Below are 72,089 nucleotides of genomic sequence, written 5' to 3'. Positions count from 1 at the left end.
GTGCTGGCATGAGTCAGCTGAAAAAGCAATATCAACCTCATTAGTGAACTGTTATCTGCTGATGAAAAATGCCTAGAGCCAAGGAGTAATCAGGGTTATATTTAATGAAAGGAAATACATTCTCCTCTGCCATGTTTGCTGTTTTGAGAGCACCATGGAAATACAGAGGAACAACATACGATGGTGGTTGGAAGGAGCGAGCTACAAGATCTTTAAAAGATTCCCAGTTTGGGAGACAAAGTTTGTGACATGTTTGCAACAACGATCAGAAGCTTAATTTTCATTCTGTTTCCCCTTTCAACTGCCGCCACACACACAACCTGCTAGGCATTTCTCCTCAACTGTCTTTGAAACCCAGAAATGTCAAATCCAAGTTCAGTCACAGAATAATGCTGACTTGAATAACACCCTTGGAAATACCTAAAAGATTTCTGCCTCATAAATAACCAGAGTCCTCCTCAACCTGACCTTTACATCCTTCCTGAAGAACTGCCACATTAATCATGAGCGTGTTCAACACATTCCACTCTGGGATTCTTGTTGCTACAGTGCTAACTTAGAGGATTTCAAAAACTTAGAAGGATCCGCGAGTGCTGGAAAGCATTCTCTTCTCATGATGCATTTCCTTTCCCGCAGGCCAGGCAAGGGGCTTTGATTTTAATTTCATTGACATACTTGTAAATGTAGCTCCAGGTGAAAACTTAAATTTGTCTGCAGATTTATGAGCCGGGCAGACAGTCTGTCACTAGACTTGTTCCCTTTGCTTGAACATCAGCCCCACAACAAGACTTGCCTGAGCATCTTTTTGAAAGCCATCCAGCTTTTCAAATTGTTTCACGTTTTGCCCATGTCAATTTCTTCCTAGGGATGCTGGGAGATCTTGTTGGGTCTGCAATATTAAAGTGAGCTGACTCCATTCACTTCGCAGGCTAAGGTGCAGACTGGAACACAAATAGCTTTGGTTTTTGCACATCTTTCAATTTTTCAATACAGAACCGCAAACTGATCATTCAAAAAACAAATGAATATTGAAATACAGATAAAACAAGCATTTTAGGTTACCATGCACACCAAAATATGTATTTTAGGGTAGAATAAAAATGCATATTTTATGGAGAAAATACAATGTGCATATTTCTGTTGTTGTTTTTAAAATGCAGCTTGATGTGGAAACATGCTTGAAGAGCCTGATATAAACAGAAGCAGACAGATCTATCCATTCTCATTCCTCCTCTGCATCAACCTCTGCAATCCTATGTACTCTTACCTGGAAGTAAATTAAGCACAGTGGGACTTACTTCTGTGTAAAGGATTGCATGCACATTTTTTAAAAAAAACAACAACTCAAGACCTCTCTGTTTCCCCTGGTATGGAGATATTCCATACTCTAATAACTGGAGAATATATCCATATTGATGACAATACTGAATTCAATTAACTTCTTGCAATGCTCCAAATTTGTTCTTAACACATTTGGGAAATGGCAGTATCTTTGCCACATGGCTGAACAGCCTGTTCTGTTTTTAAAAATCAACCAAGCTTCTCATCTTCCAGTTCCTGAAATGAGAAGCAGGGATGCCTGGAATTTGGAATGCAACTTCTTGAAATGTAGAATGCACTCAGGGGCACCAATGTGCATCAAGTAAATAAGACATTTTATACTGTAACTAATCTGGTTATAGGATGAGGCTATAGATTCACCACAGCTACCTGATAACTATCTGCTAGGGTAGCTGAACCAAGGGTGATGGGTATTACAGAGGAGATCTTCAAAATTCCCTGGTGAGACTAGCAGTTCTGTGAGGCTGTGACTTTATAGCATAATGCACCAATATAAGAAAATGACCAGTCTATGAAATCCTTGAAAAAATGTATGGTTAAAGGCTGCAGGTCTGTGTGTCCACATGTGTGCAGCCAGCACTCATGCATGCTCATATACACACTTCTGAGAGCTTTAGGATGGTTTGCTGGGAGTTATGATGTGTGTGTTAACCCATAACCTTATGCCCACAAGAAGCTCTCACACAAAGAAATAAAGAAAGCTTGGTTTATTATATAAAATAGGCATGACAGAACAGATATACAGTGGTACCTCTGGATGTGAACGGGATCCATTCCGGAGCCCCGTTCACATCCTGAAGCGAACGCAACCTGTGTCTGTGCATCTGCGCATGCGCGGGCCGCGATTCGCCGCTTTCGCACATGACGTCATTTTGAGCATCTGCACATGCATGAGCGGTGAAACCTTGAAGTAACGCGTTCTGTTACTTCCGAGTTGCCGCGGAGCACAACCCAAAAACGCTCAACCCGAAGCTACTTCAACCCGAGGTATGACTGTATATATAAATGCTACTTTAGACAGCAGGGTTACAGTCAAAGCAGGTGACAAATTACAATACATACACACTTTAATTAAAGAGTTAAATATTTCCTAACTATTCTATGAAGCTTACAGAAGAATGGGCCTGACAATTTTGCCATAGACTCACACTAGGAGGGGGGGGGGGAGGAAAGTATACCTGTCCTTAAGAGTTCTGGAAAGCCCTGGGTAAGTTCTGTCCTGTTGGAGCTATGAGAGCTAACTGACCTTTGAATTGAATGGGTTTTTAAATACCAATTTGCCAAGGTACACCAGTATAGATGGGAGAGGGCTGTGGCCTGAGTGATTCCTGCAGTTTCCATAATTCCTTCCAGAATTTCCTGCCTAGTTCTCTTTGGTCATCCTGTTCCCATTTGCTTAACAAAAAGGGTGAAAGACTTGTGGTAGTTTGCCATTATCTGAACCTGGCCATCTCTTGTCTGTGATCTGGCTTCAGTTCTGGATCTCACAGAGGAGTTGAGTATCTTGTACTTGATAAATAAATTTGCATGTGCTAACCTTTAAGCCAAGATGTGTGTGAATTCAGAATATTCCTGAATGCTTTTTAGCAGGTGGCTGGAATCAGGTTGGTTTCATGGTTACTGGAGTTCATCGTGGTTGTGTGTGTGTGTGTGTGTCTTGTGTCATATAATAGTTATGCCATGATCTACAGAGACAAACCATATCAGAAAGTCAGATTCACACACACCTCCTCACAAGGTATGAGTAGCACAACAACTCACTCAATATGTGTCATTAATTCATTGGCTGAATGAGAGCTAAGGGCTTTTAAGACGGTATTCTAGAACTTTTTGGGATCAAACAGACATCAATTAGTCACTGGCTAACTATTTTGAAAAGCCGGTAGTATATTATGGGGGCCCCAATCCAAACTGGGATTATGGCATGGAGGAGTCTTTAGCCATTTAACTCCAGATCGCCCCCCCCGCCCCCAAAAAACAGCTGATCAAAGCAGGAACAAACAGCTGAGGTCCCCTCTCCCTGTGTCCCAATCCCCGTTTGGACTGGACACCTCTAATCTGCAAATTTTGCTTTTTCAGATTTGTGGGAGGTTGAGGCTCACTGGGGAAGCAGGCATTGTCCAGTGAAGGCAGGTCAAAGCAGAGGGCAAACAAGAACAGGACCTTGGAGAGCTCCAAGAGGGCCCTGATGGCTGAAGTGTGTTCTCCTCCTAAGGCAGTTACAGGAAGATGGTCATTGAGTTGTATCCAACACTAGTCCTAAATAGAATAGACAATGAATGGACATGGCTAGCTTAGGTCCATTAATTTTTGTTGGTCTATTCTGAGTAATACTTAGCTGGAGACATACTTTTGCAGGGACCTAGACCTACGGAAGTCTTATATAACTTGACAAGATATGCAGTATAACTACACTCTTCCACTTTGGAGGAGGTGACCTCGTGGCTTGTTCTATTTATTTATTTATGAATGGATAACCCACACTTTCATAAAAATATTGCAAGGCAGAGTACAACATATAAGATAAAATCAGAAAAGATCCATAAAACACTCCGAGTTTTGCATGTATGAGTGGCGGTGGAGAAAATACACAGGAGAAACAGTTATGGTTTGCTTCTAATGGTGTTCTACTCTCCTTGGCGACACTTGCAGTTATTGTTCATTTACTAATCTTATTTCAAACAACAAGTTTATTGGCTGCAAACTTTATATACCTAGGGACCTCTTCCGTGATTTTTTTCCTCTTTTCTTTTTGGCAGATCAAGTACATTCCTTTCCTCTCTCTCCTCTCTCACTTCCAAAGAAGATGAGAAGCACGGTGGCCAACTGAATACTTCTGAAAGGATTAAGGATGTTCGAAGGGTGAGTAAGAGTTGCTGTAAATTTAACACACACACACACACACACACACACACACACACACACACAAAGCCCTTATGAAAGAAATAATATAAATAAATAATTCTGGCTCATAATGGGAGTATTACAACTTTTGCCAGGGGCTGTTTTCCACGCAAGGATACGGGTTTTTACACATATTCCTTAAATCAGAAATGGTTGCTGAAACTGGGCCAGAAGTTTTGAAAAGATGATTCATAGTGCAATCCCATCCCTAAGGGGGTACCACTATGTGGGGATAGGAACAATAGACTAGACTCTATGTGGGCACAGAGATACCCTTATGCCAGCAAAGTCTACCACCAAAGCAGCCTTTCTTCTGGCAGGATACTGTTAGCATAAGCAGGGGAAGAATGGGTGGAGCAGGAGCACAGCAGGACATGAACAAAGGAGGAACTCCCTGCTGCTTGTGGCTTCTCTCCACCCTCTAAGAAGGCAGTGGAAGAGGTAAATTACATACTCCCACTGAAGTCAATGGAAAAACGCAAACCACGACCCCCTTTTCTCCCCACCCCACAGCTAAGACTATGCATAGGATGTATCCCTAGGATGTACCCCAAGGCTCAGAAGTTGAACTAATGCTTTCGATCCTTGGTATCTCTGAGAAGAACTGAGAAAAATACATGTCTGAAATCCTGGAGATCCTCTGCTAGCCTTTGCAGACAATGCTCAGTGAATGGGCCAGCAATCTGACCCAGGATAAGCTTCTTAGGGTGCTAAGATTCTCACAGTTGATCATGGCATACCATAATGAGTATCTGTTCAATTTGTGCTCTCAAGAAGGGAATATAGATCACATATATTGCAAGACACTTGGTTGGTTGGTCGGCATCCATCCCTCACAAGACCCATGGCATAGGGATATGGAGAGCTGCCTTATATCAGCAGACGTTTGGGAATATGTGGAATGGTGTATGGGGAATGGAAGAAAATCTAGGAAACAATACCCATATCCCCTCCCTCCCTAACAATACCTGATGAGCACCCTAGCACCAGAAATGGTCTGCTCCAGCTGTTAAATTCTTCCAAGGAGAACTGAGCAGATTGCACCCATTTCATTTCTGCTCAGTCTCACCCCACTCCCCCCGTTACACCATCCCTCATGGAACAAAGAACTCGGGAATTACGTAAAAGGTTATGGAGGTCTCCAGCAAAGCATATTCACTTTGCGAGTAGCCTGGAGAACCACCCCTGAGGTGGTTTTCTCCCTCAGCAATGAGTTAGCAGGCCAAGGAAACAACTGGGCCTTTCAAGATTTGTTTTGAACAGTCAGCCCTTAGCTGAAGAGTTCTGACGATTTGAATGGAATGCTCAAAGGTCAAATTCATGTTGGGGGTGAGCACATGCCAGTTGTGGCAGGAATGGAAGACCATTCTTTTTTTCTTTTCTTTTGAACATTTTTGCTAGGGTAGAGCCCAGAGGCATTCTGATGAAATGAAGATTAGCGGGTGGCTGCAGCCTCACCTATACTCTTTCTTCGCTTAACAGTGCAAATTGTTGCCAATACACCGTCCTGATAAGAAAAAGGAGAAAGGGATGCTGGCAAACACCCTCAGTCCTCTGGGGCACATGGGCCCCTGCCATTTGCCCTACTAAACTTGTCTAAATTCCTTTTTAATTGAAAGCTCCAAGCGTTGAACCTGGGTCCTTCTGCAAACGAAGTGTGAGCTCCGCCACTGAGCAATGGCCTCTTCCCAAAGCAGTAGTGTAAAAGATAAGAGAAGCAAGATTTTATCAAGATCGTTAACTCAGGGTGATAAATCTTTTGGTGAACTCCATTTACATTACTTGAAAGCAAAACTAAATTGCGCCAGTGACACATCGGTTCTTTAGCAAAAAAATTTAAAAGCGCAAACGTTCCCTATATTTCTAACTAGGAACCGAGTAGCACATTCACATCAGTCATACTGAAGCGCAAGTATTTCTGCTATGATCAAACTTACTAAGTTTTCGATCCACTGGGCCATTAAAAAAATCACACAAAGAGATGTTTAGCAAGAAAAATAATGATCTCAAAGAGTAGCAGATAAGGTAAACATCTCTTGGTTCACCCCTCTTCTTTTCCAGACTAAAAAAATCAGATTTAATAGGATTTAATAAAAAGAAAACCATTTGGGTATAATTTAATTTTAATGTTTAATAATTATTTATTACTCAGCCCTGTAAGTTGTTGAATAGTTAAGATTAAGCAGAGCATTTGTCTAGAATTCAGTGTTTCTAGAATCTAGGGTGTTTTTGTCTAGCTAGATTGTGCTGGTAACTGTGATTATACTTTTTGCTTACCTGGATGGAGAGATGTGTGTGGAGGATGTGTAGACTCCTCTGATTTTTGCGTGGCAGGAATGTAGACTATTGAACAAAGGTAAAAAGTCACTTCTATTGCTCCTCCTACCTTTGTGACCGGTTCTGCTCATCACTTGCACGAGTCCCCTCAGAGATTGTACCTGAGGGAATGTGGCCCTCAGACCGAAGAAGCTTCTCCAACCCTTTTCTAGATCAATTGAGAAGTTGCTTGCTAAGCAGCAGATGTAAACAAGATGTAACTCTCAAGCTGAAGGCACCCATCAGTCACATAATGCTGGGCATTTGATTCACTTTTCTTGTCATCTAACTCAGGTAACAAAAAATATGTGTGGCACAATGCATGGCTTATGGGTTGCATTGTTTGGTGGGTCAAAAGTTGTTATTAATTAACCTCCTTTCATATTGATTTCAAGGTGATTCACAACCATATAACAAAATGCCTAGAGATAAATGTTAAACAATACAGATAAATACCCAAAGCAGAAATTTAAAGCTTTTTCATTCAGCTGGAAAAACTTCTCAAAATGAGAATGGGTGCCTGTCACATCTCAACAGGGATGCTTTCCACAAAACAGAGGCAGCTACATTGAAGGTCCTGCTCTAAATTGTTGCAGAGGGGCTTCTGATAGTTTAGGAACTTCAAGAAGAGATTCTTCTGCAGAATACATGGAGTTACTGGGTATGTAAGAAGCAAGGCAGTCTCTTATGCAACCTGGTTCCTACTTGTCTTAAACATGAGTACCAAAACTTTGAACGTGGCCCAGAAGCGTTTTAGGAGTCAGTGCGGATCCTGCAAACAAGGGGTTATATTCTGTTGATAGTTTACCCCAGAAGCAAGCTAGCTGCAAACACTGGATCAATCCCACATGGAAAGTATTGTAGTAACCCAACACAATTCTATCCAGCAGTGGCCATTTTAGCTGGTCATTATGTAACAGGATAAAGAGCTGATGCCCCAGTTTGCTTATTTTCACCTTGCCTCCCTTATGTCATGCCATTTAGACTGCAAGCAGTTATGATAAAATAATAAAATAAACCATCTTGTGTGGTTTGGCAGAAAGGTGATATATAAATGCAGTAAAAATAAACAGTTTTAATTGTTTCAGCTGCCGATTATGCAAGCACCGCTGAAGCATAAGCCTCCCGGCCAATTGCCTGCCCCCAACATGTGTTGCTTACATTGCACAACCAAGCAGCCCACCAGGCTTCCCTCCCGCCCACCACTGCCCCCCTGGGAATTGATTTTCCACATAAATGTACGATAATTTGTAATGAAATGCACATGGGTGAAACTGTCACTGTTCTTTAGAGGGCTCCATTTTCTGTGAGAGTCCTATGCCCTGGATTATATTTTCAGAACTGGAATAGTAACTTGTCTTACTTTAGATAATTTTGGAAAATCAATGGTCCCCCCACCCTTCTCCTAACACCTGCTTTTGTAAGTATAATCCTCAGCAGTAATTGACAAACAGCTGTTGTACGTTCCATGCGGCTAACTCAAAAGGCTGCACAAAACAGCTGACCTAGACCTCAGAAGAGGCTGGTGACAAGTGCAGCGGCTTCTGGTCAGTTCAGTAGCACTCGGACGTTACACTATAATCACTCATGAAGAGAGGGTAACAGCATTACACAGTAACAGAAAGAAATTACTGCCAAGCTATATGCTGTGAAATCAGTGTGAGAGAGAAATATGGAAATAAACATCTGTGCTACACTGGACCCTGCTTAAGAGCCAATGATTGCTAAGGAGTACAGGGATTAAAATGAAGTGTCAGGAATTAATAGAGACACATAGACGAGAATGTCAAATTGCATGACCAGTGCTGGATTTATGTATAGGCTAAGTAGGCTGAAGCCTAGGGCCTCTAAATCTAGGGGGCCTCCCCAGCCCAACTGCCCCCAGCAGACAATCTCCCCTCTCCCAAAATTGCAAACCCAAGACTTCATGTGAGGGCAGGGCAACTCAGGCCCAGCAACTATGAGACTCAGGGCCAGCCAGTGGGGACCAATTTGAAACTCTAGGGCCCAACTTCAATTTTTTTTTGGGGGGGGGGCTAGTTCACAGCCAAAATCAGAATCTTAGAGGTATAAGTGTGCTGGGTCATTTTCACAATGTCAGCAAAGCCCTTCAGAAACAAGACCTGTTATTGAGTTCTTGTGCAAGTTTGTACAGTTCACCTCTGGATTTTTTAAAGAGAAGATTTTGATGAGCATGAGAAACAAGCAAAAGCCACCTTGCCAAATGCTTACTACAAAACAAGGAGACAAAGAGTGAGGGAACGGCAAAGAAATGACAGAAGTGCACCTGATGCCAAGTGGAGTAGCCTAGGGTCTGTCTTCATCTAAATCCAGCCCTGGAAGGGGGTCGGGGGATGGGACAGAGGGACTGGGGTGGCAAAGCCTAAGCTCTTTTATTTAGTGTATGCTTGGGGTTTTTCTGTCAGTGTCACTTGGGGAAGTTCTCTTTCTATTCACTTGTTGTTTCCTTGATGGTGAAAGAGGTTAGGGTGACCTAGGGTGTGGTTGATCATCTTTGGCTGGCTGCAGCGAGATTTGTGCGTGGCTGAGGGGGGTTGTCGGGTTAAGTTAGCCATATTGAATTGTATGCTGTCGGTGGGTTATGAGCTCTTGATAGTGTGAGTGGGCACTGTTATCCTGGAAGATGTCGAGTAGGGCCCATTCTGGGATGACTTCTAGTACCTGTTTAGTTGTGTTTATTTCTGGTATGACTGCGCACACTCCTTTTCTGACTGGGTCCTCAATTACTTGGTTTGGTGGGATCTGCTGGTTCAGGCACAGCATATGTCTGAGAAGGCCCCACGTGGGATCATGGGGAAGAGCTGCGAGGAAAAAACTCTTGTGACATTGATTTCTTGGGCAACTTGGAAGGGCTGTGGTGGGATCCAGAAACGACAACCTGGAGCCCCACTGACCACTTAACTGCCCTCTTCTCCATCAGCTGAGAAACGTGTGGGGTATGATAGCATCATTTGTAGTTTGAGCATCTAACAGATCTAACAGATCTGCCTGCCTTTGATCAGTTGTGCTTCAAGGGAAGCTCACCAGTCCTCTGATGCTTTAATATTTTCCAGCCCAGATAGATGTTAGCCAAAGGATCTCACAATAGTCATCTCCTTGCGGGAACAAGGAAGCACAGGAGCGGGGTGCACCACAAGAGCATCTTGGATGGGATGGCTTTCAAAGAGGGCTAGACAACTGCATGGAGGAGAGGCCTATCAAAGGCAACTAGCCATGATGGCTATGCTCAGCCTCCCGTTGGAGGGAGCAATGCTTCTGAAAAGCATTTGCTGAAAGCAACAGACTCCCCAAATGTGTTTCACAAGGACCCCTTCCTTCCCTCTGCCCCAGTACCTGAGGTTATCACATCTCTCCAGGTATTTGGCCAGAACAAAGTATCTGTTGAGGAAAGGCTCCCTCACTGCAAAGAAAATGGAGGAATCAGCAGGCGCCTGGCTCCCAGCCATGCTAGCACCAGTCTGGCACATGAGGGTGGGGGACACGGGAAGGAAGTATTCCTATAGTATAGGGCAGGGATGTCCAACTGGTCTATCACGATCTACTGGTAGATCCCTGCGATGTTTTTGTTGATCACGGTCGATTGCTGGCCCCCTTCCAGCCCCACCCCTCACCCCGCATTGTTGGAGAACTGAAGACGGAGTTACAAACTGAGTCCACCCCCCCCCAGCGATCCTTTTGTGAGTTGCTGTTTCTCTTTCTCCCCAAAATACTTTAATAATGTGGCACTTCCACTCCCTAAATAAGCAAAGCAACTTCAGCCTCCTGAACACTCTCTCTAAAAAAACTCAACAACTGTGACCTGAACCCCAATAAAATGGGGGTAGATCACTGCCAGTTTTTAATTCTGTGAGTAGATCTCAGTCCCTTGGAAGTTGGCCACTCCTGGTATAGGCCACTCAACTGGCATTTCCACCTACCTGAACTGTGAGCCTTTCCCCCTTGTTCTGGACTGCCACTCTCCTAAGGAAGATGCAAGCTCTTGCTGGAAGCCACGGGTGAGGAGAGTGTTCCTATGATTCCCAGATGTTTCAGAAGCATCTTTTTGGTCCTTTAGCTCCTTGATATAATCATAGCATGGTAGGGTTGGAAGGGGATCCCAAGAGTCATCTGGTCAAACCCCCGACAATGCAAAGATCCTGCCCACAGCCAGCCCTGGCTAGGCTCCAAACTCTAGCCTTCTGGTTACCATTGCAATTCTGCGTGGTGTGGAGAAAGGGGAGAGAGAAATGTGTTGCTTACACTCTCATAACACTGATATGAGATCCACACCATGAAGCCCTTTCAATAACTAGTCTCAAGGGCTGTCACATGGAGGAAGTTTGTTTTCTCCTGCTCCAGAGGCCCTTAGGGTCTGAAGCAGTGACTCTCCTTCCTTGGAGATTTTTAAGCAGCGCTTGCATGGCCATCAGCCATGGATCATCTAGTTGAGATTCCTTCATTGCAGGGGGTTGGACTAGATGACCCTCGGGGTCCTTTCCAACTTTACAATTCTATGATGCTATGCTTTAAAAAGCACATTACTTCCCCTGAAATGATTTGTGCCATTGTGGATTCCCTCTCACAGACCTACAATCCCCAGAACCTCTAACAAACTACAATTCCCAGCATCATTTCGGGGAAGACACCTGCTTTTTAAAACAGGGGTGAAGAACCTGCAGTTTGCTCACCCCAATTTCCTAGGAACCAGGAATGGGAAGCTCAAGTGCTTCTAACAGTATGGTTATAGGGAGCAGTGTGTATAAAATATTGAATGTAATAGGATTATGAAGGTAATTGTATCAGAATTATTATGAGAATGTCAAGGAGGGAGGGGGAAAGAGAGATTGTGGAATTCTGGTGGTGAGTGATGATTGGATGAGGATTTGAAAGGGAGTTTGAATGCGAGGCAGTTGGCCTAGGACCCTCGTACCTACGGGACCGCCTCTCCTGGTATGCCCCACAGAGAAACCTACGGTCTTCAAATAAAAACATCTTGAAGGTCCCAGGCCACAGAGAAGCTAGGCTGGCCTCAACTAGAGCCAGGGCTTTTTCGGCTGTGGCTCCGATCTGGTGGAACACTCTGTCACAAGAGACCAGGGCCCTGCGGGACTTGACATCCTTCCGCAGGGCCTGCAAGACAGAGCTGTTCCACCAGGCCTTTGGCCAGGGCACAGCCTGACTCCCTCCCTCGGCAATCTTCGCAGAGCTCTGGCCCAATGGTTGCTAGTGGCTTGAATTAATTAATTTTTATAATGAATGATTTTAGAATGTTGTTTATGTTGTACTTTTGTACTGTTTTATTGTTGATAGCCGCCCTGAGCCCGGCTTCGGCTGGGGAGGGCGGGATATAAATAAAATTTATTATTATTATTATTATTGAGAATGGTAGGTTCTGGAGGGGGTGGGTGGGCAACTAAATATTCAGTTTAGGATCAGTAGTCTAGTCATCATTCTTGTAATAAAGCAACATATAAGATAAATAGAATTTGAGGCCGTAAGCTCAGGTACACATGTCATCCTACAATCATTTAGTGAATCATCCATACAGTCTCCTTTAGTGAGGGTGCAATAACTAGGATCTGGACCAAACATTGATATTTTTTGGTCTTTTCTAGTTTCATAGGTTTATGTTCTGGTTCTAATGATGTAACAGGGGTGGGGGATCTTTAAATACTGGACCTAACCCCATTGGTTCAAAAACTGAGAGCAGCGAGTAGGTTTCAGTACATACTCCCTCCTCTCCCCAACATGTGCTTTGCACAAACATGTAACAGCAAGAGAAACCACAGATACTTATTGCTTAGACTCATTAGATGTTTAGTGAATACAATAACCATACAATTCAGAGCATATTAACTTTTACTAATTATTAATTACAGCGGTACCTCGGGTTAAATAATTTGTTCCGGAGGTCCGTTCTTAACCTGAAACTGTTCTTAACCTGAAGACCACTTTAGCTAATGGGGCCTCCAGTTGCCGCTGCGCCGCCAGAGCACGATTTCTGTTCTCATCCTGAAGCAAAGTTCTTAACCCGCGGTACTATTTCTGGGTTAGCGGAGTCTGTAACCTGAAGCGTATGTAACCTGAAGTGTATGTAACCCGAGGTACCACTGTACTTATTATTACACTTCTAGGAGACTGAAAACTAAACCTCCACTACTTTGCAGCTATTCACGAGAAAAGCTTCAGGAGTAAACCCGGAGGACATAAGGGTGGGGAATCTGTGGTTCTCCACATGCAGCTGGACTCCAATTCCCATCAACCCCATTATTTGGAGAGCTTTTTGTTTCTACAGTAGCCATAGTGGCTTGGATAACTTGTCTTTTGTATTGTATATACTTACACTTCCATAGGTTTTTTTACATGCTAATAATAACTTCTATTTTACTGTTGCTTGGATTCCCATGGCATTGTTTGTTGGTTACTGAGAGCCACTGGAAATGTGGAGTGTAAATTAAAAACAACCAACTGAAAGGAAAAAGAGGGGCTGAGAAAGAGAAGAAATAAGCCTGCTCATGCTCCCCCTGATAGCTTATACTGTAGTTTTCTGAAGGGCAGAATTAGGTTGGAGGATGCCATTCCCATCTCCAGAACTGCATGGCCCACCCCTATATAGCTATAAAACGCTCAGATTTGGGGTCAGCTGGCAGCCCTTTGGCACAACAGGTAAGGCCCGAAAGTGAGAAGACATACAATGACATTTTGTTTCAGGTCCCACTTTTAACTATAACTAAATCCTCTTCTATTGCTTTCAGTGGATTTTAGTCATGACTGATTTTTGCTAGATTCTGTCCAGGTCACTAAGTATTTCAGGTTGCAACCCTATAAGCACTTATCTAGGATGAAGCCTCAGTGAACTTACCCTAATGGGACTAACATCTGAGTGCATAGGATTGCATAGGATTGTGTTGTCAAGTAAACAAATGCATGTCCAGCATGCTATCTCTTAAGGAAGGGATCCTAATCTCCACAATGTGTTCTATGTGTGCATAGAATGGCAGCTATTGTTGTGGGTTAAGAAATACCTTCTTTAGTAGCTCTTTTAAAAAAGAAAGGTCCAACTGATATATAGAAGTGTTTGCAGTCACCAGTTGGTTGGATAAGCAACTTGGGAAAAGGAAGCATTTAACTTCCATCTCAGTACACAATGAGCACCTTTTAGCAGACAACCAGGAACTCTCTCAAAGCTATAATTTTGCCTTGGCCTTTCAAAAAAATCAACAGTAGCTTATATTGTTAGGCATACTGTGAATAAGCAATTGTACTGAAATATTTAAAGACAGCTGCCATTCATTGTAGGGCACAAGGACTATTTACATATGTCAAGAGGATTTTAATGGGAAACAAAGAGGTATAGTTAGCTCTATCCTACTTCCCTAAATGTCAGTCTGGAAGTGTCATTCAGATGAATAAAAGTCAGAAACAAGAGTTTACTTCAGGGGTGGGGAGTATCCAGAATTTGCAAGATTTACTCCCATCAGCCCCAGTCAGCCTGGCCAATAGTCACAAGATGACATGAGTTGTAGTCCAGTAAGGTAGTCTAGGCTTCCTACCCATGGTTTACATTGACACTGGAGTTGTCATGATCCATGGCATGGTCAGGATTTTTTTTTTTTTTTTTTTGGGGGGGGGAGCCAGGCATTATTGGTCAGTTAGTTACGTATTTTTATTTACTTGATGGGGGTCAGCTGCCTACTCAGCTATGCCCATGGGCCATGGTGGACTTCAACTCCCCTCTTCCCTAATCGCTGGCCATTCTGGCTGGAAGTGAAGGGAGCTGGAGTCCAGCAATATCTGAAGGGCATCACATTCTCTACCCATGTGGACAGTGCATGTGAGGAGGCGGGACAAATGGCCAGGGAGCAGCAAAGTAGCTAGAGCACTCCTTGCACGCCATAGCTTGCCTTGTCCTGTCCTGCAACCCAGGCTACTGAATTGCAGAGTGACACAAAACAAGTAACTGGTCTCTGTGCTGAAACATTACATATGCATCGAACTGTAGTCAAAAAACTAGGGCAACATCCTTAACGTAGACAGTCTACAAGATAACCATGTCTAGCCACAACGTCGCAGCCATTAAACTGAAGGCAGTGTCACGCCGACGGCAGCCACGTGGCTTCCGCTTTGAATACCAGCCTTTTTTCTTTTTTTTTTCCAAATGGGCAAGGCGCATGCGCAGAAAGAACGCAAGCGTCCCTCTCTCTCCCTCCCTCGTTTCTAAGAGGGGCTATTTAAAGGGCCAGCCAAACCCACTTAAAAACAAAGTAAATTTAATTTTAAAAAAAATGCCGGGGGCGGGAGAGGATCAAGAAGTAAAAGGATGGTGGCTTATTGAGAATATGTGAGGCAAGAGATCAATTCAACGGGGGCGAGCTATCCAGGCAGCCGGCACAGCGCGCCCGATGGTTTTTGCGACTCACAGCCAGGCTTGGGGGTCAAAAGTGAGGCGGGCGGCTGCGGCTGCTCGAGACAAGCCCCTTCTCCGTCCCTGGCGCGCGCGCAACAACCTTTTCTTCCGGGGTGGTGGGGAAGGGAGAAAAGGAGCCACAATTCGGATTTCCACCATGGAGCTGCCGGTGACTGACCTCAGGGAGGGCCGTTGCGGCGGCAAGGGCTCGGAGGCGCCTCGGGAGCGACGCCCGCCGGTTTCTGTGGCAGCGGTGCTCCCCGCCGGAGGAAGCGGGGAGCGCCTGGGCGGCTGCACTCCGAAGCAGTTCTGCGCTCTGCTGGGGAGGCCGCTCGTTAGTTACACGGTGCGAGCCATGGAAAGGTAAATAGCCGCCGCCGCCGCCTCTTCCCTCACGCCAGCCGTTAGCGCGGCCAACGGCTTTTTTCCTTCACCCACGCATGCGCACACGCTCTCCAGGGCTGACAGGCATGGCGCGCTTACCTCAGCCCCCCCCCCCGCCTTCCGAGAGAAATAATAACTGTCAATGTATAAAACGCAAAGGAAGCAGTGTGGGTGTATGAGGGAAACCCGCCCCCCCCCGCAAAAATATCGCATTTGGGCAACGTTGGGGTCGGTCCCAATAAGGGTTCTTGCCAAAAATGCGGGTCATAATCATGACTCACTTCACGCAGCTGAGATTTTGAAGAAGACGCAGCTCTGCCTGGAAGCTTACAATTTTATCTACTTATAAACATTTTTAAAGGAGGGGGAGGAAGGAAATCAAATTCAGCTCTGTATTATGTGCACACTTGAAAAGACCTATTGATTTCACGAGGATTCGCTTTCAGAATCGTGCTTACTTACCTGCTGAATACAGGGGTGTTTATTCTGATTAAACACTAGGAGTTTTGTAGCCTTGATTCCAGGGCTTTATTGCTAAGATGAGGGAGATGTTCAAAGGCAAGCCCCACCTACTCGGACCCCTTGTCCTATGGAGCCTCAGCTAGTAAAAAGTATTTGCAGTTCTGAGTGCTCGTGATCACTAATGGAAGCTTAAGCATGTGATGTACTTATTTATCTTTTACACATACACCCCACCTTTTTTCTAAGGAGCTCAAGGTGGCGTACATGGTACATGTTGACTTGGAGGTCCCACTAAGTTCAGGGAAGCTCTTACTGTGTTTTGAACTGCAGCTTTGGAATTTGATCCTAGGCAGCTGGGTACACCTAAGCTGCTTGAAATGAGTGGGATTTTTCAAAGTATTCACAGGTTTGATCTGTAAATGATCTTGGGTATGTAGCTGTCTATATCCCAGGTCATTTCATATTCCAGGTAATTCCAAATTCTAAAGATGTAGGCTTGATGGGAAGAAAAGAAAAATTGCAAGTGATGTGGTATTTTTTTTTAAATTAAAAAAAATGAATTGGAATTAGAGTAATTTACGCTGGAAATTTTTATGATGTCCTAGGCAGTAATCTAATTTGGCATAACTGTGTTTAGTAAATGAAGCTAGTGGCATTGCCTAATATTTACTTGTAGTTGACATCTATTTACTAATGAAATTATGAAATGGAAAAAAATTATGTGGGGAAAATACGGTGCTGAAACCCCTACATCAGTAATTGTAAGCACGTAAATAATGTGATGAATGGGGCCATAGCTCTTTGGTAGATCACATTTTTTGCATGCACTGGGTCCCAAGTCCTTCTCCCTGTCAAGTCCTGGTATGGCTGGAAAAAGAGGTCTGCCTGAAAAGTTGGAGAGACACTGTCAGAGCCCACAAAGAATAGACTCCATGCTGTTGTGCTCTTTAACTCCATAGTTAATATTTTGGAATAGCTACCATCCCCATCCTGTATTTCCCAGCGATTCATGGCAGGCCTTTATTGCTCCAGCTCCTCCAACTGTCATTTTTCCGAACTGTCAGAAATGCTGATGTCAAAACCTATACCTAGTTGGTACAAACAGGGAGCCATACAGTCATGGGGCAGTACTGCTTTCAGTTATGGATACCATAAAATTTGGACTGCCATGGGTGAATAGATAAAATAGGAGGGTATCACTTGGATACATTATTGTGATTGGCATTAAATCTGTTCCCTGGCACTGATTACTTACAGGCATCTCCCCACTTACGGTACCTGTGTTCTGCTTGCATGGTGCTGGGAAATAAATAAATAAATAAATAAATAAATAAATAGAATCATACTGTACCAGGAAGTTGTGGGAGAGAGTTGGAGAGTCCTCGCAGCTTACAAGGAGACCCTCCCCAGAACCTGAAGAGGGCAGAGGAAGACCGAAAGAGACCTGTGGCACAGTGGGGTTTTGTTTACCTAATAGATGACATGTGGGGTAGCACAGCATCAGCCACTGCTGCCACTTTCCTGTGAGTCCTCCAAACTCCAGCTGGTCCCAGAGCTTCAACTCTAGATATTTTGGTCTGGGTTAGAGAGGGAACTGGAGAGCAGAAAAAAATAGACGTTTAGAGACTTTTTAGAGGGTGCTCTGCACTTTATGCAATTTTACTTACGCTTGTGGGGCCCAGGATCATAACCCCTGCATAGGTAAGGGGTCGCCTGTACTCTAGACTCTAGAGTATTCCATTGAGAATCAAGCCTGCCCCTGTTTTGTATACCGTAGCTTTTCTCTTTATCTGCATAATCCAGCCCAGGGTTCTTAGCCCCACTAGGGCAATAATAATAATAATAATATAATAATAATAATAATATAATAATAATAATTTATTATTTATACCCCGCCCATCTGGCTAGGCCTCCCCAGCCACTCTGGGCGGCTTCCATAGAAACAAAAAATACACTAAAATATCACACGTTAAAAACTTCCCTGAACAGGGCTGCCTTAAGATGTCTTCTGAATGTCAGGTAGTTGTTTATCGCTTTGACATCTCGTGGGAGGGTGTTCCACAGGGCGGGCGCCACTACCGAGAAGGCCCTCTGCCTGGTTCCCTGTAGCTTTGCTTCTCGCAATGAGGGAACCGCCAGAAGGCCCTCGGTGCTGGACCTCAGCGTCCAGGCAGAACGATGGGGGTGGAGACGCTCCTTCAGGTATACTGGACCGAGGCCGTTTAGGGCTTTAAAGGTCAGCACCAACACTTTGAATTGTGCTCGGAAACGTACTGGGAGCGAATGTAGGTCTTTCAAGACCGGTGTTATATGGTCTCGGCGGCCGCCCCCAGTCACCAGTCTAGCTGCCGCATTCTAGATTAGTTGTAGTTTCCGAGTCACCTTCAAAGGTAGCCCCACGTAGAGCGCATTGCAGTAGTCCAAGCGGGAGATAACCAGAGCATGCACCACGCTGGCGAGACAGTCCGCAGGCAGATAGGGTCTCAGCCTACGTACCAGATGGAGCTGGTAAACAGCTGCCCTGGACACAGATTTGACCTGTGCCTCCATGGACAGCTGTGAGTCCAAAATGACTCCCAGGCTGCGCACCTGGTCCTTCAGGGGCACAGTTACCCCATTCAGGACCAGGGAATCCTCCACACCTGCTTGCCTCCTGTCCCCCCAAAACAGTACTTCTGTCTTGTCAGGATTCAACCTCAATCTGTTAGCCGCCATCCATCCTCCAACCGCCTCCAGACACTCACACAGGACCTTCACCACCTTCACTGGTTCTGATTTAAAAGAGAGGTAGAGCTGGGTATCATCTGCATACTGATGAACACCCAGCCCAAAGGGCAATAGTCTTTCACTAGCTGGTCAGGACTCAAAGCTGGATTGTATCCTGACCTAAGGTGGATCAGCCCAGTGGCATTACAGCATTACTTGCATATGGAGGTAAATTAAGGATCAGTGCTGTACTGCATGTATGGGCTAATGGAGCTTCTGAGTTTGAAAAGGTTGAACATTCTGCATGAGAGTCCGTTGGAATGTTGGAAATGAACTGGTTTATATGTGACTCAGGCCCTGCATGCTGAAAATAGATTCCAGGACCGAGCCTGAAATAACATTGACTTAGGTTAAGTTTATTGTGTTTTGAAACAACGTGCATGCTTACTACCCCATCTGTTGAATTCAATCTTGTCATTTTTAATAACATTCTTTCTGCCCCTGTTTTGGCCCATTTGTGTTGCTTACCACCCTTTGTGGCTTGCCCTTCTTTGCTTTTGTTGTTCCTCATAGACTGAATGTGTTGTCTTAATAGTTTGGCAGGTGCATAAATTGTAATTTTGCACACCACTACCCTGTGTTTGCCTGTGAAGAATGATTCGGTCAGTGACCTTTTTGCCATGTGCAAATGTGCAGAAAGGAAAATGACTTGGATATATGAAGAATGGTTGTACTCAGCAGATTTTCAAACAGTGTGTTAAGGTGGGCAATGGGAATACAGAGTCAGAAATTCCCAGGGCTTAGCTCTGGAGATTGTTTCTAATACAATGGCTGTTTATGTGAATCAGTAAAGAGGTGTCTGAGTTCAGGAGTGGAGTGTTTTTCTGTTCCAGAAAGCCTTCACACTTGGGCAGAAGAGAGTACTTGCATGTGAATTTGTTTAAAGATACAAAATATACAGCACAGAAGCTGAGTTAAAAATACAGTTTTTAGAAGGGAGCGGAGTGATGCTGTCACCCACACAAAATCAACATTTTGGTTTACACTGACTGATGAACCCCTGCAAGTGTTCCCTATTACATGCCAATGGTGCCAGAGGAATAGATTTATCACCATTCTCTCCAACAAAACCCTGTGGTGGTAGTGGTGGAAAAACCAGTGTGTGTAGTTAACACTGACTAATATTCCATTATCATTAATTTCTGCATATGTTGGTATTTATGCAAACCTTGGCATGATGAATGAGCATTGTTTTGGCACCCTAACTTATGCTCATTCATTCTTAGCTGTCTTAGCCCCCCACTTGTGCCACCCTGCATGTCCCTTCTCTCTTTCCATCTGTATTGGCTCTTTCCAAGAAGCCTTCTCTGACCCCATCCTGGGTGGGTTGCTTTCATTCTTTACAGATGCCAGAGGATTACTGTGTCTTGCTTTGAGCTTTGGCAGCACTTTATACAGTGTCATGCTAACAATTTAATTGGCTCCTGCCTCAATCTCTGGGACTCATCAGCAGCTAGTACCCTTCTTAGAAAACATATGAAAAGACCCCCCACTCCAATCATTTGTGGCTTCCTTGCTTTCCAATATCTTATAATTGCAGACTTTCTTCCCTTTTCAATAGCTCTTTGATGGCATATTGCCCCAAACAGGCACCATCTAGTCCCTGGTCAAATTTAAAAAGGTGTCTTTAGCTGGAAAGATCAAATATCCCACCACCCCTGAAAGGGTACCAAGTGATGTACCTTTTCTGAGAGCTGGCGTCTTCTAAAATAAGAGACATCTGGAAAACATTTTAGCACAAAGTTGCAAGTTCCATTATGTTCCAGAATCTTTTTTTCTTTGCAAGGAGTTATGACCCATGATTAGCTTTGTGATATATTTGGATCTACGTCTTGATGAAGTCTGCTAAAAGACAGAAATTGATTCCATCTATTACTTTTTGCTTCTTTGAATGAAGTTATCTGCTTCATCGTCTTGATAAAACTAGTTCATGAATTCTTTCATGAGCACCACACACTGTATTCTTCCGTCTATTTCATAAGTGAAGCGAGCACTGAGTAGTACTGTACTGGGTTAAAAAATAAAAATAAAACTATTTTTTGTGCTATACTCTGCCTTTTGACCTGCTTTCCAAAGCTTAATTATCACCCCTTAATATAAAACATTCTATCTAGCTTCTGTTTCATAATAGAATGCAATCTGAAAACATGCAAAGGTTTTGATACATTTTAAAGGAAAACTAAGTAACTTTTAAAAATAAATATTCTCTTTTAGTGTAATTTTTGAGCTTGCATTTTGGTAGAAATAACATCTACTGTACTTAGAAGTTCAGCTCTATACAGTGGTGGTTTTACCTTGGTGAAAAGTATTTCAGCTCATGCATGGTCCCAGTTTTCACCAATCCCCTTTACCCACCTAAGGCTTCCTAAAAATATGTTTCTGAGGGTTGGGTACCCTCTGGAACAGCATGGGTTATGGCACTGGCAGGAGATTTCTGCAGAAACTGGGTTCTCTGAATGAAAACACTTTCCACTAAGGCAAACTCACTGGGGAGAAGGATTAATTGTTAAATCACCCTGGGAGCTGTTGCTGTGTGAGGGAAATAGGGGTCTCCTAACACCTCTTAGTACCCGTAGCAAACATTAAGTTCCCAGAATTGTTGGGGGGAAAGCTATGGCTATATAAAGTGATATCTCATTCTTCTTTGGTGATCACTCGTAGCCGTGTAAGATTGTCTTTCATAAAAACAGTCTTAACACTGAGTCTGTAAGTGACTGTGGAGGCCAATTCTGGATCCACACATCCTTCCACAGTGGGGACATAGTTTTCTGGGTGGGAGTTGATCACGGTGAGGGTTTGCCAAATGTGCCTTCCTCTTAGCTCATTTCTCCTTATCACCCTGAGTTCGTGCATCTTCAAGGTTCACAACAGCTTTGGTAAGGGCTGTTCTCCAATTGGAACACTCACAGGCCAGTGTTTCCCAATTGTTGGTGTTTAAACAGTACAGTGGTACCTCAGGTTAAGTACTTAATTCATTCCGGAGGTCCGTTCTTAACCTGAAGACCACTTTAGCTAATGGGGCCTCCTGCTGCTGCTGCGCCGCTGGAAAACAAATTCTGTTCTCATCCTGAAGCAAAGTTCTTAACCCGAGGTACTATTTCTGGGTTAGTGGAGTCTGTAACCTGAAGCGTTTGTAACCTGAACCGTATGTAACCCGAGGTACCACTGTACTATATATTTTTTTAGATTTGCCTTGAGAGAGTCTTTAAACCTCTTTTGCTGACCACCAGCATTACGCTTTCCATTCTTAAGTTGGGAATAGAGTAGTTGCTTAGGAAGACAGTAATCAGGCATCCGAACAACATGACCAGTCCAACTAAGTTGATGTTGAAGAATCATTGCTTTGACACTGGTGATCTTTGTTTCTTCCAGTACACTGGCATTAGTTCACTTATCTGCCCCAGTGATGTCTAAAACTTTTTGGAGATACCGTTGATTAAATCGTTCAAGGATTTAAATATTTAAAGTGGTATGATACTGCTTTAAATGTATAATGCAGATGGGGCCATAGTTGGCAAATTCACTACAGGTTTCCCTAAGGCCATACGCTATCCCCAGTCATAATAGGAGAGAATCTTCTTATGCCTCTAGTAAATAGTATATGTCTAAGAATATTTTGTGTCTTAACAAATAATTACAGTTGTGAGTAAATTCTGGTCACAAAGTTGGTTATTCAGTTGAGTAAATGAGAAGATTTACGTATGATTCGAAGATCTAATGTAGAAGTTTCTGTTGGGTAAAACATACGGTAGTTCACCATTGTTCTGAACATGTGAATTGTGTCTTGCTTTTTTTTGCTAGTGTTCCTAAATAGCAAACAAGTAAAATTAAAGAAACTCTGAAAGATACTTTTTTTAAACATATTTAGAAAAAAAATACTCAAATATTTAGACACGTGCATTAAATAATTTTATTCAATGCCTTATAGAATCAGCTGGATATCTGATATTGTTGTGGTGGTGTCTCCGGAGAACGTTGAAGTAATGAAGTCTATTATAAAAAAATACGGTCACAAACGAACAACAGTAGCCGAAGGTGGAATGACTCGTCATAGATCGATCTTCAATGGATTGAAAAAATTTGCAGAGAGTCACCTTCTCAGTTCACCACTTCAGAAACCAGAAGTAATAATAATCCATGATGCCGTGAGACCATTTGTTGAGGAGGACATACTTTTAAAAGTAGTTATGGCTGCCAAAGAGCATGGGGTAAGTACTGTAAAATCACAGAACTCTAATGCTGAGATAGTAGGTGGTAACACAGAGACAACTAACAGTGCTCTTGAGTTTGGATGATCTCAGTGATCAGACTGTGATATAAGGGCTCAGGCACTTCATAAGGTATTCTGGACCCAAGTTTTTAAGGGTTTTCAGTATCTTGAACCTGGCATGGTAGGATAGGATAGGTAGGATAGAGACAGCAAGTATATATTTTCTAGGAGAGATGTCATATGCTTTTACCATCTGACCTCACCAGCAGCCTAGCTCCTGCCTACTGTACTAGCTAGAACTTCCAGACTAGGCTAAAGGGCATAGAGCACATTACAGTAACCCAACCTTGAGTTTACCAATGCATGGACTACAGTGATCTGGTTATGCTGATCCATGCAGAGAAAGACTCTGGAAATTAAGCATTCCAAGATATCCTAAAATGAGTTAAAGAACATTTAACACTTATTTAAATTTCTATGAAAAATAATGATTTCCTCTTACATTGTGTGTGTAGAGACTTCCTGGTTTTCTTTCCTTTCTTTTTCATAAAAAAAAACACCAACCTGTCTGAAACTTCATACTAAATCACTCATGCAAGGAAGATGATGCTAATTTAGAGTTCAAGTTCTGCATACCATAAAGATAGCATAATTGTATGAAGTTTTAATGTTCTTAAAATGGCAATTGATCAAGTAGGATATTGCACTCCTTAATTCCACTTGTCAGTGGAATAAATTACTTTATTACATTTACTAATCAGTTTGTTATTTGCCTGAAGGATTCAAAATGTGCAACTTTCCAGAACTTCCAAATTAGGCCTTAATAAATTAATTATATGAAACAATCTCCTGATAATGTTAGAATATAATTTTGTAACCAATTAGATTCCATTTATGTTTTGAAGCAATTTATAATTAAAATTTTACATTTCTAAAAACCACTATTTTTGTTGCCAATACAAGTTGTGGAAAGTAGTGGAAACAGAAGAAGGCAGCATTCCAAAGCCCCTAGCGAGTTTTTTATTGCCAACAATTTAAACTGCACCACAAAGAAAAATGCTTGCAGCATGTTTTCTTTAAATTGAACTTGTCAGTCCAGCTTGAAAGATAGAATTGAGAGACAGAGTCTCTATAATTACAAGTATTGAATTAAGTCTGATTCTTTCCTTACAATTATTGCTGTTTATAAGTAAAAAGTGACTCAAAAACTTTCACGTTTTCAAAAGTTAGAATTTTCCTGATTGTTTTTTGGATTTGTATTTCACATGAAACAGGCAGCCAATTGAAAGATGAGACTGATGCTTCTTTATGCTTTCAAATAAACCTTTAGTGTTAAATTTGAAATAGTACATTTTGAAAATAAATATTGATTAGGGATATAACAATGTGATTAGTTTGAAAAGAGTTGACTGCCAGAATACCCAGGTGTAGAATCTAGCTTCTGTTGAGTGAGAATTCAGGATGTTGTTGTGTTTGTGTTCAGTGCCTGTGTACTTTTACTTAGACCAGGTGTATGTGTATTCCAGGGCTAGAAAAATCACCTTCAGAGTTGCCAAACTGCAGGATTACAGAATTTGGACTGAAGGATCACATAGATAAATGGAAGCTCCATTGCACAGTATATAGTATATATTGGCCTTACATGGAATGGAATTGCCATGCCCATAACTTCCATGCTTTTGATGAATGCTTTTGTAAGCATCTTAGCCCCAAGTTTTCTTGATTTTATATTTCATTGTATTTCTTAAAGGAAATTTATTGAATGACATAGATCTCCTTGGAGGGAGGCATCCATCAAAATCTAACTTAATTGTGGCTCTATATTCATTAACATTTATACTGTGATTTGACATGTTGAAAATATTTATTTATTTATAGTAGTAATCTCTACATCAGTCCTCTAAGAGTATTTCTCCTAGTTTTTATTATCTTCCAGGTATATCTAGTAGTTTAAGAAGTGTGCTTGGCATACACTGTAATCTGTTGTTATCCTCATGTTATGGGAGTGGAATGTGAGACAGAATGTCTATTGCAGCCCTAGAATGTAGTCTGCTGCAGTTATCAAAGATTGCAAATTGAGAGAATGTGACAAAGAGGTGTAAAACAGGTCACTCAAGGAAGCTAAGCTGAGCCAGAAACTGCAAATCAAGTGAAGCCATTGCACATCCTTGCACACACAGGCAAACACACAACAGCACTCTAAGGTGCTCACATGCATCCAGCAGTGTTTCACATATAAAAACAGACACAGCAGTAATGTTACCTACCTCCTGACTTTTGTTCAGCCTTTTAGCCTGATGATTACCTTTTTTCAGAGGGCAGAGGAGGGACCCAACTTTACCTTTGTTGTTGTTGTTTAGTCGTGTCCGACTCTTCGTGACCCCATGGACCAGAGCACGCCAGGCACTCCTGTCTTCCACTGCTTCCCGCAGTTTGGTCAAACTCATGCTGGTAGCTTCGAGAACACTGTCCAACCATCTCGTCCTCTGTCGTCCCCTTCTCCTTGTGCCCTCCATCTTTCCCAACATCAGGGTCTTTTCCAGGGAGTCTTCTCTTCTCATGAGGTGGCCAACTTTACCTAGGCAACATCAATCTGGCAATGAGCATGTACTGAATTAACTTACACTTAACTTACCCCTGTAGTATCTCTTTTCTTTTACATAATTTAAACTAAAAAGGAAAAATGGAAGGTACCCAAAAATTGTAGAAAACACGGAATCCCCCTGCACTTCAATGATAAAAAATTAACTGCTTTAATTCAGTCATTTTCCTTTTTTCGCTTTCCCCCCTTTCTTTCTTTTTGGTAATGTGGCTAGCTTAAACCCTTTGCCAGGTAGATTCGCTATGCCAAGTTGCATAGTGATAGGATGAATCATCTTGATTTTATTATGAATGGAATTCTGAAACAGCTGTTTTAACTATACAGCTGCTCCTAGAGCAGCACAATAAGAAATTTATGTGTATAGATTTTGTTATACTTCAGAATGAAATTTTGTTGTTGGATATCTGATTTTGGCTGTATAGGTGACTGACATGTAAGATGACACATAGTTTGGAGACACTGTTTCAAAACCAGCTGCACCTGCAATTACAATAGAACACCAGAACAATTGCATAAGTGCTGCATTAAAGAAAAGGAGAGGCTTTGTCAACCTCACATAAAGATACCCTTGTGCATATGTTTAGGATGAAGTTTCTGAGAATGCTTACTAAGCTTGTGAAGACATTTTTCATCCCCTAATTAGGAATGCTGTATGTTGGTTGCAGCAGACAAATGTGGGGGGGAAATTGAGCAGTTGTCCACTGAGTCTGTGGGACAGTTACCACTATATAGCATTCTAGTGAAAGATGGCCATTCTGTCATCCCTTCTATCAGTTGTTTATAAAATGCTCTATTCCCTGGAACAAGCTCTAGATCAGATATATACTCAACCTTTTTGAGCCCAAGGGCATGTTTAGAAATCTTAGGGTGGTGTCCAACAAAGTAGTTCTGCTAGGGCATGGACTTTGGCTGTGAAACAGAACTTCACCTCTTTCTCCTCTCCCTGTGCCCATCTAAATCTGTTCTGGGGTTTCCCCCCAGATTTGCACATGGGGAAAGGGGAGGAGGGAAAGTTCTGTTACGCAAGCAGAATCCTTGTGCTAGCAGAACTACTTTGATGGTTACCACCATAAGAAACTGTCATGGGTCTCACAAAATACTAGTTTCCTGGTGATGCTCAGAACCCTCTACAACTCCCCAGAAACAAAACAGACTAAAAAAGCAATCAACATCCCCTAAACAGGCAATCAAATAACCCAATGGCTGCCATGTTGGGGGCCCTAGCTTTAGATCATGGTTGTCCTAGGGTGGTACACTGTTTCAGGCTACAGACGGGGGCATTTCATAAAAATAAAAAAATCACCTCTGTGAAATACACAAACCACTCGCTTAAAGTAAAAAAGAATCTATGAGGTTGTTCTTCTCCCTTCCTTTTCTATTTGGAGAGATTAAAAACACAACAACCTTGACATGGTAGAGTTCACTCTACTACTTCATTTTGCTGAACATGTAGAATAATAACTAGATGAACTCTATAAGAGCCAGCATTTTCTGGTTGTTATGCCTGTTACTGTTTTTCAGAAAGTTAGTGCTCCGAGGACTATTTGCTACTGGGTTGACTTCAAGAACACCACTTAATATACGCTATCAGTGAAGGGTTTTTAAAAAATTGCTTGTGGGTGAATTTCATTGTTCTTTTGGATACTATTTGTATGACTGAAGGTTCCTTAGAAGCAAGGTTTTCTGCTGTGCTTCTTTTTTCTTAAGCTGCTTCATGGCTTGCACCGCCCCCCTCTCCAAGCCATACATGGACGCTCCAGGGACTAGTTGAAAACATTCCTAATGCAATTAGTGCATGTCATTTCATTGAGAAGTGCAACTTTGTAACTTAAATGATCAACATCCTTAAGGCATGTGCCTTTCTTCTGATTTCTAATTTGCCTTAGTGCTATCACAAAATGAGCTACTGTGCTTGCACATACCTGCAGCAACTTGTTATCGGATAGAAAATGCAGCAAATGTTCTTGTGCAGTATTGAAAACTTAAGGAAAGCTGTCCTTCTTTCTTCACCAGTTGCAAGAGAGACAGCAAAATTGCTCTGGCTTGGTTTTGTTTGACATAGCAGAAGTGGGCCCCTGCAAAATCCTTGAGTGCTCTATTGCTCCCCAAAGCTCACTGATCTCATGCAATCCTTCTCGTGCAGTATATGTTATTCGGTGTTTAAATTTTCAGGTATGCTTTGAACCTTCTAGTAATGTTTTGATTCTCTTGACTTCCTTTGTTGTTGGGCAAGAAGCCAACAAGCTGTGGAGATGGAGGAGGTCTGGTACAGCCTCTGGATCCTATTCCTGGCTTCCTTCAAATTTTAGATATTTCATTATAGTGCTCATTAGTGAAATATTATTTCCCCCAAGGCAGTCTAAAGGACTCTCCCAGTGATTCATAACTTGTGGGACACTATACACCATTCAGCTATAAAATTATGACTACCTCAAATGAGGCTGCAGAAAAACAGTTTTAAGTGGTACTGTTTTTAAATTATGACAAATCCAATGTTCTAAGAAATATTTCTTGTACTTGGACTCTCCCCTCCCCAATAACTTATTGTGCACAGAGAACACAGTAATGATACTCATTGTAGAGTTCTAAACCTTTACAACTTCGAAATTCCTAGATGTTTCTTTTTAAAAGATAATGAAACCCTTCCTAATGGACTTTATGAACTGAAACCTATTTTTATTCCGTACTTTCACCTTTTTAACAGGTTTATGAATCAGTGGAGCAGGTAGTATTTAAGGAGACTTGTGTTTCCGAAACTTGTTACTGTAGAAAAAAATTCAACAATGCTTCTTTGTGCATGAAAGGATTTTGCTGGGTAAAATTAGGCTGTAAAAACCAAAAGGAAACATTGGTTAATTTAGACTGAATACAGTAGAAAGTTGGGAACCTTGAATCCTCAGGAAATAATGCAGCTACTGACTAGAATCCAGTTTGCTTGTGTATCTGTTTTTGATAGGAATAGGAATTCTTATCTATTATGAAAAGATCTTTAGAAATAAAGTTATGTAGCTTAAGAAAACCACTGTTTCTAAAGAAATAATTACTGTTCCTTAAAATGAATGTTTTTTAAATTTAGGATTTGATTGTAATTTTTCTAGAGTATCTTGACAGAATCAGGACATTTCAAGAAATTAGAGGTGTCTTTGATAGAAATAACAAGTGAATAGCCCTTTGTAGTTTAAAAAATAAAAACAATTTAAGAATTTTAAAGAAAGGGACAATTATTTTTTTTGCGTCCTACACTTAAATCCACATTTGGAAAGTAACAGAGTGAGAGAGAGGGCTTGAACTAAAGCCAGAAAATTGAAGCAGGCAGAACAGCTTTGTTGACCACACTATGGCAGGTGGTCAGGCTTCTAGTATATGTACCTTGCTAATCCAGAGGTGCAAACTACAGAGGTTGACATCCCTTCAGTTCTGGGCTGAACTCCAGCCTTCAGTCATGAAGTTTCCAGCTCAAGCCCTAGACTTCCTGTTGGATAGTGATTCCTTTTGCTTCCCTTCCTACAACGAAGCATTAATCATTCACTACCCAGCAAATCCCCTTCCGCTAGCTCCAAGAAGCCAGTGTGGGCAAGGGGCAAGGGATTAGGTGATTAGCTGCACTTCTCTAAGCACTGGTCCACATCCTCAGACCACGATAATCAAAATGATCCAGTAGAGATAGAACAGGCAGGGTTCTGGACACTTCCATTGGACTTGCTCTAACTGGTATCTGTGGTATCTGACTGTCCAAATCTGAGTGATTTTGCCCCTAGCCTAAAGTGCCTTGCAAGTATACACAAGGCTGCTTAAAGGGTGTCATAGCAATGCTCTCTTGGTCATATGGCACAAGCCCATTCACCACTTGGAAGAGCTCTGCTGGACAACTACTGTGGACACAGTGATGACGGAGAAGCAAGCTTTCTCCATTGCCATCACCATATGCTAAGTGCCGTAATGCACTTTGGCCTGTGCTCAGTTGAAGCAGGCGCATGTGTGTGAACTTTTTATGCATAACTGTAAATTTACGGCCAAGAGAAAAGCAGTTTTAACTGGAAATTAGGATTAGGATTTTCAGAAACATAGTAGAAACTGTGTAAAGGAAGAAATTTTGAAACAAAGACTGCAATTCTAACCCCACCCACCTGAGAGTAAGTCCCACTGAATTCAATAGAAATTACTACTTAGTAGACATCCAATTTTGTAATTATGCATTATAAATATACATTGTGTACATTAAACCTTTGTTTTTGAAGTCTGCTTAATATGCACCATGGTGTCAGGTGTCAGGTCATTGATTCAAAGTTTGCTTTAAGCTTCTGATTATCTATTCATTTTGCATTTCGGAATAAACAGATTAAAACTTCCTTCCTGCTGACCTTATTCCAACAAGTTCTACAACTGGCCCCTTCCAGCTGGGTAAACAGCCTTAAGGATCTAATTTGCCCTCTTCTCTTTAATTCAAAATTATGTTAAATGTTCTCTTCAGTGACTCATGACATCATTTTCCGTTTTCACAGAGTAGTTTACACAGGTTCAACAGTTCATTCTCAGCATTACAAATTAAGGAATTTAAGACTCTGGGTTGTACTGTCTTTTTTAACATTCCAAAACCACTCTAGTGTGTAACCATTCTGTCTAGGCCTGTTTTGTCGTCTCAATCGAATACCATGGAGTATTTATTTATCGCCCACAAATTTACCTTTTTACAGTACAGTGGTACCTCGGGTAAAGTACTTAATTCGTTCCAGAGGTCTGTTCTTAACCTGAAACTGTTCTTAACCTGAAGCACCACTTTAGCTAATGGGGCCTCCTGCTGCCACTGTGCCACCGGAGCATGATTTCTGTTCTCATCCTGAAGCAAAGTTCTTAACCTGAGGTAATATTTCTGGGTTAGCGGAGTCTGTAACCTGAGGTACCACTGTACAAGATAGACAGACAAATCCTGGGCCAGAATCTTCATGCCAGCCACATTGGACTCCAAGCAAGCACAAAGTATTGTTACCGGAAAGACAGCTCAGTTTTTGTCTCCACACTGTCATTTTGTCTTTTAGTCCTTCTTGAACATTAGTTTGTAAAGGCCAGTAAAGGAGTATTTGTAGGTCCTTTGTGAACCTCTCTTTCCCATGTCAAGGATAGGTTGTCAATCTTTCCCTCGCTTGCCAGGGGAACTCCTGGATGCACTAAAGCCAAATCTCAATTTCTTAAATTGATCAAGTCAACGCTGCACTGTTTATCAATCCCTGAGTTCTTGTGTGACTTTCCAGTTAGTAAAACTGGGGATGGGGAGAAGCTGTGCAACTGACTACTGAAATGAGCTGGAGAAGAATTGTGGGGAGGTGGGTTTTTAAGAACCCTAGAAGCTTCTTTCCAAGCCAGGTGTGGACAAATTTTTTTGGCATCCCTGACATTTACTTGAAGATGGGATGGGTTTGAGGTCTTACAAAAGAGCATAACAAAAGCATCAATAACAGGTAGATGAATGTTGTCATAAGTTTTGGTGATTAAGTTGCTGTGAAGTAATCTTGGATTTTGTTGGCTACTAAATTAGAATAGTTTTTCTAAAATCAGTTTAATGCTAAAAGAGTAGCTTAATACAGTATCAGTTTAATGCTAAAGAGTAGCTTAATACAGTATCAGTTTAATGTTCAAATATACAACAAAATATTTTTTGGAAATAGTTGAAATATTTTAATCTCATAATTGCTGGTGGTTGCTTTATCTTTGAAGGTGGTATTCTGTAAATTTAGGGTAAGTATTCTTTTAAGACAGTTCTGCTAACAGAAGTGGTAATTACAGTATGTGGCTGAAGCATGTTGATTACTAGAGATATAATTGGTGGGAGCGCAGATGTCTGAATAGAAGTACATGTTTCTACCTGTTAAAAACATAAATACACAGGTAATTCTTCTACTTTAGTTTAGAAAATACATGTGGTTTTGAATGCCCACTAATGGAAGTTGTTTCAATGGTGTAAAATAATATTTTCTGTGCAGTAATATGTGGAAAGAGTTTGATTAATTAGGATGTGAAGACATTAATCATATTCATTTACAGAGCAATACTATCCCTGAGTTTATTTATGCCTCCTGGGCAGGGAGAGGCTCTCTTCTAAGTTCCTGTGCATTTGCTCAGCCTGAAGATACACTGGGATAGATTTCAGTCTCAATATATCACATCACTGCTGCCCTTTCCGTTGGCACCAGTACAAGGGACAAAAAGTGGGTGGAATAGGGAATGGCAAGGGAAGAGCAGAGCTTAATCAGTATTGTGTGCTTTCTCAGGCAACGCTCCCGTTTCCTTCAGTGGTGTAATGTTACGCCTGTAAGTGAGGAAGTGTATTATAATGCTACCATTGTTGTCAACAGTCAGTCCTAGACAACTGCCGCATCTCAATTTCTTCTCTGCTGCAGTAGAGGACAGGATCCCAACTAAGACATGCTTATTTTCCTAAGCATAAGTCCTGACTATCTCCATGATTACTGCTGGCACTTGAAGCCAATCAGAAGAAAATTGAGAACTGAAAATAAGACCAATTGGGTGAATAGCCAGGAGGCTCTGACGATTCACCAAATGGTGTGTGTGAGAGAGAGGATGGACAAAATGAAACTAATTCTGTCAAAGTTGAATTATCAATGTTTATTGAGCAAGAGACAGATGTAAAGACTGTTGCTTGGAAGTGGTCTCTGCCTAAAGTTCAAAATACTTAATCACGCATTACATATTCCAGTGTAGTGTTGTAGAATTGTTGGCTAAATTTAGTCTATTGTGTCATAACTCTTACCTGATTGCTTGTCCTACGAATTCATTCACTACTTACCATAAACGTTTTAAACTAAGATATTTATAAGCCTATGAAGGCAACACAGCAGAAATTCAGAAACCATGTTTATGAAATTGAATTAAATTAAAGTAATTTGGTTTGATTTGTAATAATTTGGAAAAATTATTATTATTATTTTTAAAAATGCCGCTAGAGTCTGAGTCATATTTAATTTGATTGCTTGGGTCATCTGATTGTTTCTCCACATGCCCATGGTTATGGTTTCAAATATAGATCTGGGTTTGGTGAAGTGGTCACATTAATACTTTGCCATTTATCCACCATGGTATGGTTACACTCATTCCATATTTCAGAACAGTCAAAATAATTTGTCAGTTGGTTTTTCAGCCTCCATAATGAAGTAAGTTTTTTGCCTCCCATAAATAGAAGATTCTGAAAATACAATAGGTATGTGTGTGCTTTAGATAGTTTTTCACAAATATGAAAGATTGGTGCTAAACATTTTTGGGAAAGGTTTTAGTGTTAATTTTCACTGTTTGCTACAACAGGATAAAAATAATGCATGCAGCTGTCTATTCCCATAGTATGAGGCTCAACTTTCATCGACATCATGCAGAATAGGATGTGCAATATATCAGGAAGAATTCAATGTCTGTCTGGATCAGGCCAACAGTGTATGTGGAAGTCACAATATTAAATTTGCTTGGACTTGTTCTTTAAGCAGAGATTAACTAAGGTAAACATGTAAATCTGTGTTTAACCTCCCTTTTTTTTCTTGGTTCCCAAGGCAGCAGGAGCAATCTGTCCTCTTGTCTCCACTGTTATTGCTTCCTCTGCTGACGGATGTTTAGACCATTCACTAGATCGTGCCAAGTACAGAGCAAGTGAAATGCCTCAGGCATTCTTATTTGATATAATCCATCAAGCATATCATCAGGTAAGAATTTTGGCAATTAAAAAAGAAACTTACTCTTCTCCTCAACCCCCCACCCCCATACTGTAAGAGGCAACTGACTTGCATGTGTTATTTGGGGAGTGACTTAGTAAATATTCATTTTAATAAATTATATTTTTGGTTTTTTTGCCACCAAATGGTAGCATTTTGTATAATTATGTTATGTTACATATACTAAACTTCCACACAAATATCCACACAAAATGGATGTAAAGGTTTATGTGTTGGGTGTGTACAGCCTACACCGGTCTGTGTAGTTGATTCTGCAGTCAAAATGGACAAATGCTTGTTCTACTAAGTGTGTCTTCTCTTTGTTTTGATCGGGGAAGGTGAAACCTGAAACCACCCTATGTGGGTGCATAGAAACTTCAGACTTGTGCATGGCTGGAATACAGCTTATTGCACAATGATAAAAGTCACAGCCAAGGCTCTGACCAGTTTTACCTCTGCCCACACACCCCACTGGCAGGTGGCTTCTGGAAATTTGCCCATGATGGAATTGCCATCTGAAAGAGGGACTGAAAGGGGGACCCATTCCACCTGCCTTTAAAATAGTTTTAAAAATACTGGCCCTCTCTTACTCCTGAAAACCAGTACTTACTGTTGTCACTAAAAAAAAAGAGGTATTGAAATTCTGTATTTGTTCCAGGTAAACTTAACAACTGCTCACCATCTCAATCTACCTCATACTGATTTAAATTTTGCTAGTTATTTTGATCTTAACAAACATTTTGAGGAATTTATGGACAGCTCATTTTCCTGTTGCTTTTCTGTTTTTCACTCCCCCCCCCCACCGTACTTAAGAATGTGTAGAGGGAAAGCTACTAATTGTGACTGGTGAATTTGCATTGCTTTGAAGTATTCCAGAATGTCTCAGATGCATTACAGGAGGGATTCTACCATTTTAGGAGCTATAGTGTGCTTACATAGTATAGTCAGAATTGAAAGGGCTTTAACAGCACTCTGACAATTCTCCACTGGCACAGTTAACAAAGGACAGAATTACAGAAGATCTTGGCTCAGGAAATAATCTAGCCCTTTCTTGACATAACACTTTCAGTTTATTGAGAGTAAATTGGCAAAGTTACATAATGTTAGGTCACTGTCCTGTTGCTGTGAGGCATTATACTAGAAAATACATGTTTAGGAGAAGTACAGTTACAGCTGTGCCAGCACAGTAGAACGTTTATGGTGTGTGCTTGCAATGTAGGCCAAATTTGAAACAGATATGATAATCTCAGTATTGATACTGTTAGCTGAGCAACTGCTATCATCTTCTGATGTGGCATATAACAGTATAAAGCAAAAAATTATATGGATCAGGATGGCTTATTTGGACCTCTGCAGTGATTACCATGGTGGCACAACCTGATGTTGGCAGTAACATTTCATCACACAAATGCAACTGATATAGGTCTGTTAGCCAAACATTGACTGCACCTGGACTAGGGTGCTCAGTCAATCTGTACACAATTGCGACTTTGTATATTTGTAAAGCTTGAGAAACAGTAATTTAAAATGCCATGTTGTATATAAATTCTGTAGGCTACAATGATTTTTGTTTCAACATTGTCTACAGTGCAGTGACTATGACCTGGATTATGGAACAGAATGTTTGCATCTGGCACTAAAATACAACAAAACAAATGCGAAACTTATTGAAGGGCCCCCTGACTTATGGAAGGTAGGAGCAACATTTTTCTTTAGTAAATGGGAAGCTTTGGAAAGTTGATGATAGTTACATTATTGCACTTCTGAAAAATACTGCTCAAATGCTACAAACCATGAATGCAATTTAATTGTAACAAGCTGTATATCCATGTTGGAACTTTTAAGATGCCCAACTCGCTTTTCACTGCCACAGATGAATGTAATAAATCTTCTGCAATGTAGAATTGAGATGCAGGTTGTTCATTGAGATGCCTGTCTCATCAGCCTGATCCAGCTTTTCTTAGGAAAACCCATTCTCCTCTGGTTTGAAGTATCTAGGCAGGATTCAAGAAAGGAAGTTTATGGAAATGGCTCAACTTTGGTAGACTTCTCTTTTAGCTCATACAGAACGATACTCTCCAAATATTCTTTTATATAATATTCTATTATATAAACAACACATTTTGATGTGTTTATATCAAATACATCAAACATATATATTTTAATATGTTGAATAGAGGTAATAGAGCTTCCTGGCATGTCATTCTGTCCATGTGCTACTCCACTTCACCTGCTGAATGTGTGGATGGACAGAAGTGTCAACAGCAGCCCGAAACCAGTTTCCTGGAGGGGCTAGGGCTGGGCCAGCCAAGTATTGTTGGATCCCAAGCCACTCTCACTGCATCCTATGATCGCCTTGGTTCTATTTCAGGCCCAGTTGCAGCTTCAGCTCTAGGCTGACACAGGCTTCTCCCTCCACCACCTCCTGCACTTGCCACCATGTAGGGGGATATGGATTGTCCCCTAATCTCTAAAAAAACAAGGATTACTACAATATTATTAAAGTATGTGACATAATTATAAATGAATGGAGATACATTTTTTAAATTTTAAAAATAGTGTATACATCTTGTGTTAAAGGAATTTCTAGGACTTATCCTTCCACATTTTTGTTATTATGTCTATGCTAAAATCATACTGTAGCAACTGTTTTATATATCATTCTTTATCACCATGCAGTATATTCAGTTTATATAAGACATTTGTTACTACACACACACACACACAAAATAAAATCTGTTTTGGTAATTTCTCTTTATTTTCTGGCATCAGTTTTAAGCACGTGAGCTTCAGAGCAACCTATTCGTTTCACTACCAAAACTGACATAAGAGCTCTCCTCTGTGAGGTGTCTTGTTCAAAGAACACTCCTGCTCCAAAGTACTTTTTAGATCAGAGCTAGTAATACATTCAGAGTATTACAGAAAGAGGATTGTTGTTTTTTAAAAATGAAAGATGTTAACTCTAGATTTTGGGAAATAATGTAATTATCATAGTAAGGGAAGCAATATAATTATCATAGTAATTTAGATGAACTTCTTGACATGAAGATATGCAAATGGTAAATTTACTATTTCACTAAAACAGAATAAAGGTGAACACTCTTAGAAAGAATATGGTAGACATATGTGGGTAAACCAAATGTAGCCATTTTTTAAAAGAATGATAAAATTAATACTGAACAGATTTTAAAGCTTAATACAAATACAGATTTGGAAGATCTTCTGATTTACATTTTTTCTCATGGCTTCTAGTGCTTTTTAAATATAATTTAGATATAATTAAGATATAATTAAATATAATACAGTAACTTGGAGCAGAGCTTTCAGTGTGGCTGTCCCTGTTCTGTGGAACAACATTCCTGTCAAGACACAACAGGTACCCACTATCTGCACTTTCTGGGAATAACTGAAGACCTTTTTCTCCCAACAAGCTTTCCCAGCTGAATGAATAGGTCTCTGCCTTATGCATACATTCTGTGTGTTTTTTAAAATCATATTTTGTGTTTGCGTGTGTTTTAACTGATTTTTTGTTCATCCATTGTGCTTTGTACGTAGCCTTGAGATGGAAGACTACTAAAAATAACAACAATAATAAAATGACAATATTATGTGTTGGCAGTCTTTCAGTGTGGAAAATGGTCTTTAGGTACTGTGTGTGTGTGTGTGTGTGTGTGTGTGTGTGTGTGTGTGTGTTATTAAAAACTTGTGGAAGAACTAATTAGGTTTATCTGTCCTTTAGGTGACCTACAAGCGAGATCTGTATGCAGCTGATTCTTTAATTAAGGGTATGTGCTTGTCCTTGAGTCTGCCAGTTCATATAGTCACCAAGATGAAACCACATTTTGTGTGTGAAAACACTAGAAATTAAAGTTGACTGGTAAAATAATAAAACCACATAAATAGCTTTAGCTTATTCCTTTAATCATGTAAAGTTGCATAAAGGAACCAGGCAAATGGAAAATAGGCCTTGGGCACTGTCTCTGATTCAAGTCAGACAATGCTGACCTTTCAACCAAAATGAAAGCTTATCCAAGGGGAAAACAGAACTTCAGGAAGTACATAATCAAGACATTAGTGAGGACTTTGTTCTGTGGATGGGCATTGCACCAGCAGAGAGATGCAATGTGAAAGATCCATATGGCTAGTGACACTACACATCATGGTTGCTGCTTCACAGATTCAACTTGTATTGGCTTCTGTTTCAAGGCTGTAAAAGTGCCTTTACAGATTCTTTCTTAGTGAGAAATGTAAACATTCACCTTGCCAGCACCTTGCACCTTCACACTTCACCATGACAGATTCTCACATCTCATTTAGTGTTGCACTCCACATTTATTTGAGACAGATCTGCAACATTAGGGCTTTGATTCCGACTGCTTTGGCAGCAAGTCCCAACTCATCAAATCCCATCTAGCACTGTATTGCCAGCTCCATCTCTTGGAGGGACCTGTCTTTGGGGTGTTAGACTACATACAGCACACAGCTTGCTAAAGTCAAAGCAGGATGTCAGTCCACGTGGAGAATCAAGGCAAGCCAAGTAGGAGAATCTAGGTTCAAAATTCAGTAACTTCCCAGGGGGCAGTGCTGTGGAGCTGGTCTAAGAGTCACAAAGGTCTGCAGCCAGGAGGAGGAAGAAGAGGAAGAAGCCCTAGCTGACTGGTTTGGATAGAAAGAGATCTCTCTTTCTGTCTCCAAACTCCTGACAAGCTGCTGCTGTTCCTCATAGGATATGGTGATAGTAATCAGTGTAGCTTCTTAGAGAAACAGTGGAAGAGAACCAACTGAGCCTGACTGAGCTGCTTTCTCATCTGCAGTGTCTGTAGGGACTTGTTCTGTGCAATTCCCTCTCCCTGCATAGGGAAACCAGCCCTGGGAGCCATTAGTCAGTGGATCCACTATGGTTCTGCCACACTGCGGCCTTTTATTTGCATTCTGAAAACATTTGGACCTGATTCTTCAAGTGGTTTAAATTTTAAGTCTACTACTCTGGTTTTCAGTTGAATGGCCGTCATTGAAAGTTAATCATCTGTGTGAAGGAGATACTCAAACTTCACTTAAAAGTAGAAGCGAAATTGGATCCTGGCTCCTCATTTTGTATATATTTGTTCATTTAGAAGAGTCACAGGAAAGTGTGATTTCTGGTGCACTTAGGTATCTAAAACAATTGTAGCTGCTTAAATATGGGGATTTCCTATGTCAAGGACTGATTTACAAATAAATACGGAACTAGTTACAATGAGCTAAAACCATACTTCATCTTGTATGTTTACCTATGTATTTAGGGATATTCTGTAAGCAATGCAACATTGTATTTGTTGTGCAGACTTGTTTCGCCCACCCACAGCTGCTGTGCAAGCTCAGACTAACAAGTTTTTAAACTGGTTAACAATGCCAAGACTAAAAAAACTGAATTTAATTTACATAAACAAACCAGTCTGAAGCGATATGGATTTTCTTATTCTCTACAATGAGCATTTCTTGGCACATACTCTACTAGTCACTTCAGTAGAAACTAAAAATATCCAGACACATCTTATGTTTTCTATTTTCTTCTTTACCTTCTTCTTTTGGTACAATTGGGTAGTACATTCTGTTCAAATAATGACTCTATAAAATATTTTCTTAAGTCACTCAGATTTTTCTGCTTCTGTACTATAAATGTTATACCAGTCAGTAATCTACGATGTCTTCACACAAAGGTACTTGACTATTAAGACTATTGAATTTTGAATACAAATTCTTCTTCTTTTTTTGTTCTACAAATATTTCCAACAAAGTTATCCAGCTGTTTAATGTTCAGTTTTCTCTGAACATCTTATGGAAGTTAATGACATTTAAATATATTTTTAATTGCTGAGAAATTATATGCTAACTTAAGTCACTTAATTGCAGTTGGTCTACACTGAGTAGAGCATCGTAGGAGAGCACCCTTTGAAATTATGTGAATGACTTCAATGCACATAAAGTAACAGATGAGATTAATATAGCATATTCCCTAGGTTGCTTGAATTATTCCAGATTTGTGTGTATAGGGGAATTTGTACACAGTATAAAAGGGAATTTGTATACGTCTCAAGCCACCTTTCCTCAGTTCTTCCGAGCATATGCCTATACTTATTATAGTTCCTTAGGTGACATTTCACATAATGGCAACTGTCTTAGAAATGACTGTACTTAGGTAGTATAGCTGCTGTGTATAAATCAGTAGGTGTGACAACTTCAGTAACTAACCCAGCTGCAGTCTCACTGAACCCTTGATGAGAATTATGAAAATGTAAATATTTGCACAGCAGCAATGTTACATGCCAACCCTAAATATAAATTGACCACAATGGGGCTTCTTTCCATGTAATATATTTAGGAATGGGATTTTACAATGGTATGCAAGTGTTTGAAGTTGACCCATTTCTGTAGGCTATATTAATGCAAATGCATTCCACTGTTTTATTGATTGAATCAGTGGTTGTGAGCTTCTCCTATAGAATTAGGATTGTACATAGCCAAACTATACATCTTATCTTACAGACTGTATGATCAAGTATAATGAAAGGGGATGAGATTTGGCTCTCCACAACTTGGCCAGAACTTGGATAAGAGACCACTAGGAGAATGCCATATATGTCACACCAGGGCCATGCTAATGTGACATATCCATGTGTTTAAACCCAGCTTGTTTCAATCATGTAAAAAGTGAGGATGTGGGAATCCAATGTAAAAAGGGAGGTGCAGTTAGGAGAGGTGAGGTTAACATTATCTTTATAGAAGTATGATCATATTAACTTTGTGATTTAATGGCCTCTTATTTTGCATAATATAGTAGCTGATCAGTTTTATAATCATCTAAGACTATTTTGTATAGCAGTACAGTGGATAAAATTTTTAAACATTAACTTGGTTTAAGTACATCCATTATTAGAAGATAAGAGCTGTCCAATGGTACCTAATGGGAAGCTAAGCAAGTTAGAGTCTTACAAGTAACTGGCTGGAGAATGGCACTGCAAAATTTTGTGAGTGTGCAATTTGAAGGATAGCTATGTTTCAGTTCGCATATTTGGTAGGCTTGGCTTTAAATGCAAACTGAATCAAATTTCTTTCCCATTCCTCTTGGTGAGCCAGGATTAGGGAGAGTTATCATAGCAGGGATGGGAAACCGGTGGCCCTCCAGAAGTCCCTGGACTATAATGCCAGTCGTCCTTGACCAGCCAGTGTGGTGTAGTGGTTAAGAGTGGTAGACTCATAATCTGGGGAACCGGGTTCGTGTCTCCGCTCCTCCACATGCAGCTGCTGGGTGACCTTGGGCTAGTCACACTTCTTTGAAGTCTCTCAGTCCCACTCACCTCACAGAGTGTTTGTTGTGGGGGAGGAAGGGAAAGGAGAATGTTAGCCGCTTTGAGACTCCTTCGGGTAGTGATAAAGCGGGATATCAAATCCAAACTCTTCTTCTTCTTGACCATTGGCCATGCTGGCTGGGGCTGGTGGGAGTTGTAGTCCTGCAACATTTGGAAGGTCACAGGCTCCCCATTCCTGTGAATCTGAGCTATGACCCAGGAAATCACTGGGTTGAATCTTGTCTCTGCCATAAAGCCACTAGGTGGTCTTAAGGGAGCCAAATTTCCCCTCAGCTACTCATAATATGGGGATAATTATACATGGTAGTGGTTATAAGGATTACAGTAAGATACAGAATATGAAGTACTATGACCATCTGAAAGCGCCGTGCAAACATTAAGTTGTTATTCAGTAATATTTCCCTAGACATTTGAGCAGCAGTAAACTGCAAATAAATGCAAATAATACCTTGTTGTTTCCCAGTGTGATTGATCAAATCACAATTAAGATATGACATTAAAGAGTTTAAAAGAAATTAGTATATCATCTGCTTTTAATTATGTGAGCAGTATATGGTGATCTGTATTACAAATGTAATCCTACCTATGCAAATACAGCTAACAAGTTCCAAATGCTTTAGGAAAGCTTAGCTAAAGTTTTCTGCTGTAGGCAATATAAGCTGTTGATAAAGGACACATTCCATTCTTTTAAACTGAGCACTGATGTAGGTAAGAAAAATATAATGATCATTCAAGTACCAAACAATGTGGTTCCAATATGTTAAACATTTGATTCACTATCTTCATAAAATGATTTCTTAAAGTGTAATGGTGTTCCATTTTTTAGCTTTGTCTTTCTTTAACAACCAATGTTGGAAAAATAATAGAACATGTTCAATAATAAAAAAAAGCATTCTTAATGCTCTTGAAGTAAAACAGGTAAGAACTTGCTGGATGTGCAGACAATGTGGCGCATGTCTGTCTCTCTCCCCCTTCTCGTATTATTAGTCTGCAAATAGGGAAACCTCATCCTGCAGTTAGGATGACTCATTTAGAAAAGTAGTTAGAACCTGGATAGTACAAAAACAGCCTGAAAAAATCTCTTTAAGGATTTCTTCCCCTAGGGCAACTATATATTTGAACCTCCAGTTGAAACATGTAAAGCTTCAGTCTCTCTTTCAGGGATACCTTGAAATGTGCATTCAGAAATAGGTGAAGAATGAACCTATAATTTTTAGAACTGTAGCTCTGCCTTGCACACTTGCTTCACTACTGAATTATGTGATCCCAAATTCTAGCAGTAATGAGAAATTAATGTTTAGAAATTAATATATTCACAGTGGGGCTGCCCCCAAGGAATCAATCACTTATTATGCCCTGCTTGGACGTACTACCTCATTGTGCAGCCACATGCTCCTCCATTCAAATGAACATACTCCTTTTATATCAGTGGTATCTAACCTATCCCTAGTTGCACTTGCATTGACAGTATCACCCTTTCCCCCTGCTCCTTTACTGGAGTGTAGGTAACTTCTGCTCTGTTCCCACACCACAGGAATAGAGTGTGGGTGCTCAAATCCCACTTGAATTAAGTGAGTTGTGTAACAAAGGATAATCATATATCTAAGTTTTTTATGCTAAATACACTTAGGGCTTTGTTCATTAGTATTTCTTCACATAGAATGTAATCCTAGGTAGCTAATGAACAGATGGGGTGAAAAATGAGTGCACTGAAATTATTATTATTTGTTGTAGCTGGTCATTATAGGGGAACAGATCAGTTATCTGGTCTGCCTGTTTTTTCAGTGATGGGCTTCTATTAAAATGTCCTTTGATTATGTGAATGCTTTGCTCCTGCATGCACTGTTGGCTGCTTAATATTGCACCCAGTAGGTCAGTTCATATGCAGTGCCAAATCATAGTTATGCAATATGGGAACAAGCACACTAACTCTTCCTCTTGCACACTCTGTGTAATTGGTTACTTTCCTGGCTTGAGGCAAATCATAGTATTCTCTTCACATCCCAACTGGTTGGTGCTTGCCTTCCAAACCAAAAGCATGGTTTGAAGCTTGTTTGCAAGCCTGATTTTGGAGGGCAAATGCAAACGATTTTTTGCTGCAACTGAGGAAGTAATTAAGTGCCGTGTGCAGTAGGAGGGTGCATGGAACACAAGGCTTGGTCATGTAACATAGATGGGATGACAGATGCAATGGGAGAAATGGATACAAAACTACACCAACAGAAATAGAACAAAGAAAGCTTATTATATTATTAAGTTCATTTTTATTCCAGAGTTACAGTGGCTTTTGAATCATGGTTTTTACACATGCAATGGTTTGCCAAACAACACAAAAGAGAAAGAGTAGGGAATATCCTTCCTCCCAAAGGGACCCATGGGATAAAACACTGGGCTGTTTATGGTCAGTTAGTTCTTTTTTCACAAACTTGAGCTGTCTTTGAGTTGGATAGGGATGGTATCTGTAATAGTAGCCAGGAAGTTAAATTTAACAATCCTCAGGTTGGGGGGAGGGAGTATTTTCATAGTAGCTGATCATATATCTAATCCTGTATTTACCTGTAAAGAACCCTTGTCATAAAACCGTTTTTCCAAGTGCAGAAAACACGATTCCTCTTTCTATAAAAACAAACCCTGTCTAAAATAATTGTTTACTGAAATAAGTTAGAGAATTGATGATTATAATGATAACAACTGTTTCCCCCCGCCGTTTTAAATTTTCTTTATTAGACACCATATCACAACAAGTTTGTGTTCTCACTAATATGAAGGAAGATGCCGTGCAAGTAGGATTTCTCCTTCATGAAACTCTGAAGAGTCATGTCAAAGTAAGTACTAGATTTTGATTCTCAACATCATCAACATAAGGAGAATTCCAATGTGAAAGATATGTACAAGTATTTTTTTTAGCATGCCACTAAATGCAGTGGCCTCTGGCAATTCCCCCCCCCCCCAAGGGATGATTATAGCTTGGGTTGAATTGGCATCCTGAGTTGGTTTTCCTTTTAGATTCCCAGAACACACGCAGCTGATCAATCACTCCTTGTACCAGGGTATTTAATACAGTGCTTCCTTCCTTGGGTCTTATTACAGTCAGTCAGGACAGTCAGATCAGACCAGTATTTTGAAAAGTGTTCTGCTTGGACTGGCTAAGGAGGCCTATGGCTGGGCATGAAAGGAGTTTATGGCCTGGTTCCATTAAACCATAGTTTAGAAATTTCCCACAACGAACACTTCTAGCTCACATCAAACCATTGTAGGAGCTGACCCTAAGTATGCTTGTTCTGTTCATGAGTATGATGATACAAAGTGTTACTTACATAGTTTAAAAGTGGTAGTTAACACATGGATTCTTCAGTGGTTTGTGGTTTAAGATGTGCAGGATAACAACATTGTTTAGGGGAGTATTCATTAATACAATCTTAATTTCCCTTTTCAGCTGGTTAAAGCTATATCAACTTCCCTTTGCAAAAATGAAAGTCATCTACAAAATATATTACTAGGACAATGCTACAACTTTATTTGCATAAATGTAAGTATTATGGAAGATCAAAGGCAGTCTCCGAGCACATATTTTAACTTTACAGCATCACTTAGATGCATTGTCCTTGGTAAAATTGGCTTCCTTACAGGCTTCATGGTCTGTTGTCAAACTGATGAAACTCAGGCCTGCAATTGTGAAGGACAGGTTTTAGTTTAACAGAGCCATATGTCATATGTAGAAATCAGTTCTGTCAGTTTGATACTTGGACTGTTGACTCAGGCGGAGTAATGTTGATATATTTTACAACCAGATACATCCCATTTAAAGTTGTACAGTGGTGCCCCGCAAGATGAATGCCTCGCAAGACGAAAAACTCGCTAGACGAAAGGGTTTTGCGGTTTTTGAGCTGCTTCGCAAGACGAATTTCCCTATGGGCTTGCTTCGCAAGACGAAAGCGTCTTGCAAGTTTGTTTCCTTTTTCTTAACACCGTTAATACAGTTGCGACTTGACTTCGAGGAGCAACTCATAGAACGAGGTGTGGTAGCCTTTTTTGAGGTTTTTGGTGATTTTTGAAGCTTTTCCAAAACTTTTCCGACACCGTGCTTCGCAAGACGAAAAATTCGCTAGATGAAAAAACTCACGGAACGAATTAATTTCGTCTTGTGAGGCACCACTGTATTCATATTCTTAATACATTGTAGAAAGTTATTCCTAAATTAGAACAATTATTGTCTTTTAAACTTCATTTTTTACAGTATTTCCACTATATGTACTGCTTTATGTTCACAAAGCCATAACTTTAGGGAAAACGGTTAAGTACATTTGAAAGAGTATAACACACTTCACAAAATCTTTACTGCTTTTGATCCCAAAGTGTCTCTGTGATTACCTCAATTGTAATCAGTAAGACATTTTCCCCTAATCAGGCAATCCTGTATTTTCATTATGCTGCAACTTGGCTTGTTTGTATGAGATTATTGATTTTTATCAGAAGTTATTTATATGATTGTTAACATATTAGACAGATTGCTATTTAAAAATACATTCTTCTATTTGCTCTGCCAACACATTTCTTTGATGCACCTGCTGTGTTGCCAAGGCAGAATTTATCTCTTCTACAGTGAAGTTACATTTGTTTGTGGCTCCATAAAGGCACTTTTCTTTCCTTATGGAAAAATTCGCTTAGATTATTTTTTGTCCATTACGAATCCTGAGATTCTGTAATCCTACAATGCACAGGAAAGGGGAATCCAGTTGTAATATTAGTGCAATACTACAAATGTATTGTTATTTTATTGGTCATATAGCACCACTTCAGTGGAGATCAACTTCATAAAGTACAAGGGGATAGGTCCTTTCCCTGAGGGATTTACAGTAACACAAAAAAAAAAAACAGAAGGAAGGGGAGAAGGTAGTAAATTAGGGAATAATATCCTTTTATTTACATTACATGTGCTTCATTTGTTACAGTAGGGTATAGGCTTGAGGGAGGTAGGCCACAGCCTCTCTGAGCAAGAGAAGTTGATAGTGTAATTAAATAAGTACATTATGCATCTTGAAAGCATTCTTCTTAACTGGAAACCTGTTTGTTTGTTTGTTTGTTTTTAGGATAACCTGTCTAACTTCCAAGAAACACATCAGTTAGTAGAAATACTTGAAAACACAAATGCTTCTCTTTTATACTCTGTTGTTCTTATCTCGGTAGGTTAATATATTACATTATTATATTATAAAGTAACTTTTCTAATACATCAGACTACATATGAGATTCTGTTTTTAAGCATCAGTGTCACCTCTGTAACATGTAATAGATACCAAGTAGAGGCAAGTCAAAACTATATTATTGATTGAATACTTATTGTAAGGGTGCATGGGGTTTTAGGGGAGGGGTAGTGCCTCTGGCAGGGGACATATTGTGCTCCTTCTGGGATAGTCTGTCCACCTTTGGTCCACACCCTGCACTCAGCTCTCACCTGTGATTCCTCTACAAAAATCTGGAGTGGAGCCCTTAAGAAGGTTGGATGGTGCCCTTTACTCCTCCTTCCAGCAACTCCTGCAGCCAAGCTGGTGCCAACCATATTGCTCTGCTTTCCTTTGGACCACATCAGCAAGGCTGGGAGAAGGGTCTTGTCATCTGGGCAGGCCAGGACCTCCATACACACTGCCTAGACTTGTGCCCCGGGGATGTCATTTTGGTCCTGCTAACATAGTGTTTGAGACAGATGAATGCCAACAACTTCTTGTAAAATTCCATGCTTTTCCAGATTAGGATTGTCTAATCATGTTGGTGGTGTGTATCTTGTCACCTCTAACTCCAGCTGAAATTTTAAAGGGAAATTTCTGAATCAGAATAACATTTAAAGCAATGTACTAAAATAGTAAGCAGGGTTGGTATGGTACTTTTCTTTGATAGTATGGGAGAACCACACTATCTGCTTTGCAATTGTTTGCATGGTAAATCAGAAGTAAGTTTCACTGTGTCCAGTCAAGCTTGCTCCCTAGGAAGTGTGATTATGTTTGCATCTGTTGCCAAACTAATCCGACTGATGGTGATGGTGTGAAGATCTGTGGCAGACCTGTCACACTTTAAATAAGTCCAGGTGGCAGTGGAACCATCCTGTGGAAGCTGGTTGTGTGTGTATCCTTTTTGCTTCCTCCCATTGACTCCAGTTGATGGGCATTAACTATGTTAGATCTTGGGTTGAACTAGTTTCAGGCTCAGTTTAGAGGCATGCCAGTGAAACAAGAGAGCTTAAGATTCTGTGGATCTTTGGTCACTCATGATGTGCCTCCAAACCACCCCTTTTTTCATTCCACCACTGGTGGAGCACCACCAACAAAGCATAAGGAATGGGAGAAGGTTTCACTGCTATCCAGGAATGACCTCCCTCTCTGCCAGAGGTCCTTTTTTTTGCCTGCAGATACTATTAGGACTATTGGACCAAGGATTTCACAGAATGTTTTCTTTGGTGCAGTTCTAAATAGCAATAAATTGACTTTCTTTACTTTTTTATTTGTTTCTTGGGAATTTGATTAATATTTTAAAAAATAGTTTTTCTCTACTCTCCCTTTCTTAGGTATACTTGGATTTTTTCGAAAATGTGTCTTTTATCAGTGCAATGCAAAGATTTGCTAAATTTGCAAAGGAAGTGGAAAAGAAAAATATTTTGCTATATGGTCTCAGTATACATTACCAAAAGGTATGTAGCTGAATAAATGTGAAGTATCTGTGAATTACCTATTTATGAATGTATTTTTGTGACCCACCTGATTTGATTCTTTTTTAAGTTTTAAAAAATCTGAAAGGTGACAAAAATAAAACAACTGTTTTTTAGGTTGAAAAGGTTCCTTTCCATTTTTGTTGTTCTGCAGAATCCTTAATGTGGTTTACAGATTATTAGTAACAAAAAAGTCCCTGCCCCTATGCTTACAATCTGAGAGACTTGACACAAAAGAAAAAGGGTTTAGGAAGGAGGAGAAGCCTGAACGTTAGGAGGAAGACCTTAAAAGTAAGAGCAGTTCAACAATGGAACCAATTACCTGGAACAAAGTGTGTGTGGGGGGGTCTCTTCACTGAAAGACTTTAAGCGGAGGCTGGACAGCCAGTTTTTGAGGATGTTCTAATTCTGAATTCCCTACATTGAGCTTGGGGTTGGATGGGATTGCCTATGGGGTCCCTTCCAACTTCATGGTTCTGAGAGGAATTTGTGATTAAAAGCCTAAGTAGGTTTCTGAGAAAGCCATGTAATCCCAGTATAATGAGGGATACAGGAGTACAGTTACTTCTGGCTCTGTTTATATATCACACTCTGCGTTGGGGAATTGTCATTTTAAATGTCAGTCCTTGAATAATTGCCTAGAGCCATTCTTGGTGTCAAGTAAGTATAATTCCATGTATAATGCCAAGAACGTATCTTGTGTGTCACAGCAGCACTTTCTGTGCGTAAGAAACCAAGAAAGACAGATCTTCACTAAAATCTATGCTTTCAAATAAAATCAACTGCATTGCTGTTGATGACACTTGCTGAATTTTCTTGTGAAATGCATGAGGGCAAATCTGTGATGCAATAAGAGTGCAGAAGCAGGGAATAAATCCTAAAAGGATCCAAGATCAGCCTGACTTGATCACATACATAGCAATATCATCAGGGAGTGCTATAGGACTGGTTGACGCATGAGGCCCTGTGTGATTATGCTGGAAGGGAACAGGGTGTAAGGCTCAAAGCCAGGACATATGATGATATTTGTGTGGTTTATGTGAATTGGCACCTCCACATAGATGGCATATTGTCAGCTTGTTAATGTCAGAAATTGTAGCCGTAGTTCACAGAATTCAGCTATGCACATACTAGATGTGTGACTGTACCAGTTCACAGAAATTATGCTTCCAGACAAATCCAGTTGTTACCTTGGCAGCTTCTCCACCCTCTCTTTCACAGTGAATGGTTGAAGTTCAATTCATATGTGAATCTAGTCTAAATCATTAGGTACTTGTGCCAGAGGGCCCGCTGAGCTCTGGGTTTCCCTGTGACTCTCCACTGCTTTTTAAAGGGCATGTTCCTACCATTCATGCTACACGTTTGTTGCAGGAATTGCCATTTAAAGGGTGATGTCAGGGCTTACATTTAACTGTAGGTAAACTTGGTTAAGAAGAATACCGACAGCAGATGTGTAAAAGCTTTTTGAGTACATTTTTCTTTCAGTACAAACTAAAAACTGGATGCCTGATTTAGTAGTTCTTGTAAATGAAAGCTCTAGAAAGGCTAATCTCATTAAAGCTTGAAATGCTTATTCTAAAAAGGCAAAGTTTCCCTTTCTCAGTCCATTTCCAAGCGAGGGCTGTGTTTATCATTAAAAAATTCCGATGTTTCATCAGGGGTGGTATTTTGTTTTCAATTTGTGGGAGAGCATTTAAATTTGTGGTTAATTTTTGAAATTACTTGTGTGACTACTTCAGGCATTTAAATACTGGATGATTCTTCTCTAATATTACCTTACTTTTTCTGCTTTTGGCTGGGAAAACATTGATGATTTTTTGTTCCAGAAAGATAAATAAATTAACTGAGAGAAATGTTTTGCAAATAATCCTTCTCCAAGTGGAGTATATGAACCTATCCCATCTTTTCTTCACAACAATCCTGTGAGGCATTTGCCGCAACATCGCCTACAGTGTTTAATGGTTTAATGGATATCTCTCAGGCCCATATCCAATGGTTTAGGAAACATATACAGTTCAGGCAACTTGCATTCTGGGACATTGTAAGCCCATTCTGCCCCCTTCTGAGGCCAAAAGCAGCACACATGTCAGTGGTCGTGCTTCAACGGGACACTCAAAATAGCCGCTGCCTATACTTTTATACAATAATATACAGTACTTTTCTACTAAATTGTTACAGTGTGAATGAGGTCTTCTTTCAGAGTATTTCTGACTCTTATGATTCAGTGCCCACATTTACATGTCATGATAAAAAATTGTTTATGACTATAAAGAACAATCCTAGCTCAAGCGCTTCCCATTCCCTCTTCTCCTCCATTAATGTTGGAAAGCTTTGCTTCAGATTAAGGCTAACCCCTGCTTAGTTTTGTGTTCAAACCTAGCCAAACTATGGTTAACCATTGGTTATGAAGCTGATTGTTTCAACCAACTACTGTTTAGGGCTTGGCCATAACACTAAACTGTGGTTAATTGAAATTGGAAGCAAACTATTCAATCTCATCATGATTATGCTAGCAAAGAGAGGCTTTGTGTCCAAAGCTGTTAAGTGCCAGCCCACTGTTTATCAGTACATGCAAACCATGAGTCACAGACTGTGGTTTGGGCAGTTACTTGGGCCATGATGCAGAGGAATGTGAGCAAGGCCAAGCAGACACATTAGCATGGCAAAACAAACCCTACTTTTCTAAATCTGTAAATTCTGGTTATTCAGGTGCTAGTTAAGATCCCCCATCTACCTCTGGTGTGGCCATAAATCTCCATTTTAAGTGCTGCTTAATCCTTTAGGTTGGAATGACTGTTATAATTTGACATTCGGAACCTAATGTTATTTACTTGGCAGCATCTCCTATTAATATCTGTAGCTGATACCTGCACATGTGGCAGATCACCCATGCTTACAAATCAGTTTAATGCACTGAGAAAGTTCCATTGTATGCAGGCATGCATGTGCATAAAGTTGCTTAGTGGTTCACTACAGATTTAGAAAAGTAGGGTTTGTTTTGCCATTTTATACAGATTGTTTCCCTTGCACCTGTGCTTGCTCCTAGAAGGGGTTAATCTTCAGAATTATGAATGTAGTTTGTGGAAGAAATACATACTGGTCTGCAATTGTATTTGAGTTAGAGTGAGAAACATTTTCCTACCATATGGGTGGAAAAGAACAATCTCATAATGTATCAAATTTCCATTTTTGACAGTCTGAACCACTTATATTTGATTTTTACAATCTATCTGGAAACCTAATTTTGCTTTAGCCGCTAAATGCTTCTGTTTACTATTTCATTCCATGAAGTATAATTTTGTGCTAATTCTGAAAGGGGGTTCTTTCTGCTAGGTAGCAGCAACAGACAATATGTAAAATAAATATATTGTACTCGGTCCATAATTGCCAGCCTATAAATTCTTGAATTTTCCACCACAAATTCAAAAGGAATGCAATTACTTGCATCTGGCTTGAGTAAACCTGTGTTTACTCAATAAGATGAACATATCCTGGCAATGCTTCTGCCTTTGGTATTCTTAAGCTGCATCCTGCTAGAGAAAAAGCACAGAAGACTTACATATTCACTGTGTATTGTATATTAGAAGGATTACACTGTAATCCTTCACTGTAATATGTGCATACACCTCTGTCCTATTTACCAGTTTCTTAAATTTGTATCCTGCCTTTCCAACATTAAAATTCCAAAAAAATCAAATTACTTCTAGGCACTAAATTATTCTTTTTTTCTTTGCTTTTCTATTTTATCATATCAGCAATGCATACTGTATTATATAATAAGGATAATAAGAAAAATAACATAAAAATGACATATAAATAAATATTACTAGTAACATAGCTTATTCCTCCAATTTGTTTTACTTACCTAAACTTTGTCTTTAATTCCCCTTCCACTTTTTCCTTGGTTTCCTCCAGAGGGTCGCACAGAGCTGCCTGCATTCCAAAGCCTCGGGCACGCTGAAGAGCGCGCCTGGGCTTCGCACAGCAGTCCGCAAGCCTGGGGAGACCGGCGCAGCTCCCTAGGCTTGCGGATAGCAGGCTGTTCTGGGGGCTGGGGTCGTGCCTGGGGGGGGGGAAATATTTTTTTTTAAATTTATTTCCCCCCCCCCAAAAAAAACTAGGTGCGTCCTATAGGGCGAAAAATACGGTAATCTATATGTAATATCCAATCCTCTTTCAAATTCTTGTCATCTTTATCTATTTGTCATGCTGGCCAGTTCTATATATTCTAATAGCTTAAGATGCCATTCTTTTTATGTTGGTACTTCGTCCAGTTTTGTGCTACCAGAACTCGAGTGTCTATGGTCACATACATCCAAAGAGTAATTTGATTTTTTGATATTTCTGTTGTTATTATTCCCAAAAACATTTTGGGAAATGTTCTTCTAAACATTTTCTTAAGTTCATTATATACCATCTCCCAAAATTCTTTTATTATTCTACAGGACCACCATGAATGATAAAATGTACCTGATGTTTCTTTACACTTCCAACATAAGTCATCCTTAGATCTAGATTCTAGACATTTTGGCTAATTTACTTGGTGTCAAATACCACCTGTGGATCATTTTTAAACAGTTCTCTTTTAAAGCGTAACTAGCAGTAAATCTTAGGTTTATTTTTCACAATTGTTTCCACCGCTTCAAATCAATGTTGTGACCCACATCTTGTAGGCACTAAATTATTCTTATAGTGATGAGGGTAAGTCACATTTGAGAGGTGAACACATTTTAACTGTAGTCAGTGACTGATAAAACATTGCTTTCTCCTAGCTTTTTAAAAAGTTGTGGCACTATGAACTACTCTGCTGTTTCCTCTTTTTTCTTGCACATTGCCATGTTTTGTTATGCAGGGTAGTCAGATGAGGGAAGAAGAAACAAAAGAAAGTTCTGCTGTACCCCATCATTGTTCAGGGGAGTCCCTGATCCCAGTAGAGTAGATTTGGAGGGCAGAGGGTGAATTGGTGAAAATTGCCTTCGCTTTTTCATTAGTACAGATCTCCTCTGGCTCAAAAGCTATTTCATGAATACAAGGGCATCACTGGATACAATCCAGTTTACTGCATGTGATTTTTGTCTGTTTTTGGTTTTTTTAAGTTTTCAACCAGTGTACCGTGGCACCCTAGGGTGCCTTGAATGATGGTCAGGGATGCTGCACGCAACACTGGCCTCTGTCCCTCTTTCCTTCCTTCCCTCCTCTGAGGCTGTCTTGCATCCCAAAGGCTTGTGTGGCTGTTTGTTGCAACAGCCCTGGCTACATGCTCCCCAGGCAAATGTCTCCTCAGGGGCTGGCCAGGGAGTGCTGGTTTCCAGGAGCTGAGGTGGCCTCAGTGTAAGTAAGCAAGTAGGTGAAGGAGCCTAGCCAGTCAGTCCCCCAGCCCCTGCTGTTGGGAACGGACAAACATGTGGGATGCTGGGCAGGCAGGCAGGCAGGCACCACACTGGCCTTTCTTGTGCTTGATGGGAACTGAGTGCCCGGTGTTGAAGGGGAGCCTTTCCACCATGCAGGCCCAGCGCCACCCTCTGCTGTCACTGCTGCCTGCCAAGGTGAATAAGGTGCTGGCCTCAGGCTTCTAAGGCTGAAGGCAACCTCTGCCCCTGTGGGGCAGCGTGAGGAGGCACCTCTCTTTGGGGCAGGGGGCAGTGGCTCAGAGACCAGGGGCAGTGGTGGCGTCTGCCTGGAGGACTGCCAAAGAGAGGGGAGAGGAGGCTGAGGGAACACTCCATGGGAGGGTTTCAAAAAGGAGCGAGGGGCTGTCAGCTCTGCAGGCAAGGGGTGACATAACTGGTTCGGAGAGCGTTTCTCCACTGGGGAGCTGCAGAAAGAGTGCAGTTGGTCATGGGAGATGTGGACTCAAAAAAGTTGAAAGCCTCTGCTCTAGCCACTCAATTTGGAAGTAGTGTTCCATATTCAATCATTCTGTTATCTTAACTGCCCCTCATTTTTGGTGTAATTAAATTACTATTCATGGAGTTAGAACACAAAATCTAGGCGATGTGCGTTTAGTTTCTTTGGACTTTTGATTCACACATGCATGTAGTTGACTTCTCATCACTTAATGACTTGCAACTCAGTATGTGAATTGCTTCCTTTGAAAATTAGGGTGATGAGATGATATAAAAGCTCTCCCTCTGGAGTTTTATCTTTGAAGACTGTTTTGCAAATGCCAACCATCAATTGATACTGCAGTTGCTGAGTGATGAATAACTATGTGTAATCAAGCAACTTCATAAAAGTGAAATAATGTTATGCTTTAGAACAGAATCTAGACCCAGTTATTGAACATATTTTTAGACAATTAGGATTGTTTCACACTTAAATACTGCAATCAGAGATACGGCCTCTTTAGGTTCGTTACAGAACGCTAGAAATCTACAAAATATAAATGGCATTGGGTAAGGCTGGGTTCTATCCCTTTTTGTTTGTGATATCACAGGTACAATCCACACCATGTAGCACTTCCAATAAAAACACTCGTTGAGGAAATATTAAATTTTTCCAGCAGCACGATAATTGCATTTTGAATTTCCACCTGTATGCAGGAATAATGCCTTTCAGAAACAAAGTGATATTTCAAAAAGACCATGGAAATTGTTAATATCCTGTGTTTGCACTACCACAATACCCACATTATTGTGGATTTTTTTATTGATATGAGATGCTAATAAAGGTTCTTTATTCCAAACATAAAAGGCCAGCCGCAGACCAGGAATCTTATAACCAGCTCTTGAAATGAAACAAAACAAAAACCTCACCACTAATACATCAGGCCTCTTTGAAAGCTATTACAGACTTGCTGTTTTAAACATAACAGTGTATAAAGGAAACACTACATGAGTATGCTGCTAATGGAAACCAGCATGTTTGCCAAAACAAGTGAAAAGTACACACTGTGTCAACTGATTCATGATCAGAGACAAGTTGTCAAAGACAGGGCATCTGAATTACTCATTCCAAAATTGACTTAATGTATTTTGTGCTTCTTGCATTGTTTTATAAAATATAGATTCTGATGAATGTTTCAGTGTTGATTGTTATGATTCAGATCTAAGAAATGGATTGCTAGTGAGGGGATAACTTCCATGCTTCTAAACAGGTCTGCAATGGTGAGACTTCTGGAGGTACACTGAGCCAGTTCTGATGTAAGTGCATGAACCATGATGAGCACTGGGTTTGAGTGCTTGCCTTCTCTGGCATGTGCCAGGTGAGAAGTTCGGATACATTTGCTACTGGTTTTAAACTAAATGGAATTCCTTGTTATGTCTGAACTGAGGGAACTCTAGTTAATGAACATGCCAGGGTCATAAATCAGAGCTCACTGGGTTTGAAAGGCTGTGATAAAGACGAGTGACTAAATTTATCTTCTGTTACTGCAGGGTTACCAACCCTGGAGGCACCACGCACCAGCAAAGGTTTTTTTTTAGTGCTCCCAGAATGGGATTTCTAGCATTTTTAGAACTTGGGATATAAGATTAAATTTACAGACACCATTCTTCTCAACTGTTGTGAGAAATTAGCCAGTAATCTCTTATATTTGCATTTCAGGTTTTGTTTTTAAGGTGCTGAAACATTTAAAATATTCCATCCATGCTATTGAGTTTTGTGGATAGCTTGGTATCAGATATGTTCAGCTACTTAAATACCCCTCCATTATCTCTTTAATGGACAGCACTTCTGCCCTGACTTCTCAATTTGATTCCTTTTCAGAATTGATCAGTTACATCAGTTTTATAGATGGGCTTGCAGCCAGATCCCAACTCTGAAGTATGTCCTGGTGATTCTTATGGGTCTTATTCCCAAGTAAAGGAAAAACTCCATGCTGCAACAGCAGCATATATCCCCTAGTTTGCAAGACTTTGCACTGGCTGCCCATCTGTTACTGGGCCAAGTTCATGCTTTTGGTGCTAACACATAAGGCCCTATACAGATGGATGCCAGCAGCAGCAGCAGCATACCATGGGGGGGGGATCACTCCTAATGAAAGAATTTATTTAACAATCCCACATGCAGACTTCAAAAGTTCTTTATAATCAGTTTAAAATTATTTCTGCTGCCATCTATATTATTTTACCTTCTCTGGTTCATTTCCACACATACCCTGATTCCCTTTAGTGATCTCTCAGTAATTTGCATTGATGTAAGAAGCCTTCTATCACTCAAGCAAACATCTTTTGTGGTTTAAGCCAAAATGCTATTCTAAACCCACTCCTTCATTAATCACATACGGTGAAATGTATTTTATAACCAAAGGTAAAAAACTACACTGCTCTTTGTTTTGAGTGTAGCAAGTGTTTGCTGTGTAAATAATGTCACTAATTATAAAAGTGCCAAAACATTTTCAAAAATTGCATTCAATTGCTCTATGAACAAATAATAATTATAATATAATTGGCCTTTCAAATACGTCTTGTACTTGGAATGTAATGGTTAAATCAGTGGTAACTTGTATCAGAACATCAAGGCAAATGGAGCTAAATGCTATAATTATTGCTTTCTACAATAGATAGGCAATAATATGCTGGCTGCAGGTGTTTCATAATGATGTACATGTAGATTTAGTAAAAAAGATGGTGTAGTATAATTATAATTAACTAAATTCAACAAAGATAAGAAGTGAGCAATTTTCCTGATACATCAGCAGTTCCTTATGCAAATTTTGGTTACATTCAATTAATTCTAGTTCTCTAAATTATATTTATTTACTTTGCATATCATTTCCAAAAAGATATGCAGTCTAACTTTCTTTCCCCAAGACAATCATGTAGGCCTGATCTGTGAACTAGCTCATAGATGTGCTTCTGGTCCCACTGAAATTGTTTCTTCTTGAACCTGAAGCTATTTCCACCAGGGAAAGGGTGGTTGTTACTATTAAAAGTAATAAAGCTTATTGGATGACGGGTGGATGATGTGTGTACTAGAATGATGTGTGTACCAAAAAAACACATATGAGGTATATGAGGATGAGTCCATTGATTTTGATTGTGTTTCTTTTACTTCGTTGCTGATCAAAGGGAATGTGATATTACACGACGTTGTAAAATTTAAAATGCTACTCATGCTGCTAAGAATGCTAACAACTCATGGACAACAAGATGGATCATGACGAAAGTGCAGAAAAACACAACTGTATCCAATGTAGCACAAGATATGGGCCACACAACTCGGTTTATTGAACCGTATGCAGGCAACTGTATCTAGGCTGTCTATGTCTGTTTGCAGGCGGGCAAGAAGAGAATTAAGAACAAAACACAGTTTCTGACTGGGGTGGGGCCTAACCATTGGCTCTCCAGACACCAATCAACTCATAAACACCCATCAGCCCCGGCCAGCATGGCCATGGTAAGGTATAATGGGAGTTGTAGTCCAGCAGCGTCTGCAGGGCCACAGGATAGCCACCTCTGCTTTAGATTATTATAGGAGGTAACGCTGGAAAACATTTACAGCCTAATAAAGCCACCAATACAGTGTCCTTCCATGTACTCTGAGGTCTAGCTTACAGTGTTGATATTTCTTTGAGTAGCATATGCCACACAAAGAGAAGGGAAAGTGAGAGCAGAGTTACAAAAGAGAGATGTGGTATTGGTTAAAATGAAATAAAGTGATGGGAAGAAACGAATGTTTTTAAAAGGCCTTTAAATATGTGACCTACTTTGTGGAATGCCCCCATGTTTCTCTGTACTTTTTGTTAAATTGTTTTCAGTTGTGCATGGTTCCATTTGCATACTGCATAATGAGCAAAATACAAAACAAACACACAGACATATTTTATTTGTACCAATGTGTATATATCTTACTAAATAAAGGAAAAAAATGATACTTGTCAGTGTCCCTTGACAAGTCAGTAAATTGAAAAAAGTCGCACAAACCAGTGCCTGATTGGGGGAGAAAACATTTTTTTTATTGTATAACAGTTATATCTTGACTTCCTTCCCCCATAATACCCAAGGCAGCATACATGTGATACCTCTTCATATGTAGCTTGTGAGAGTATCAGTTTGTCTAATTCAATTTGCTTTACCCCATGGAAATTTTACAGCAGCAGCTAGCTCATCAATAGAAATAAAATACATTTTGTTCTTCATTGCAGATGATCCAATGTGTCTTTACTGTAATATGTGGGGTGGTGCATTTTTTTTTCTTTTTAGAAATTAATTTGGGAAGTCAATGGCTAAAATAGGAACATAGGAAATTGCATAGTATCAAGGGGTCCATCTAACTCAGTATTTATTGTCTCTATTAACTGACCACAGCTTTCTAGGGTTTCAGATATGGGATGTTCCCAATCCTGGGAGCCAAGACATCCCTAAATTGTTATTTTAATGTAAGAGTGGAATGTTCTAAAATGACTCTTAAAAATGTGGCAGATACCATTCTACTCTTATAAGCTGTTTTAGGTGTACTTGTACAGAAAAATAGGGTATAAATAATATTAATTTGCAAACAGTTTTCTAACACTAGTTTTCAGTTACAGTTTAAAGAAGAGTACAGCTGTATATACTGGCTAGTTAAAGCTCAATGAGGTCAAATAGATTTTAGCACCAAACTGCTCTTGGAGTTACAACCATTTTGTATTTTTTAATGAAATTGTTCTATTTATAGTCACCATTGTTGTTATATGTTATAATTGTAAGCTAGTGAGTCAATTACACAGTTGCCAGTGAAACGAAGCTGTCTGAAACAGGGGGATGAGAAGAAACCGGAGTTCAGGAAGGGCTTACGTTATCTTTCTAGTGAAATACCTCACCAGAAACTAGATTGCTCAACTATTTTGACCGTCAGTGATTTCTCATTTTTAATCCCTGGAGCATAAATATCATATTTCTTCATCAGTCAGCAGTGGTTTTATTAATATAATTACAGTAAAAGGCAATAGATCTTCATTTTGTCCTGATTATAATTATAAATGTATTGCCAAAATTATTACATTTTATATTGACACAAGACATGCTAGCGCATGCATTCTGACAATGCAATGCTGAAAAACACATTTCTTTCTACATGAATGTGTTCATGCTGTTTAAATGGTGACCATTCTTGCTTTCCAGCTTTGATCACAGAATACACGTTTCTAGTGGGTGTTTCAATGCTTAGTTCCCAGAGTGTGCTTTGACTTCATTCTTGGAGTCACCATGCACTATTTGTCCTGCAGATGCTTTTCTGGGTTGCATCTATTTATGGCTGATATGGAGAACCTGTGGCCTCACAGATGTCAATGTATTACAGTTCCCATCATTCCTGATTAATGGACATGCTAGCTAGGGCTGATGGGAGTTGGAGTTCAACAGCCACAGCTTCCCCATCCTAGGTCCATGGAAAACTTTGTCCTGGATTATGTTGCCTATTCTCTCTGGACCTAATGGATTCAGGGTTCAAGGACATTCTTTTTGTACCCAGCTACTCTGATTCAGTAATGTTTGACATTCTTTAAACAATATTTTAAGTGGGATTAGTAACAGAATCTTTTCAGCAATTGTGGATACAACGACAAATATCCAAACATAATTAATTTGGTAGTTTTAGGCTGCAATATTTGGTTATGTTAGGGCACAATCATTGCTCCTTGGGAAGTATGCCCTTGTGTTACCTGCATTTGCATTTATAGTTTACATTTTTAGGTATATTCTTAAAATATCCCTGCACACATAGTGTGTGAAACAACTCTTGAATGCTTTTAATTTACTGTAACATGTTGTAGATAACCCTTGTTTTATGCATCTATCATAATGGCATAAAAATATTATTTTGGCTATTCGTCTCTGATAACTTTATCATTTTAGTTCCATAAGACCATAGCACTAAATTAATGTTTGTCAGAAACCATTGACACAATGTCTTTTTCTCTTTCACTATCAAACCATGGAATGTAGCAGAAAAGAAATAAAACAGCCAAATAAGGAGTGTGCATATACAACATCGCTTTTTTCTTTTTCTTTTTCTTTTTCTTTTTCTTTTTCTTTTTTGCAAGAATACCCCAGCACTCCCACACAGAATAATTACAAATAATAATGATAATGGAAATATTTAGGATCCATAACTTCAGATAGTTCTAGGCTAAGACCTTCCAAGGTAGGTCACATGCATAGTAAGACACAACATTGAAACATCTTACAAAAACAAATCAGTCTAAAAACACTGGGCTGGAAGTCAATGGTGAAGCAGCAAAGGTCTATATAACATTATGTTCCCTAACCCCTCCCCATGTTTTTCCCTTATAGAGATCAACTATAAGGGAGTGTGGAGCCCATTTACAGCAATGGGTGAAATGGGAGCTTCAAGTAGTTCACTGCTTTTAGTTTACTATTTTTACTATGGCCTGGTTCATAAAACACCACAAGCTTTGTGTTTATACCATAGTGTGCCTGAACCATGTGAATGTGCAGGTACCTGGAGAGGAGTTGATAGTCACTTTTCTCTACGCTGGTCGTACTTACTATTATGCTGTGCTAAAACCACAGTTTGGCTTCTAACCCAGGGCTCATGGTTTAGATTGCTAACCATGAGCTGTAGCCAAGAGCAATCCTTATCCAGTAGAATCAAAGTTGGGGGTGCTGTTCAGGCATGTAAATTGAAACCAGTGGAGCTATGTAGTGTACTATGCAAATACGTCTAGTACAGACTGTTGTTGGTTGGTGCATTTTCTGTCTGCTTGAAAGCAAGTTTTATTGCTGTCTGACTATTGGAGGGGAAGCAGTTACTCATGGGTATTGTCATGTCATTTTTCTGTTTTAATCAGTAACATAGAGCATTCTTTTTAGATTATGCTGAAGCCTAGCTAGTTTTGAGGGTGAACTCTTAACAGAAAACACAAATGTACATTTTCCCCCTCAGAGCAATTAAATATCTTTATTTAACTCTTCGCCACAATTAAAAACACAAATCTGAGTGAAAGAGACAAAACAATTTTGTAGGAACAAAAGTGGAAATGAGGGAAAAAGCAAAAACAACTAGATTATCTTAGAATTTAGTTGCTACTCAATTGCCCTTGTTTGTTGGCTCTTTTCTTCCTCTCCCACTGTTTTATTTGTATTTTCAACACAATCCTGTACCTATCTACTCAAAAGTAGGCCCAGTGATGCTTGCTTTCAGGGATATGTGCATGGGAATTCAGCCTTGTTGCAGAAGATATATTTTCACTGCTATTTTTCTTTTATTCAGTGTTTTTCAGCACATGATTGGTTTTAATTTGAATTTTCAGCAAAAGAAAGTACTGACTATGTTCCCAAACCTTAGACCACACTGAGTTTCAAGTTGTGCGTTTCATTCATATTTCTTTGGGCTTTGGTTTTAAAATAATTCAAAATAGCTGTACTTGATTAACAGAGTGAAAATGTGAAGTTTAATCTGCATTATTTAGTGAATTGAAAAAACAAACATTGTAGTTTCATGGGCATAGCCAGGATTTATTGTGGGGGGGGGGGGGGAGACAGTTATCTGTGATGCAATAGGTCAGTTTGTTAAGTATTTTTCTTTATTTACTTGATGGGGGGAGCAGCTGCACACATCCCTGGCTACGCCTTCTCAAAACTGTGTGGCCTCCTTCTCAAAACTGATTTGAAGCAACTAACAGTAGGAAAACCTCAAATCATGATGACCAACACTGATTTATAGAGTATAGATGAGCACTGTCACTAAGAAAGTCTTGGCTTTGCAGAGCATAATTGTACTTAGAATTATTTTTTTCAAACTCCGAATTAATGCTGGGCAGTACAATTTATGAAACAAAATGGGAATTGAAAACATATTCAACTAGGATATATGGCGTTCCAGACATTTGAGAATCTAGTGTTTAGAGGACAGTGCAGAAACAGAAAAACCTGACAATCTTGGTTTAATTAAACCTCCAAAACCATGAGAACAGGGTGAAGGTGGAAAGCAAGCTGCGCACAATAATTGCTGTCTGCATTGGAAATAAATTGCACGACTAACATTTCAGTGAAACAACAATGTGAAGTAGATAGCTTAAGAAGCAGATTCATAAAAAACAAAAGAGGAAACACTTTTCAGATGAGCTTTATGCAAAATTGAAAAAGGATGTTCTTGATTAAGTATGGTTGGTGGCAAATCTTAACAGCCAAGGCCTAATGAGTAGAACACTAGTTTATTGGTTTTTTGCTTATTAGTATGCTGGTTTTTATTAATTTACTTGATGTATTGTGGCAATATCCAGAGTAGACCTGCTGAAATTAATGGACAAGTTAGTCATGTCCATTAATTATTATGGGTCTTTTCTGAGTATGAGTCGCATTGGACATACTTCTAGGTTTTGAAGTCTAAAAGCTGAATTTGGAGGTTGTATTCTCAATATGTGTATGCATGATGAACACAGGAAACCAGAAAATGAAAATGTTGCTTTTTTCTTGATCTGCTTCATCACAAGTAGAACACTTAATTCTTCTCCTGCTCTAGATAGGCAGATTCCCGATGCAGTTTGAATGTATTCTGTTTTAGATGAGATGTTAAGATGCTTGAAAACAGGAAACAATGGGGCAGTTGCACTTTCTGTTTTTTCCCCTGCATCACTATCTTGTCCAAAGACATTCAGTTCAGTGAAAGTACAATACTGTAAGGTAAGGGCATAAATAATGGCAAGGGTGTATTTTTTTGCAGAGATAGAGAACCTACAACCTTCCATATGTTGTTAGACTCCAAATCCCATCAGCCCCAGTCAGTATGAACAGTAGTCGGGGATGGCAGGAGTTCTAGTCCAATAGTATCTGGAAGATTGTAGTTTCTGCATTCTTGTGTTTTTGGGTAAAGAGGTTTCCTGATCACAAACATTTTGTCTGTATTCTAGAATTCATCATCTTTTTTTGTTACAATTTGTCCACCTCTAGTGCCTCAAATTGTTAATTTACTTTCTTAGAATAGACTAGACATGCTATAAATGGATGTGAGTGAATGAGGCATATATATGAAAAAAAATACCTCATATAGTTCAATCAGTCTGGAGGGTCACAGGCTTCCTGTCCGTGATCTACATCTTAAAGGTAATTTTGCATATTTTCCTTTGTTTTCTTTTGCGTTTCCTCTTGGCATGTTCTGGGTGAATGGTTGGGTGTTTTCCAGTAGTACAAAAATGTCTAACCAGTTTTCCTTAACATAGGAGTGTGGTGGGTCTTCCAAGCCGCAAATGTAACTCCTAGCAGCCATAAAAATAGTTTACAGACTATCCTTTTTCTTCTGTCGCCAACTGACAATCTTCTGTTTATACTGATACAGATGTACTGAAAGATGGGTATTCAAAATACAATGTATGTTTTAGTACATCATCCAGATTTCCAAGGGCTTTTGGAGCAAAACCATTGTGATGATGCCACACCTCACCAGCAAAAGGAAGTGAAGTTCGTGCATCTTAATAATGCTTTCACCCTCCCAAACATGATACAGTTATAGCAGTCAGTCTCTCCCTGTCCCCTCGGTTGGAAGCAGGTGTGTTGTTGATTCTGTTAGACAGGTTATGGGATTTTATTTCAGAATTCTTTACTGAGACCACCCAAAAGAAATGCCAAATGTGCTGCACAGAATACTACCTCACGTTCTTGTTAGTTCTTTGCGGCAGCTAACATCTGGGCATCTTTTAATATAGTTACACACAGCTGTCAATATAAATATAAGCTTATTCTTCATTTCAGCTGAAGTGGAAGTTCAACTCACCTGAACCCAGGGTAAAAAGATACAATGGGCAATGATCCCTTGGCCTTCTGTCTCCCAGCCATTATTGTTTGCCAGTGAAATAGCATGATTTTTAAAAGTTGGCTTAACCTGTTGCAGTCAGAATTGATCAACATACATGCCAAGACAGCCTTAACAGGGTCATCTCAGGCTGCCATGGCTTCATGACAACAGTTGGGCTGGTATGTGTTGTTACTGGGCCTATGCATTCTCCAGTGTGCATTCTGAACCTAGTATTTTTCACCTATCAGGTGGTTTGAAGGTGAGACCCTATTGTCATAGTCAGAGCCAGACTAGTAAATCTCTTTCTCATGAAATTAGGCAGACAGCAAACATTCCTCTGTGCAGAAGAGTTGGGCCCATTAAGTTTGTTCATTCTGGGAGACTTAGGAATCCCATAAATTCATGAATACCCTAGGAGTTTCCAGTTGACGTGGCTGGTGCCTCTGTTAAAAACCTTGTCTCACTATGAAATTGTGACTTGTATTGGGCTGTTAACATGATTCCTCCCACTGAATTGCTCACAGTTGCTCAGGAAGTTATTCAGCAGAGTTTTTTGGAAGGGTTAGTGGCCTATTGGGTGATATTTTAAAACCTTTGAAGGACTTCTGTGACATGCTTGTAGACGTTTTGATGATAAAATGGCTCTTATCTATTCCAACCTTGTCACCACTGTATCTGGAAGCAATTAATCAATTTGTAGTTGTTGTGGCTTGATGATGTGGCTTGATGCTTGGAATGACGCAGCTGACCATTTGTGGATTTGCCCTTTCCACATCTTCATTAATTACATCTAGCTATGGAATAATTACATTGAGCTGTAGAATAAGTACTATATATTTGTATAGTAGGCTATGCTTAAGCCAGGCAAAAGCTCTAGAGGGTGTGGTGCAGAGCTGGGGAGCGGCATGGGCCTGGGAAAGGTTCTAAGGGCTGGATAAAGAAGCCCGGTTTCTTTCTCTGGTCAACAAGAAGGAGGACTTTCTTGGCAATGGAACCCCAATTGTAGAATGCCTTAAAGCAGCCGAGGGCAGACCAGAGTAAGGCCTGTTCCCCTCCAGTCTGTTCCCAAGGCCCGCACACTTGTCTAGGCAATGTTGTTTTGTGTATTGTATGTGTGGTCTTGCTTCATACGGTGGCATAGCTGAATGTATAGAATACAAGTTACTGATCACCAATAACTCTACTAGAAAACAAATATGAAACTGCTTTCCGGCAGCGTATTACCATAATCCAACTAGTATTGAAGCAAAAGTAGACATCAGTGTGTGGTATGGGCGCCCACACATAGTGAGAAACCACTCGAATCAGATGTAGTAAGTGTGCATCTGAATCCATCTGGAGCTACAAGGCATTTCTTATTTAAAAGCAGAGGGTGCATATCTTTTTGTGGAATCAAACTTTTGTAATATGAATTTATAGACTGTATGACTGGCAAGATTCCAAAATGCTTTGTTTTCCAAATTACATTCACATGGCGCTGTAAATGTTTTGTTCTTTGGTTGGTATATTAATGCAGTAAATCATCCATTTAAATAACAGTAAAAAAATATTACACGCCAGGAAGATAGATTTTTCAATACAGCGTTAACTGTACTAGGTTAATGGATCCTGCGGTTCAACAAGAATACAGTCTACATTTTGGAGATGGGGAAGTAGATTGCCACAGAATTTACGTGATACATAGGGAAGATCAATTACTAGGATTGCTGTTGCAGGTTTTACTGATGAGTAAAACAATTTTCTGTACATGTTCCATAAGCATCACACATTTGGGATGCCAGAGCCATAGAGGCAGCAGTGGGTGGTCGGTAATGTGAGATAATTGGTGTGGGACAAGAACAAGATCTCGGCTGCTCGTTTTGTTTTTCCTGTCCTTCTGTGTTTAATGGTTTACAATATGACTAAACTTTTCAAGTATCTAAGTCTGTGATGTTTCCTGTTGTTGAATATTTGGCTTCCCTCAATGAGAATATTGAAAAGCAGGATTGTAACACTATAGAAAGAAAGTTGTATGGAAAGAAAGGCAGGAGCACTTGTAAATATGATTGACCATGACATCTTTTATTGAGTCAGTTTGCACTGCCAGTTTAATTCAGGAGAAACTCCAAGAAAGGTTCTTGGCTATCAAAATATCACTGGAACGAAGTGCTCACTCACAGGTCCAGCTAGATATTAGAAAGACTGTCTGATTCTTGTTTCTATTTTTATTTGGGTTTAATGAAACCAAACCATAAAGCAGTCATTCAGAAACTAAAGGTTCTGCACATAAACATGTTGGGAACACAGCAAAAACATTTAGCGATCTGTAAATTCAAAGGATCTGTCAATAGAGGAGACCCTCTTGCACTGACCATTGTCAGTCAAAAATGTGCAAACTGAATGAAGAGAACAGGAAATATTCAGCTAAGTTTATTTCTTTAAAAAATAAATTTAATATTAATGTTGTGCTTTACTTGTTGTAACCTGCTCTCCACTGTATTGTGCAGAGTTATTTCTCTGCCCTGCTACCCAAGATTCTTTTTCAATTGTAGATCTCAAAAATTGAATCTCTGGCCATCTGCAGCCAAAGGATGTCATGTGCCACTGAGATATGGGCCTATCTGCTTCCTACTTATTCTTCCTAATTCCTACCATTTCCCTATTAATATTTTAAATTCATATTTTGATTTCCCATCCTAGAAATGAAAGCAGCTGATAATGGGTATCTTCTTGCTCTCTTTCAGGACAATTTGAAGCTTCAAGAGACCATGGATTCAGCTGCTGCTCTTATCATGGCATTAATAAGAGACAGAAATCCTGCCTATGTTGGACAGCTTCTAGTAGCGTGAAAAGGAGATGTGCAGATATTTCAAGGAGGGGGTCAATGCAGGCTTTTTAAGTTGGAATCTACCAAGAGTATATTTTGGGTGGCAGTTAAATATTTAAGAGGGAGGTCTTATTTGAAATATAGCTACTATAAGGTTCAGAATGTTATGCTATGTGTTACCTTGAGTGCCTTTGGGCAGCGAGAACTAAGGACTATGATAAATAAGGTTGTTTGTATTCTAAAGGGATATAACTGCAGGAGTGAATTGCTTCAAAGCTGCGTGGACATGATCTAACCAGAGTGAAGCGCTTTAAATGCAGCTATTCCACGTGGAAGTGCTAAGCATGTGTTACTATGTTATTACACTGGCTAATTAAAGCCATAAGAAGAGCCCATCTAGTCCAACATTCTGTTCTCACAGGGACCAACCAGATGCCCGTTGGAAACCCAAAATCAGGATCCAAGCATAACAGCACCACCCAACCCTGTGGCTTAAGGCAACCAGTATTTCCTTCACCTTCTCTCAAATAACTTTTTGGTTTAAATCAGGGAAAATCAATTATAGGTGTTATTTGAACAAAACATTTCATACTGACATTTATTAATTGGATTGTGTGTGTATTGCCCTACCTTGCTGTGCTTTGAATCCCAGATAAAGAAGTAAGTGGGCTTTTCGCTCGACTTCAGATGTTCACCTTTTCATGTGTGGAGCTGTCCCTTGCAATGAAGAAAAGAAGGATTTCGAAGGCATACATTAGACTCCCTGTGCCAGCAAAGAAAGACCGATTCCTGGTTCTATCTCTTGAGAATGCTGCCTTGTCATCACTTAACCTTAGGCCAAATCCACACTTTGCACAGCAGAAACTCTTTTTGTGACTACACCAGTGTTTTCTGCAACAAATATATACGTTGCGGATGACACAACCCACACCTTTAAACATTGACAGAATGTGTTGAGAAGGATCTGTCTTGTGTTTAAAGATGCTAGTATATTGTTTGCACTTCATGTGTGATAGCTACAGAAAACAATATCCACAATATTTGAGCCTGCCAGGTAAGATGTGGAGCATCTCAAAATACCTAAGTGTAGGGCTCTTGTCTTGGAGTAGGTGGTTCGTGCCTCTTGCTCTTTATCTGGGAAGCCTTGTATCTTGTTAACGTAAAATATGAATGAGCAAACCCCAGTTATGTTTATGTTCTTCAACCCAACTCTTTTCATACAGTATGTCACTAAATCCGTAAGGGAACTAAAACAATAATGGTTAATGGTTAATAAGCAGTTCACAGCTTTACACAGGTATTCATGCACAACCTCTTTGAGCTTGACAAGGAAATAAAAAGTGCTCACATTATGACCCTTGGGCCATATCCTGGGTGCAGCTTTGTGTAATGCAGCTAAATATAATCAATTACAGTAAGGCTAATTGAATCATCGAAACGTTTTTTTGTGGTCCTTTCAGACGCTCATGTCATTGTTGGCAAGATTATTTTTAGCACCCTCAAGGAAGTATAGTGAAGAGAACCCTCAGAAATGGAGGTGAAAGAGCTGTCTTGCATGATTTGGCCATATAAACTATTATTTTACTTAAAACATTTTTATTTTGCTATTCAACCAACAAAAGATTACCAAAGGAGCTCACAAATATAAATAAGAAAGTCCTTGCCTTCAGGCTTGCAATTAGATAGAGAGTTGTAAAAACAAACAAACATGGGATGTGAGGCTCTATATCTTTGTTATTCTCTTGTCCTTTGATAACTTTACAAAGATTTATTTGCAATTTTTTTGTTTGATATGTACAGTTGTGCTCCTTCTGTTGAGCCTCAGCAGTTTCCGCAAGGAGGCATTTACACTGAACAATTGTTCCCAACCTTTCTCAATGCTTGGGTAGGTGACAAAGAAGCACGATAGTGCTAATTTCCCTAAGGCATAGACTGAAATTTCAAAACAAAGCATGCGTGACTGAAACTTTGAATCAAAGTTCTTGATTTTGCAACTCAACTCTGCCATGAATTCACTAGAGGTGTTAGGCAAGCCACTGTCTCTGTGTCCTGTCTACAGCATTGGGATAATAATACTGACCTATCTTTCAGGGCTCCTGTTGTATGGGATAATGCTATGAATTCTGATGATGATGATGATTAGTATCATCTATAGATTCAATAACCTTTTACCTGCCACTTTTTATCAAATATAGAATTTACATCATTGAGTCTTAAGCATTTAACATCTACCCTCAATTCCATGTTGTTGCTCTGTGACTATTCTCCTTCTTGCTTCCTGTCTAGAATATTTGTGCAAAAAAGCTCCAGAATGGTTTAAATTTCTTTGTACCACTCAAACCCCACGGCATTAAAAGAATATGTCTCTACATTCTATGACATCAGGGAAGAACAGTTAATGATACTAAGGCAGGCAGGCAGGTCAAATAGTAGTGTCCTCCCATAAAAACTTTAACTTCCGATTGGATTGTGCTCTGCAGATTTAACAGCAGCAGTTGGTAGTATAATAACTTGCACACTGCCAAAAAAAAGGCATCACAAAAAATAGATGTACATAACTTTTATATATGTGAATTAATATCTATAGATACAAATATATAAATAACTGCTATGGCTTGCATCCAACATTGTGGGCATAGAGTTCGACTCTTGCAAGAGGACTTCCTCTCTTGCCTGCACACCCTCAAAATCTACTCCAGATTTTGCCCTCTGGAAAAGATTTTGAGGGTGTGCAAAAAGCGCTGCAGGGAAGCGAAGGGGAAAGTTCCATCACAAGTCGGCTATGCTAGTGGAATAGCAGCATTAGACACAGCCCAGTCATTCAAACAGAAATACAGTACATCTCACCATAGTGGGGAAGACTGGCCAGGTGACACATGTGCCAACTCTTGATGGGCAACATCAAGGCCTTTGCTTTCCCTTCTCATGGCTATTTATATTCTAACTGGACTTCTATCTAGGCAGCCTTCCAGTTGCGGATTTCTTTAACTAGAGTCCTGCAAAATATGATACAGGATCATGCTAGAAGCTGGCCCCATTTTCCATTTTTTATATAAAGTATTTAATTTGGGTATAATGTTTTTATGCATTGGGAAACAGAATGGTCAGGAGTACTATCTTGTGTTGAGGACTAGTAGGAAGGGATCTAGACTCAGCTCAGTGGTTGAGCTTAAAAGCCAGCATATATGTTTAAAAAACACTTCTTACAACTTACTTTTTAAGAGAAATAGATTGAAACATGTTGGGAACCTGATCATGCCAGAAATCCTGAGAGAAAGCCCTTTTGCTCTGGTATACCTCAGTTCAAGCAGACACAAGATGCACTTCAAACACAGGATTACAGAAAAGAGCAGGCAATAAGAAGCAAATCTTCCATAAGCAATTCAAATCAACGCTGCACTAGAGAGAAGCAACTGTAGGCATAACCGAATATTATTATGTCATTCAAACCATTGTGTTTGGTTATGTTTACTGTTTAAAGTAACCCACCTGATTATTCCATACTCTTTTTTTGACAGTAGAATTACTTAGTTCTAATCCCAGTGGCTTCTTCTTTTTAAAAATGTATTATTGGATATTTATCCTGACTTGAAATACATGGTTTGTTGAATAAAATTTTTTTTTGGTATGACTTTGAAAGAAAACTATTCAAAGGTATTTCCTCTTGTTTGTTTCAAGGATCACTTACCTGAACCCACATCTTGCTTTTGTCTCTGAATTAACTAGAAGAGATGCCAAGACTTGCAAAAGAAATAAACCCTTGATGTGATCCAGCTGATAGTATTTTCTATGAGTCGCTGACCTTTATATTTATGCAATACAATAGACTCAAGTATAAAAGTTCTATTTTTCAGTCACACATCTCGATGCTGTATTTGAGCAGTACCCCCAGGCAAAACACGGCTCTGGTTTTTGCTATTTCCCCTTGGTTCTCATCATCTCTTGCAATTTCATTTTGTTACTGCTAAATTGATAAATTATTTTGTTTCAGATGATAAATATAGATGTCCCCTTAAAAAAACCAAAACCTAGAGGGAAGTTATTTGTGCCTGAAACAGAATTTGTCATAAAATCTCAGTAGATTTTATCAGAAACTCACAATGCTAGAGTTATTCTGAAAAGTTTTCCTTATACAGTGGTACCTTGGGTTAAGTGCTTAATTCATTCTGGAGGTCCGTACTTAACCTGAAACTGTTCTTAACCTGAAGCACCACTTTAGCTAATGGGGCCTCCTGCTGCTGCCGCGCCGCCAGAGCACGATTTCTGTTCTCATCCTGAAGCAAAGTTCTTAACCTGAAGCACTATTTCTGGGTTAGCAGAGTCTGTAACCTGAAGCGCATGTAACCTGAAGCGTATGTAACCCGAGGTACCACTGTATTGTCTCTTCTATTTTTCCCCACATCCTGCAACCAGAATTTGGACCTCTTGTGATAATATTTAGACAGTGCTTCTTTAATTTTAAAGCACACACATTGGCCAACTTCTCACACCACAATAAACCATCCTGTACCAATCTGGCATCCTCCCAACTTCTCTTGCTGTGAGCATGACCACTACATGCAGCTAATGGGAGCTATAGTCCAAGATATCCAGACAGCGCCAGACTGGCAAAGGCTGCTGTAAGCCATAGCTAATCATTTACCAATATTGCTCTGATATCACTCACATGGCTCCTTGCTAGCATGAAGAAGCAGCAAAACACATTGTGCAACATTTCAGTCTGTAATTGTGTGTCTGGAGCAAAACAATTATGAACCCAGTTCTGATATAATGCGAAGTCAGCGATCATAGTTTCTCCCGTGTGCAAATGGGGAGGAGCAAAGTGGGCAAGATCTGTACTTCATAAAAAAAACCACAGCAGAAACATGGGAAGCATCAGAGCAGTGACTTGAGGCAATACATGACTCTTGTCCAGGCCCCTAGGCTGTGCCTATGCTCCTCTTGTTACTGCACTAGCAATATTGTTGCCTGCCGGAACAGAATGCACCAATGCTCTCACCCCTATTCAACTTTAAATAAGTTAAATGGAACCAGGTATGACTAAAGGTATTTTTTTTAATCCCACTCTTTAGCCCCCACCCACCCAAGGTTCCCAGAGTGACTTACAGAGTGACTACATGCAAGGCAGTCCCTGCCCTCAGGCTTATATTATTTACAAAAATGGATTGGGAGGGAAGGAGGAAATGTCTTGTGCAGGACATTGACAGGGAAGACACATCTGCAGGTGGATGTTGTTGGTCCACGCAGAATTACTTCTTATGGAATGCATATTCCAATAAACATCCCTATTTTGACCAAATTGATGCAAGAAAACACTGGCTACCTGCCTCTTTCCTCTGCTTCTTTGTGACGGTGTGGCCAATTCTCCCAAAGGCATTTCCTCCCCATTGGTAATTTTTTTCCACAAAATGCACTCCTCATTTCAATGAAGCAAGAAGTTGACTGGCAAATACATATTTTTTCATTTCTATGTTCCTGTTTGCGGAAGCAGGTTCTGTGCCGTGTGCCTAAAAGAAAATGAAAGCAATTAACTGCATGATAAATCAATTAGAAGTGTCTTAATCCTATCCAATTGGAACCTACCAGAGCAAGTTAATACTGAGCACTCATAAATTTGTGATCCGGTGAGTCAGTCACAAGTTAGGCGTGTCCATTTCCACTGTGCCAGAGGATGAAGACTGACTCCACCTCACATCAGTTGTAGAATCTGCATAACTGGCAAGCTAGTATTAATTCCACATGAGATACACATGTTTTCTTTAATTCAAAAAAGAAAATCATGTAACTAGATGTGGCAGGATAGCCTAAGACTTGCCACTCTCCCTCCTGCCCTAAGCAGGCACTAAGCCCTGGACTCACAAGGGAAGAGTGAGGAATGGTTTTCCTCCAGCAGCGCTCTAACATGACATTCTGACTTGGGCCAATGCAGCTGACCTGCTTGCCACTTCCAATTAGTGAAAGGGTGCAGTCAGCTATAGTAGTCCAAAAGCTAAAGTCTGCAGGGCTAGCAGTACCATTAGGCAAAGGTAGGTAACTGCCTCCAGCAACAGATTATGGACGCTCATTCACGGTTGCTCCTCCCAACTATTGGCAAATAGAGCATTGTGTCCTAAATACTCCTGCACATTCTTAATTCAGTTTGTTGCCTTCAGGTGTGCTAGTGGACTCGATCCAGTTGCTAATATCAAGGTAAGATTCAACCGCAAGTCCAGCTGGCTTCTGTATATGAAACAGGTTGAAAAAGAGGTGCCAGATCTCACCACGAACTTCCCCCTTCTCTTAGAACGGCAATGGTGCTCATCCTGAAAGGTGACGGAGCTGAGCTCTAGTGAGCTCCGCCTGGGGGAAAAAAGCCCTGTTGAAAGCCATTTTGCTCTCCACCTTAGAGAGTAAAATGTTTTGGGCCAACTCTGGGAGAGAGGAAGCATAAAGCAAAGCTGCCTTTCTCCACAGGG

The 72,089-nt window shown here is 40.1% G+C and overlaps 1 protein-coding gene and 1 long non-coding RNA gene across 5 annotated transcripts in view; one reads left to right on the top strand and one right to left on the bottom strand.

The window, feature by feature from the left end:
* LOC310690023 overlaps positions 1 to 7,736 on the bottom strand; it is an 8,749-nt gene extending 1,013 nt beyond the window's left edge. Inside the window, exons 1-2 of the long non-coding RNA XR_014517798.1 lie at positions 4,056 to 7,736; positions 1 to 1,267 (exon numbers count right to left, since the gene is read on the bottom strand). The exon at positions 1 to 1,267 is cut by the window's left edge and continues 1,013 nt beyond it. This is a non-coding gene — a long non-coding RNA (uncharacterized lncRNA). The remainder of the gene's footprint in view (positions 1,268 to 4,055) is intronic.
* Positions 7,737 to 14,784: 7,048 nt separating this feature from the next.
* CRPPA (CDP-L-ribitol pyrophosphorylase A) lies at positions 14,785 to 66,024 on the top strand. 4 transcript variants are annotated; one of them, XR_014517707.1, is made up of 11 exons: positions 14,785 to 15,331; positions 22,509 to 22,788; positions 32,946 to 33,095; positions 34,693 to 34,797; positions 36,844 to 36,889; positions 43,181 to 43,278; positions 43,890 to 43,982; positions 45,544 to 45,636; positions 47,013 to 47,135; positions 54,250 to 54,357; positions 65,552 to 66,024. XR_014517707.1 is itself a non-coding variant. In XM_083468374.1 (11 exons), the coding sequence occupies exons 1-10, from the start codon at positions 14,964 to 14,966 to the stop codon at positions 54,292 to 54,294; spliced, it is 1,401 nt and encodes a 466-aa protein (XP_083324500.1). In that variant the 5' UTR covers positions 14,786 to 14,963; the 3' UTR covers position 54,295; positions 65,552 to 66,024. The 4 variants fall into 4 exon arrangements, 3 of the variants coding, with proteins under 3 accessions (XP_083324500.1, XP_083324499.1, XP_083324501.1); XM_083468374.1 differs by having other exon boundaries at positions 14,786 to 15,331; positions 54,250 to 54,295; XM_083468373.1 differs by lacking the exon at positions 54,250 to 54,357 and having other exon boundaries at positions 14,788 to 15,331.
* Positions 66,025 to 72,089: the final 6,065 nt, after the last annotated feature.

Source organism: Podarcis liolepis (genome assembly GCF_965112155.1).
Source record: "Podarcis liolepis genome assembly, chromosome: 12".
NCBI lineage: Eukaryota > Metazoa > Chordata > Lepidosauria > Squamata > Lacertidae > Podarcis > Podarcis liolepis.
This window is presented reverse-complemented; position numbering and strand designations above follow the sequence as displayed.

Coding starts and splice junctions, on each gene's coding strand:
- CRPPA (XM_083468373.1), top strand. CDS start 14,964: ATGGTTTTTGCGACTCACAGCCAGGCTTGGGGGTCAAAAGTGAGGCGG. Junction 43,279..43,889: donor CTCTGAAGAGTCATGTCAAA/GTAAGTACTAGA, acceptor TTCCCTTTTCAG/CTGGTTAAAGCTATATCAAC. Junction 45,637..47,012: donor ACTCTGTTGTTCTTATCTCG/GTAGGTTAATAT, acceptor TCCCTTTCTTAG/GTATACTTGGATTTTTTCGA.